The sequence below is a fragment of the Salarias fasciatus genome (assembly GCF_902148845.1).
Source record: "Salarias fasciatus chromosome 7 unlocalized genomic scaffold, fSalaFa1.1 super_scaffold_4, whole genome shotgun sequence".
Lineage (NCBI taxonomy): Eukaryota > Metazoa > Chordata > Actinopteri > Blenniiformes > Blenniidae > Salarias > Salarias fasciatus.
The window spans coordinates 19,668,452-19,740,326 of NW_021941229.1; the positions used below are offsets into that span (position 1 = coordinate 19,668,452).

The window sequence follows — 71,875 nt, forward strand, 5'->3', positions numbered from 1 at the left end:
TAAAAGAGACAGTTTGACCCGGTTTGAGGAGCTGCTTATCCAGGCTCGGTTCAGACTTTGCACTTGACAATTTCTACATTTAGACAAACTCCATAACTCCTGTGAGATCTGAAACTCCTTTTGCAGGCATCTGACACTCCAAAGGAGTGACAGAAAAGACAGGATTTATTAATTTATTGAATGTTAATGTGATTAGAAATATAGAAACGATAAACACATGCAAATCGGTAGGGGGACAGTTCGGGATTGAGTCTTTCAATTTAGAAAGACTCCATCTACATAAATCCACAGGCCGACATATACCTACGCACTGTAACATCTCTTTTTGTGGTGCGAAATGTTTAAAGAATTGGACATTTTGGTCTGAAACATGGTAGATTTAGATAAACCATTTTCTAATTGAAATGAATTACATTATACCTGTATTTACCCTCAGTATCTTGACTAGTATCCATTTTGTTTCCTTTTCCCGGGATCAACACAAGTTATTGCAACACAATAAAAAAAAAAATGTTGCAGTAAAGGAACATTTTTTCAGACTGATTCTACATTTCTTCTGCAGTGATTCAGTAATATTTGTTTTCAGAAGAGACAAGAAGTCTGCAGAGTCACAGAACAAAAACAGAAGCACAGCATTTTAATTTCCTGTTTCTCAGATGAGGTATTTAATCTGCATTTAAGGTTTCAGTGAAACACTCCAGTCAAAAGGCGATTAACACGATCAACAGTCGAACAAATGTAAACAATGAAATATCCACAAGATTCACAAGCAACGTCAAGCAACAATTCTCCCAAAAATCATGTCAAGATGAAAGGTCACAGTCCTCCTTTCTCCTCCAGCTTCTGGAAAAGCGCTAGGCTGCGGAGATGAGACTGCCTCTCTCCGTTCTTCCACAGGATCAGCAGGTGGTCGGCCGAACACGTGACCAACGCGTCCTCGCTGAACTTCAAGAACATCTGGGAAGAAAAACAGCATGTTTTTTTTTTTTTTTTTTCTCCCCCTGAAGCAACACTGTCGCATGATTTCAAATATGAGGCCGTTTGTGAATTCTTACCTGGACGGCCCCCGAGTGTCCGATGAGATCCCCTGTTAACTCCAGCGTCCTCATGCTGGGAAGGTCCACCACCTTCTTCGATGGAGGTCCAGACTGTTTGTTAGACCGGCTGAAGTTCCACATCCCAAAAAAACCTGATCACAAGATCACAAAGTTGGTACACGTCATTATTGAATGAGTTCCATTCATTCAGTGAGGTGACACGATGTCAAAAGTGTGACAAATCACTTTTATACAAGAGATTTGACGAGTGCTTTTAGAGTACCCACCCTCATAGTTCAACTAGAGTTATTTACCACCTTGTCAGCGGCGTGTGTGTGTGTGTGTGTGTGTGTGTGTGTGTGTGTGTGTGTGTGTGTGTGTGTGTGAGTGAGCGCGCGCGCGCCAGAGACCTGGGGAGGTTGGCTCGGCGGGTAGAGGCAGGTCTTGGATCTCCCACATCCTCACGCTGCCATCCTCAGAGCAGGACATCAGCTCACTGCCAGAGAGGAAAAAAAAAAAATCAAGTTTGAACTATCAACCTTCAAATCCGACTTCATCCTCTTAATCAATACAACTTTACATGACAACAAGCTGTGTGAATCACTTTAAGACAGCTAAGACCATCCTGACAGCTTCATCCTTCAGCTATTAGCCCACCTTATTTGTTTTCTTCATTACAGTAACAGTTTCTCAGCTCTTGTCAAACACTCGAAACTTTTCTGTTTCTGATGCTTTGCTTCCTTTTTTCTATGGTTCATATATTTCATTTAAAATTTTCAAAAACAAGGAGTAACCGAGGTTTTTCTGGTGTCACTAAAGCAGCATTCTGTTGCCATACAGTGACATCTAGTGGTCCCAGATGGTATTTACCAGTATATTTTCATATAATATATCTGGCATCATGAAATAAGTAAACACAAAAAAAACCTATTTAAGAGTCTGAAACATACAAAAATAAATTAGTAACTGCCAATAAAACTGAAAAATTGATTAATCTTTTACGATCATTCAGTGAACCATTTTCTTGTGGTTGGGAAAATGGGGGGAAAAAAATGAGCAAGTTGTAGAGCAGCTTTTCCCTGTCTGTTATGCTCATTATCTTTAACAACATTCAGTAAAGTCAAGAGTTCTCTGTTGTAGAGACATGTCATAAAGTTAATTTTCCACATATAAATAACTCATTTAACAATAACTCAATTATGTATTGCAAAAAATGCCCTGATAAGTGGATAAACAAATCAATAAAATGAATAGTATTAGAAATCAGGTTTACAGCACTCAATGTGTCTATTATAATAAGCTGTTTTAAGAAGACTGATGTAGAAAAAACTAAATAATTGCTTTTATCTATAACATTTGTCATGTTTGTTGCATCTTGCAGTCGCTGCTCAGCTGTGAAGTGATCTCTTCCTCCACCAGAGGGCGCCACAGACTGTGCAGGCCTTTCAGACACACCTGATACTTTTTTATTGACATTCGGTTCTGTATTTATCGGTTTTCGCAATTTATGATTTAAAATTTTTTACACTACCTGGCAGCCAATTCTGTATCGAGGAGAAAAGGTGGATGTTTGGAATAATATTTTTGATATCTAGATTTGTGTAGAGGAGAGGACCCATCTACATATCAGGATATATTATGTTTCAGTGCAGTCTCATGTTCTCAGAGAGTACCTGTCAGACATGAGCATGGTGTGCAGCACATTGGAGTCGTGGGCCACCTTCCTGTAAGCCACCACGGTTTTGGTCTGAACGCTGTACACGTACAGGCCGCTGCCCACGGCGGCGAGAATGAGCTGCAAAAAAAAAAAAAAAAAAAAAAAAAAAAAAAAAAACACACAAAAGGTTCGGTAAGGATCACAGGAAAGCAGCACAGTGCAATCCATGGCGTGGCTCCTCACCTTCCCGTTGGTGGTCAGGTGCTGGACCGACATCTCGCTGGGTTTGGGGGCGCCGCCCACTCGTATCTCCATCTGGGCGCTGGCTTGAGACTCCTCCCACAAGATGTGCTCGTAGGCCAGGATCTTCAACTCGGTGGCGTCCCATAAGACCAGCTCGCCGGCGTGAGAGCCGCTGGCGAAGAGATCGTCTTAGTGGACCAAGAGAAAGGCGCTGATTATTTACACAAAACAACGGCCACATAAATGATTTTGTTTTTGTTTGTTTTTTTAACTTAAAGCAAACATGCTGACCGTTGACGTTAATGAGAGCCCGTATCTGGTCCTGGTGGTCAGACAGATGGCGAATCTCAGCCACAGACGGAGGCGAGTCAGTGGAGATCGTCAGCTTGTAGATCGCTGCGAACATGAAAAATTAAAAGGGTCCTTTAAGAAATGTGACTGTCAGCCATTAACAGTCCTCTAAATCTGACACATATCGGAGTCCTGGGAACCAAGTCACGCTTCAGCAGAGGCTTGTGAATCCAAAAGTTGACGAGTTTTAGTGTCTGAGTCAATTTAGTTGTTCACGATTATTCTATAAATATGACTTCAAAATATGACCACCTCTGCATTTACAGCCCTCAACTCACCAGGTCTCAAAAACTTGACTTTTGGCTTTAGAAGAAGAAGAAGAAGAAGAGCCAAAAGGGATGAAGGTGAAGAATCAGTGCTTGGACCCCTGCTCTCATGTTTTTGTTCCATTGAATATCAAATATTTTCAGGAAGTTGGAAACAAAACAAAGAAAAAAAATCTACAAATGAAGTATATTTTTTATATTCTGCCGGACTGTGGTAGTTAACCTCTATTACACGACTACTTGCCAATGTCTTTATCCATGGCAGCTGCAATGCAGTTCTTAGGCAGCTCTATCATCGCCGTTATTCCTGAAACGAAAAGGGAAGCGATTCAGCTTCAGCCGGTTTGTGTGCAAACAGCAGCGTCAGGGGTGAAAAACACTCAGTGCCACAGCGGAACGTTGTGTTTTGTGTGTGTTTTCTTTCTCACCGGTGTCACTGTGGTTCTGTTTTTGACACTGCAGCTCCAAGTCTTTGTTCCACACACACAGCTCCTCCCCGCCGGAGATCCACATGCACAGACGCTCCAGCACCAGCAAGCACTGAAGGACACACACGGATCGGCACGGGAAGCACGGGCCATTTTTGGGTTTCCACACAAACACACAGAAACCCAGAGAAGAAAAGAATTAAAACATAATTAACCTTTTGATGCTGCAATTAACCTTCATCTGTGATCAAGAGGAGGCAATTACCATTTTCAATCCTAAATTATAACTGGCGTAAAGAAAAAAAAAACCTTTTGCGTCAAACATTTTAATTAGTATGTTTCATATCCTGCCAAGACTGACTTAATTGCGCCATCAGATGAATAAAATAATTGAGAAAATCTATCGAGACAGAACCAGCCTTACTGTACAAACAAGGACAAACACTGCTGCAACTATAACTACTGCAAAAAACTACCTCCTGCCAAAAGACACGCTCATTTTGTTCTTTTTAGTTTTTACATTTCATGCTTCTATTCGTCTGCTGTAGTTTAATGTGAAACCGCACTGGACAAAGCATGACAATGTAAACATAGGATTAAAAATCTCTACAAAACTGGCAGAAACTTGTTCAAATAGCACATTATGAAAAGGTTTAAAAAGTCACAGGATAACAGCAACAGGGATGAAACTCAACCTCATCTTTCAACTTCACATTGAAAATTCTTCTTTTTTTTTTTTATTTTGTATTGTTGAAATACCTTCACAGACTGAAGGTCTGAAATGGTCTGAACTCTGTTTCCAGTATCAGGATCCCACAGCTGAAGAAAAAAAACATTAAGGAAAAAGGCACGGTGGAGCAGTGGTTAGCTCTGTCACTTCAGGGAGAGGACTCTGACTGGACAGCAGCGCTTCCTGTGTGCAGTTCACAAATTCTTATTCGGCCTTATTCTTATTTTACTAATCAGTTAATTCTTTTTAATTAATAAAATTAAAACTTTTGATGAAAGGAAAAAGGAAATTTGGATTTAAAGACTACAACAGGTTTCCTCCTCAAATATTCTGCAAAAATAAGTAATTAAAGAGGCTGATTTATAGCACTATTTCCATCTTGGATGGGTCCAGGCTTTCCCACAAGCACACTGAATAAGGAAGAAGGTCTGAAAAGATTAATTTTTACGTGTAAAAGCTAGTGGATCACAGCTACATCTAGAGTTCAGTGATTTATGATTTTTTAAAAATATTTTTAAGATCTCCTTTCTTAGTAGAAGTGAGCTCAACGGAGATGAAGTGGGTCCTCATCCAAGATGGCAGCCAATGCCGATACCTCAGCTCCAGTTGGCAGACGGAAACATGAATTTACTTCTACTCATGCTGCGTGTCTTATCGCCTGCAGTCTTGCTTTGTGCTCACTCAATGAAGTTTTATTTAAAAACGCTGCGTGCTTGTGTGTGTTCCTAAATCTCAGTGTGTGTGTTTGTTTCTCAGTCTCAGTAACAGTTGGGACAGTTTGAGGATACGCTGAGGCTTCGGTCTGAAGAGGCGGTGATGAGCGAGGTGTGCGACGTGGCCTCGTCGTGGCAGGTGAAGGTGGTTATGGCTGTAATCTGCTGCGAGTGACCTCGAAGCTCCTGCAGCCTCTCGCCCGTCTACCAATCACAATAACAAAAACAATTAAAAAAAAAAAAAAAGTATTCAGCAATTAGCAGCCTCACAGTTTCACGTGTGCGGCGTTCGACACGCTACCTCGACGTTCCACACCAGAACGAGGCCGTCGTCCCCGGCCGAGGCACATCTGGAAGGCATGAGAGGAAATGTAAGAGCCGCCTCCCGAGAGCCGAGGAGATTGACCATATCTTCAGCGGGCTGACTAGTCAAACAGACCGGGACAGGCTCGATTTATGTGAGGATTCGTTTCTCGTAGGCTCCATCTCCACCCGAGGAACTCTTCAAAAACATCTGTCCTGAGGCTTATCACCTTAACGTGCCCTCTGACCCTGAACCGCGCTCACGACCAGTTCCACCAAAATCAACAGACAGGATGAGCAGATGAAACAAAGAGATAAGATGAGGAGAGAGGAACTGTTGAGGATACACTTTCGGACTTCAAAAGCAATCTGGAGAGAATTTTCTGGCCTTTGCCCCCGACTGTGGACCCGTGAGCGCAGAGGACGAGACCCAGAGGAGGGGGTTATTACTGGAGGAGACCAGGCGTAAAAGCAACCCCCTACCTCCTGACACACACACGCTCACACACACACTTAGCTCTGTTATAAATCCCAATCTGAGCACTTATGCAGACCCACTCTACCATGCCGGTGTGTGGTGTGTTTCCCCGCAAAAAGCGGCGAAGAGAGGTTAGCAGGTGCAAAACCTTTATATATGTGTGTATGGACAGCATTAAGAGGCTTTGGCTATACTGTACCGCGCACACACAATCACACAGCGGTGATGATTGGGCTCTTGTCATGCTCTGTAAGTCTGCTGTAAGGTGAGGATCTCCTGTCAATCACAGAGGGATAGAGGCCAGCCAAGGGTAGAGAGGAGAGAGGTTAGAGAGAAAAGGAGGGGAGGAGGGGGAGGAGGATGGCTGTGGTCTGCTTACCTGAAGTCATCAATCTGCACCAGAAATCGAACAATGTCAAAATGTCCTTTCAGCACCTGCAGCTCAGTGAAGCAGTTTTTGGGCTGTTCCTCTCCGATGCACAGCACAGAGCTTTTCTGCAGACACAAGAGGGAAAAGTGGAGATAAACAGACTCCGGAGCGAGGCCCAAAGAAAGCAGGAGAGACGACGGCCGCCGGGGGAAAACCGTGCGCCGCTACTGAGCGCGCTCACCCATTTTCTTCAAATTTCACTTAAATAGTGTATTTCTAAGAAAGTGACAAACCTGAGAGTTAATAAAGCAAAATGCAATTTGAAAACTAAACACTTAATCAAGTTTACCTTAAAATGCACTTTTAATCAAATGTGTTTTAAAGACAGATCTGAGAGACCGACCAGATGCCTTCAGGCACCTTTCAGTGGCTCAGAGAACCAAATATTGGGGAATAAATTCAGGTCACTCCCATTTTTGCTTGATCAATAAAATCTTTAAATTAATCTATTAACCTTTAGTGGGGACTGGAGAGAAATCCCTGGAAATTTCAAAATGATATTGAGTGAAGGATATTCATAGACTCAAAGTTATAATAAAATAAGATAAACACCATTATTTCCCAGTTTGTTTTTGTACCAGGCCTTTTCAGTCAGTGAAACTTTTTTTTTTAACCCAAAGACTCCAACTCATTATTTTTTGTATTCATTTTCTCCAAATGCTCTATTTTTCTAAATAAGAGGCAAAAAACAATTTCTTTAACAAACTGATAGATCAAAGAAAATCATCAGCAGTTTCTTCATTTATGAAAATGTTTGTTATTGAGTCTGATCTAATATATCCTTGATCCATCATCATCGGATTTTACACATATGCAGATGAAACTGTTGTGTTCTGTTCCTGTTGCTGTCTGTCTTACAGCGACATTCTGGATGAAGTGGGGTTTGGTTTAACAGACTACTGCTGTAATTAATGCGCAAATGATGAAATCCAGATTCTTAAATGACAAAAAGGTGCAGCTCTCAGAGATTTTACATAAAACAGGATAGAGTAATATTTTAATATGTCATTTATAATTAGGTTGTTTATCAAACACATCAATGTTCATGTTAAGAGGTTCAAATTGCGGTGAGATATGACGGAGAGTCAAAATCAGGAATACTGTGTCATTCAAATATTCCAGAGCCAGGTGAAGTTTTTCTGTAAAGCCTCCATGAGAGCTAAACTCAAGTGTTGGATGCGTTTTTACTTATACAAAAGTATTGACCATAGAAAGTCCCTCTTATTAGTTTGCAGAATCTGATTTGTGAAAACAAAATCATTATCAATAATAAAGAAAACAGTACTATCCATAAATGAACTTGTAATTCAACAGCTAAATGAAAAAAAAAACTACTTAATATTAGAAATACGGTAGTTCTAGTCTGTGGCTTTTCTGGTGTGTTCATTTGGGACTCAAAATAGAACTGTAAAATGACAAATCCATCCCATAAAGATACACATCTCAGGCCAAAAATGAAGGATTGGTTGGATCAGGAATCAGGAGGTCTTGCTCTCTAAATTCATCTTAAAAACTGAGGATTAAATCCGCTACACATCGGTCCCTCTAACCCAAGGCTCGGGCTGCTCGACCACCAAGACGTCCCTGAATAGCTCAGTGGAAATGCAAGCAGTCTGTTTCTGCTGTGTACATTGGAATAGTTCTTCCCCATCATGACAGAGTTTTCACAGTAACTCGGGCTGCAGCTCCGACCAGGCGGACCCGGGACGAGGGATTCACCCACATCCACAGCAGGACAGACGAAACTGAGAGAGAGGCTGGAGGAGCAGCGGATGTAGAGTTATCTGTACCTGAGGACACACACCTGGCCCTCACAGACTGATTTGTTGTACAATAAATTGAATTAAGTGAGACCAGGGGGTTCCTTCATGAGTTTGGGCTTTAGTTTGCACCATGGGGGAATTTATCTGGAGGAACTGCTGCACTTCTAAAGGCAATAGTGTTTTTTTCTATTATTCTAAACTAACTTTCATGACCTTTCCCTCTTTGACTGACTCTTAATCAGGTGACTTGTGGACAGTGACACCCCACCTCAAAAGATGAATAAATCTCTTTGATTCTTAACATTTAAACATGTATTGGCAGGGAATTGATTACTACACAGCAGAAACTCAAAATCAAAGCTTTGTGTCTTGTATAAATTCATATGGAATAACTTAGACTATGTAAAACTTACAAGCAAAAACACAAATCAACAAACCCAACCAGAAAAACAAACTGAAGAAGACATAACAATCCGATAATCATTATTGATTTCTTTCCCTTTCTCTCGTCATCAGCCTGAACTGTAACACACAGTGATTTCTTTATAAGATTGTGTGTTTACTGAAAAGATTTAAGGCCTTTTGGTTTTAGTTTATGCTTTTCTTTCTACATTTTACAGCAGATTTCAGGAGAAAATGATGCTACATACTGGCGAATAATTAAATTGCTTAAAACAAGTGTTTTGTTTTCTCTTACCTCCACTGAACTCTGAGCTTCACGACCACCGAGAAACCACTTCAGCATGGTTTTGACTTTTTGTCAGCAAATGTTGCCTTTTGAAAGAAAACATTTCTGTAAATGAGCCTCGATGAATGTTTGTCAGAAAAAGAGGAAGACGCTGCAGAAACAGAAACACTCACCAGCTGTCATCAGAGAATAAACGCTTTCGCTTTCCGCCCTGTTGTCACTTTTAGAGGATTTATATGAAACGACGTCCTAATGTCGACCAGACAATTCAAACAGATCTGAGAAATGTGACTTTTACTGTGTCGTATTGACGCTACATGTTGCAAAATGTGAATTTCTCTCACGAGCACAACAAATCGATCATGTGACTCTCAGTACGGAAGCCTCCGAGGGACCAAAATGTGCGATAAACGGAATCGAAAGAGCGATCACGTGTGTGACTTTTTTCATTTCTATGTATCACACTCATTATTGCCCTCATGGCACATCGTGTGTGATAATTGTCGCTGATTGTGACCACTTTCTGCAATCTGAAGATATTTTTATGAGTGTGAAGCGATTTTCCTGCCTAAATGAAGTCAAGTGCATGTATTTAAGGTGAACCTTGGTAACATGTTTGATTTCTGTGATTGAACACTAAAACAGCGCTCCTGTGTCGAACTGCACATCCTCTTTCGACATGACAACACTGAATACTGTAGTTGTGTTTAAATGAGTGTCATTCCTGATGTGACAACTAGATGGCAGTGTGTAACAATCCCAGGAGATCAGAGAAGGGCCCACATCCTGATTAGCAAGAAAAGTCATTGTGTGTGCAAGTTGTTTCCTCTTGTATTGCTGTAAATTATTAAATATTGATTCCTTGAACAGTAAAATTAAAAAATCATTGACTTCACTGGCTTACAGGAGTTCATCTTCCTCTGATCTATGTTCCTTCTGCTTCTCCTCGTTTCTCCATTTCCGTCCTCATGACTCCTGCTTTAGTGCTGGGCCCCCTCTTCATCCAGCTCCTCGTCCTCCTCTCTTCAATCCACCCTTCTCGGTGTATCCCCTCTTAAAAAAACACACAGTCACGGAGTCACACATCACCCGCTCGGTGTCTCACCGCTGCTCCCCCGATTGAGACGACACGCGGTGTAGGGCCTGTGACCTTCATGGTGGCTCAGATCTGCTGCTGGCACTGATTTCTGATTTAGTGTCGATCCGCCGCGCTTGTCAGGGGCTGCGAGGTGCTTTCCATGCGGTAATAGAAAAGCTCAAGGGCAGCTGGAGAAAGGAGGAGGGTTAGGGAGAGGGATTGGTTGGGGCGGAGTGAATGGGCTTCAGATGTGGGAACGGGCCAGGCTCTGTTTGTTTTATTGCTTTATCTGCCACACATCTGAATGGATGTGGGTTAAATGTATAGATTCCAGTGGAGTGTTTTGAATCAGTGTGTAATTAATTAAAAAAAAGAAAAAGAAAAGTGTGGGGGAATGTGATCCAAATATCCAAAACAACAAAAGGCTCTTCAGGCTGGTTCGAATGAGGCAGGTTTGCTTCAACAGCAGCTTTCCAGTATAGAACTGAATTGTCATGTTTTTCAAAGCTGAAACTCGTGGGGATTTTGGACTCACTAAAAGTTTTCTTTGTGTGCGAGCCCAGCATGAAGATCACCAAACTGCGTCACTGTGGCAACATTCTATTTTATTAAACAAGATGAGGTGAAATTTTATTACAGTCATCATCACAGCTGTCAATAAAAGCCTTCTGAAAACAATGAAGGATAAACAAAGTCAATCAGATTAATGGTGTGGGAGTGTAGCCATCCATCCACTGTGAGGAAGAGAGAGCTTTGTATGTTTTGCAGATAGAGTTGAAATACAATTTTAATGAATGATACAATATTCCCAAGTTATGGTAAAAAAAAAAAAAAAACGTCAAAAATGAAGCTGAGATGCTTTAATAATATCAATAAAATGTAAAAGTGTATTGTTAGAACTCAGCAGATAAACAGAGAATTGATGAAATGAATGATGAATATTATAATTAAAGACAACATGTTGAGGAAACAGTAGTGTTAACTGAGCAAAATGTTAAAATAGTTAAACATTAGAAGCATGTGCTAATAGAATTTGACTGGTAAAAACAGAAAATCCAAGAAATCTTAAAAGTGCTGAAAAGATGATGAGGTAGAGATTGTGAGGCACCACAGGAGGACATTACAGGGCAGAGGACGAGGTGTGTGAGGACCTGGGCGTGGTGTGTTCGAGGTGTCAGATATGACCAATGGCAGGAATCAGCTGGGAGGTGAAGTCATGATGCGATGGCCGCCGAAACACTCACAGCACTAAACCAACCCAGAGTCAGTCAAGAGAAGGGGGGGGGGGAATAGAAAGTCCGCCTGCTCCAGCGCCTGATCTCATCCCCCGGCCTGCAGCCTGTAAGGAAAACAAATGGTTATGATGATGGAAAAGGAATTAAGTTGTAATTTAACAATGGGCCAACAACAGTATTCAATAACGGGGCTCCCTCACGCGCTGCTCGCAGGGGTCTTGTAGTGGAGAGAGGCTCATTCCTGACCAACACACCTCACTGTCCCTCTTCATCAGGCTTTCACTGTGTCCTGCTTTACCTACCGTGGCCTCTGCCTCCTCTCAGACCTCAACACACAGGGCAGAACCCGATATACACCCGCAGTTAAGGATGTACAGCGTCCCTCCATGATTTCTGCTTCTCTAAAGCAGCGGAGAGACCCCGGCAGAATCCTGATCCCCCGTGATGTCTGGATTATACATCCAGCCAAAACCTCGAGCTAACGTCAAGACAGCACAGACTGAAGTTACTGCTGTTTATGTTCAGGCATCATTCATGTTGGAAGACTGAGTTAGTTCATTATCCATCCTCCAGGAAACAGGAGTTTGGTGAAATAGTAGCATTTAAGGCTACGCCTTTGGTTTGATTAATGTTAAAAGTCTGCTCTTGAACAGCAGGGCTGTAAGTATAACAAATGTGAGGAGCTACAAAGCTATTAAAGTAACTGTAACTTTGCTGCTAATTTGATAATAATGATCAGCTGTTAAGTCGGTCCAGCTGAAACAAAACATCACTTTCCTGTCAGGATGTCTGTTCACCTCACTTATTGTTTTCTGCCTTACCCCACCAATCACTTTCTTTTGAGAATCATGGCATCCAGATTCTTCCTCCCACTAACTGATGCATTTTCAGACGGACTTAATGAGTGAATCAGTCAGCAGAACTGACCCACACAGTCCTGACAGCTCAGATAATGTGTCACTGCAACAGCACAAGAACACCACAATGTTCACTTTGAAGACATGCACAGCTGAAAGAAACCTAGGTGTAATTACTTTTTATTTGAAGTAACTATGTTATCTCATAAAGAACCTGTTAAGAAAAAAAGAAAAGTTTTCCTTCCAGGATTTATCATAACTTTCTCTTAATGAAGTTTTGATGTCTTGATGTTAAAATATATGTGATTTTGGTCATGTTAATGACTAACAAATAGCAGATTTCACACTTAGACACTTGGTGAGAGGTTTAGCTAAGTTTGATCTGGATATGTTTTCTTGATATTTGCAGTCACAACATTATTATGTTCTTCAGAAAAAATAATAAATGCAAGCACTGCCTAAAGTTGCATTTATGTGAGCTGCGAATTATCCAAAATGAATAAATAAACAGTTGTAGAAATGTACACGGGTTTTGGTTTATTAATTAATTATTTTGTTTTTAAATAACAGGACTAATATTCAAATTGTTTTTAGTTTTAGTGTCTGTGTTTTCTTTACATTTTTGGTTTTTCTACCGTTTTGAATCATAACTCTTACTGTTACTATTTTTACTCTACTTATAACAGGTTTCCTGAGTGAATTGTCTTTTATTATTAGTTTTCCTGCCCTGATCCTTTTTAAAGTTGCGTGATACTATCAGTAAAACCACATTAGAACCAGAGCAGGATGTGCCGTCTGATTAGAATATATAAGACATTTAATGGTGGTCTGACGCTGACCAGGAGGGAGACGTGCATTTCAGCTTCTGTCACTTTGATTTGTCACATGAGCATGACTGTAATTGCTGTGTTTCAGTCATCATAGGTTAATTACCAGCCTTGACCTACAGTATTACATGCACACATACAGACTCAGCATTATACAGGAGGGAGGGCGGAGGGATTATTTTTAAAACTTGAAGCTCGTCAGGGTGAAGCTGCCACTTTCTCTCCTCTCTGTCTGGCTGATCATCACTGTCTCCTCACCCCTCCTCTCCCTTCTCCTCCCCTCCCCTCCCTCCCTCCCTCCCTCCCTCCCTCATTTGGTGACCCACTAATGTTCTGTTCATTTTCTCTTATGAATAGATAATGGGCAAAAATCAAATCTCTTCATTTGCATGTAATACAATTAAGACCTTTTCAAACAATGACAAATGGAGGGAGCAGTGAGGTGTCAGTCAGCCTCGTCAGTGAGGAGGCCCAGACAGCATCGGTGAACCTCTCCGTTTTAACGAAAATTAATAAAACCTTCAAATGGGATTTTCTCGCCGCCATCTGGAATAACAATCACCAAGACACTGCTGGACTCAGCCTGTCAAATGAAATTAAACTGCTCATGAATTTGGATTCATAACATGAATGTGAAGCCAGTGACATACCTCCACCATCTAAAATACAAAGGATGTGACTTTTTTTTTTATTTTTCTATCAGTGATACTGGGACGTGCATGGCCTCAAATGACTTCTTTCACCCAGCGCTCAGGCCGATTCAGGACAGAAGCTGGAAATATGAGCTTACTTTATGTATCAGCATACATGCTGCTGATGGAAAATGGCTGTTTTTTGTCTTGTACTGATCGGTTTGGACATGATTTTTACTTCTCAGAGCTTGTTTCTGTACACTATAGCAACTTTAAGCCAGACAAAAACCATGAAACAGTCTCAGGTCTGGCTTCAGTTTATGTAGAAAAACTTATTTCTACAGTGTATTATTCTCATTTGAGCTTGTTCAGTGCAAACTCAGAAGTCCAGCATGTCCAGAATGTTCACATATGAAGTGAAAAGTCACAACGAGCATCAAAATATACCAATACTAGACAAGAAACTACAATACTGAAACCAACAAACTACAGAAAATGAGCACCAGGATTCAGGTCACAACAAAGAAGCAAAAAAAAAAAAGACAAATCCAGAAAGAAAATGACTTCCAGGCTGCTCATATTTACACAGAAGGCAAATCTGTTAGTCTGGTCATTGCCATATACTAAGAAACACAAGAGAAAGCATAAAATAACTAATGAATACTAATTTATGAACTCAGTATGTTAAGGAGCAAATTCAGTTAGAGGTGAAAAAAACAAAACAAAAAGATGGATACAATAAATACCAAAATGATGGGTAAAATATCACAGAACGTCAAAAACCACAGAAATGAAAGACAAGATCATCCAAATAGGAAGCCTGAACCCTGGTGTGGTGATTCTTTATTGCTAGGTATTGTTCATGGGTCTGCTACACTCGCTTTTTCTGAGTTTTCAGTTCAACACAAGCAAGTAATTTTAACTTTAGAGAGGAAAAAAAGGCCTAAATTCACCAAATGTATCTCAAAAACACCATAAGTAACTGAAAGACACTGCAAAAAGATGCAATGGCATGTCTGATGCAACAAAGGAGTTGAAAACAAACTGAAAATTTTGATCAAAAGACACAAACCAAATGAAATAAGCGCAGAAATAAAAGCACAAATAAGCATAAAACGATCACTAATGAACTACAAACAGGTGAAGCAAGATTTAAAATGATCGAGTTGTGTAAAATGAAATGCAAAATCACCCAAATATGGCAAAACTGCTCTATAAGAGTCAGAGAAATTGGCAAAGATGCTGAAGAATTCAAAAACAAAACACACAAAAATGACTTCTGAGATGCAGTCCCTCACTCCAAAAACATTTGGTAACACTTTACTTGAAGCGCCCCTGTATAACACATTATAAGTACATTATAGCACTGTATAGCTATAGTTATAAACACTCGTAAATGATCACAATGCTTTATAGTGGGTTATAAAGCATTGTGATCATTTATAAGTGTTTATAACTGTGTTACACCGGGTACTTCAAGTAAAGTGTTACCAAACATTTAAGGCCAAAAAAGGAGAAACAAAATTAAACAGATGCATAAGATGTCCAAAAATCTCTTTTAGTTTTTAGTTTGTTTTTTTTTGTGTGTGTGCCTGCACACTAAAAAAAAAAAAAAAAAAGAATCAAAATAACAAAAATCAATGACAAAGTGTGACAGAAGCTTTGATAAGGACCCAACATGGTGAAAGAGCCACAAGCTCATTTCAATAGAAACACTCCAAATCAGCAGATTCTGTAAAACAGCAAACCGTTCTTGTTATTTTGGGAGATTATTGTGAAAACAAGATGCGGCCTGATTTCTGTTCTCTCTCTCTCTCTCTCTCTCTCTCTCTCTCTCTCTCTCTCTCTCTCTCTCTCTCTCTCGCTCACACACACACACACACACACACACACACACACACACACACACACACACACACACACACACACACAGGAAAATTAATGAGCTCTCATTCATAATCCAGGATAGAGAGAGCCATATTCACCCTTGGATGGTTTATTGACTGATTTCATTTATTTGTGTGGAATAAATAGGAGGTAAACATTGGCTTGCGCTCACATTTTCTGCGACACACTCGCTGCACAGCATTCTGGGAGAAATGATCCCACCAGCAGCAGGGTCACTGATTGGCTACCTCGTCAGCGTGTGACAAATTACCCAATGAGAAATAGGTTACCCATTTCCACAAACTAATTAACCTGGGTGATAGTGAAACAAATTATTATATTTATGTAATATTATTTCACATCTGTGGCATGGACTACAAAAATCTTTATCCCGTCTTCATCCCAGCTCCCAGAATGCCTCATCTTTGCGCTTCGAAACACAACCAGACAGCAGAAGTGTTTTGCTTTTCTTACATTTTTTTTCTTTCACAATTACAGCATCTTGGTGAAAGAAAAACTAACAAACTGTTTTTTTGTCTGAAATGTACTTATTACACCTGAGAAATCAATAAATCAGTCAGGACTGTGACTTCCTGCTGAGCTCTATAAAGCAGATGTAATAGAAACATCTTACATTGAGTCAATGCTTTTGTCATGACTGTTACTATTTCACTAAACTACTGTTTACCTCATTAATTTGAAACAAGCTCGGTAACATTAGCATTTCCCTATATCTGTAGTTCCCAGGCATTAAATGAGATGCTTTGCTGCTGACTGCATGTTGGCAGCGTGTCTCAGATGTTTTGTTGCCGCTGCTTCTTGTTGTCATCAGTTCACGAATCTGTTTCTCTCAAGAAGTGAAGAAAGAAGAAGAAGAAAGAGCAATTTCCTTCCTCTGATGAGTGAATCAATCATGAGACTGTATCACAAACTAATCAGAACCAGAAAAGATTTCATTGCCAGGGATTTTCAGCATATGAGGTTATTTGTTTGGGAGTAAACTGGAACAAACAGGACGGCGGGATGATTGAGACTCATTGCTTAAGAGATTAAAAAACTGTTCTTGTGGAGGTTTTGGTCCTGATGGATCGCAGCTTCGTACCAGTGAGGAGTTTGAAACGTAAGTGAGATCAGACACAACCGTTTCTGAAGGCCTGCAGCGTACCAGAAGGTGATGAAGAAGGCGAGGAGGGACTCAGTGATGCACTTCTTCAGCTGTTTCAGGGAGAACATCCTCTCTCTGACCTTCTTGGGATCTGAACCTAAAACAGATCAGTGAAAACCGGAACTGGAAACTGGACAAAGTCACATTTGGATTTCTGCACTGGCGCTAATAGGTTAAAAAAAACTTTTAATAAACATTAAATGAAGTTGCATTTGTGCAAAAATAAAAGCTTTAATCCAGCATTTACTTCTTCTGTTTGTATCTGATAGAACCAGGAGAGGATGTGTGTAAACTGTGGCCTCCAGAAAGCACCACCGCTGTCATTCTCCTGCCTCTTCTCAGCGTTACAGTTGTTTCCATTACGCCAACTGTCAGCTGAACAGAGGCAGTGTGAGGCTTAAGGATTAAAAATAGATGGGTAGTGATCACTGGTTGTCTCCAGCAGCCCAATAATAGCTGCACGGGAGCACTAAAACACAAAGTGTGAGCCGCAGCTCACCGGCGGATCACTGTCAAGCTGTCACACTGACGGGGAGAATTAGAAAACAAGACCCGCTCTCACTGATCAGTGATGTCAAAACAAATTATATAAATATTAGGAGTAATAATTACTTATCCTAAAGCTGTTTTTGTAGTAATTTCCTCCTGATATAAAATAAAAAAAGAATGTATGCAGTGCATGTCAGCATCCTTCAGATGATCCTGAAAATGAAAAAAAAAAAAACAGTCATGTGACACACTGAAATAAGTGCTGCTTATATTTCTCAGTTTTGTGTTTCTTGTATAATCTATTGACATAAACTTTTTTGTTTTGAAAGATTTCCTTGAGGTAGAACCTTTAAGAGAGTACAGTGTCACCAGATTTATGCTTTTTCAAGAATATGAAGGATAGTGACACTATAGCTAATGAAACAGGAGATCAGAGGCACACTGATGGCACGATGAGGAAGCTTTGCTGTAAATGTAGAAGAGGAATAAATATGAGAAGTGTCAAAATGCTGAACAGAAATCTGGAGTGGAACATATAATTTAGACATCTTTGTAAGCTGTAGCACATAAAATATGGGTAGTTCTGATCATTTTTATGGTTTTCCCACAGAATTAATAGGAAAATGTGTTTTAAACTCTTATAAGGGGTTTAGAAATGTGTTCATTCACTTCTGATTTTCAATTCATTTAATTTAAATTTAATAAAATGCTATAAAATGTAACACTGTTTATTTTTGCTCACACTCACAGAAACAAGCATTTTACGAAGTATATGAAGAAATTATGTTAAACGTTGCATGTGCCACATTAACAGTTTAACAGACAACGATCTTAAATGGTTTTTAAGTTGTTTTGTTATGTTAATGCTCTGACCTGCATTACGTTCTTTAGATTATAAACTAAACAAAATACAGAAAGTGGATCAAAGTGATTGTAAAGTAATAAATACTTGCAAACAACTCAGTTTAAACACTATAGCTATAAACAAAGTTGTTTACCAGTTACAATTTTATCATATTGTCATAATGTGCTTCATTGTGTGAGAGTTTAGGATGTTTTGGGGATTTTAAATACGATATTTGGTCTGTTTGTTTCAGCTTCCTCCATTGAATGTGTTGTATTATTCCAGATATTTAATCGATACCTTTAATTTAATCTAGAAATAAGCCATGAGCATTTTAGACTGTAGTGATGCTGTAAATGATGAGAAACACTTCGGGTGGTTTAGAGTAAAGTGAGTTTGTTGGGGTAATAAAATCAAATTTATACTTCAGCTTACAGGCTCTCCTGCAAGTGAATAAAGTTTTTTACACAGCAGAATGTCTCTAACGCTCAAAATGTCTTAAATGTGTTTATTTCCTCCATTCAAACACTAAACAGCGGGATGTGACTGTTGGCTTCTTGTTTTGGAATTTTCATGATAATAAGCAGATAATTATTGTACAATTCCTACAAAAAAATGAGAAAATTAATAAATAAATAAAAAAATGAGAAAACACACCTTTGGCTCCTTGCTAATTTGTCAGCTTGGTCCTTACTGAGATTGAGTTTGACACCTCTGATCTCGCCTAAATTGCTCATTTAGATGTGAGCATTTAGTGTGGAGCTGCTCCTGCAGGACCTAATGTATACAGTGGGCTCTCTGCTGGATATGGCTGCTCTCCAGCTACTGGAACAAACTTCTGTCCACCTGAAAAAACAAACACAAAACTAGAATTGGAACAGTGTTTATAGGCTCTGTTGTCATGTACAATACTTCTCAACTGTGCAACATGCAGCTGTTTCCTAAAGCCAGCTAGCGTATCTTCAAGTGTCCCAAACAAGAGTCAAAGACAAATGATGCACTGAGACTTGAGGGGTTTTTTTTTATTACTTTTAAAGGAAAACTTACAGCTAGACTATGCAATTAAGAGAACTTTTAAAATATAATTTATTTTTCTGCATAATAGTACAGTTTAGGGCTTGTGTTAAGATAATCTCTAATAGAAATTGTGCAAAAATGTGAATTATTTCTCTCTTTTTTTTACATTAACCTCTATGTAAACTGTATTTTAAGCTTGAATGTTGAATTTTCTTTCACATTTTAGCAAATTGCACAAAGATTTCAACAAAGCATTTGTCTAAACAGAACTCTCACGTAAACACAGTATGTTAGTAAAGAATAAAACTCCATCAGCAGAGTACGTCAAGCAGGGTGAAATAGGAAATACAAAAATGGACAAATACCACAAAGTTTACTTGAGTAAAAGTAATTTTGATTTATGTTGACTGTATTTCCCGAATGCTTCATCAATGGCATCACTCTTCATCTTTTAATCTGATGCAGGAAATAATTAAGCTGAAGGTTATCACAGAAACAGAATATATATAAATATTTGAGGAGAAAGACTCAGTAGTGGATGCTAAGGTGAATATTTGGATAAAAGAAGGGTGATTCTGATGTGACATAATTGAAAATGATTTTTATTTGATCATTTACATTTAATTGATATAAACATGTTCATGAAACAAAATGGCTCAAACATTTAAGAAATCCATATTTGATAAGAAGCACAGACAGAATTTTGGAAACAGAAGTTCTCACAAACTGACCAAATGGGAACAAGAGTGCTTTCCGCTACACAAAACATCCTATATAACAGATTATAGTTAGGTCGTTTTTCATCTCTTACTCTGTATTATTTCATCCCCTCTTTTTTTTTTTTTTTTTTTTTTTTTTTTTTTGCTTTGCTTTGGACAGCACACATGCATTCAGCGCCCCTCTTCCTCCAGGTCTGTCCTGATTCCTGTCACAGCAGCTTCCTGCTCTCCTCCTGGTCAATCTTTCATGCTCCTCTTCATTTAAACCTCCAGGTGTCCAGTGTGCGTCCCTTTGGCACTTTCCAGTCACATGCTGTGCAGCAGATGTAAGGGGGGGTTTAAAAAATAAAAAAAATTAAAAAAAAAAGAAGAGGGAGAAGAGGAGGAGGGAGTCTGTAATAACCTAGTTTTGTGTTTCAAAGTATCCACAGAATTAGTCTTCAAAAACCATCAGCCACCAAGCAAATGTCACTGGACGCCCTGCAGAGGGCTGCACGTGGCGAATAAATAAGAAATAAATACCAAATAAACCAATAGTTTCCTTTTAAATAGACAAATAAATAGTTGACATAGGCTACATGCGAAATAATAAGTTATAGCTTCAAACAGAACCAGCCCTATGAGGACCAACAGGCCCGGTGGAGAACTTCAGTCCTTCCTCTCGCGGTGGTTTGGAGGAAAAATGCCGGTGAGCAGCCGCGCTGTGTGGTTTTTTTTTTTTAAGTAAGTATCCTGGTTCCCGGTGCCCCGTTTGGATGGACTGGATGAGTAAGAAGGGGGTGATCTCTGTGTGAGGGGAAAGAAAAGGCTGTCGACCGCGCGCCCTAGGTGAAGCTCATGGATACTGTGTGCTCCAGCGCTTTGCGGCGCAGCGACGCGATGCTTGTCCCTCTCCAGACGTCACTGTCCGGGGAGCTACACAGCTGGGGCGAGCCGGTCACGTTGGTGGGGCCGGACAGGGACGCGGGGACCATTCCGGGGAACGTGGGCTGGTACAGGTGCGACTGCAACCCGGAGCCGTTCGACGACATGTTGGAGAGACCCATGGAGTTGGGCGGCGGCCCCGCGCCCAGGCTGCACTGGGACAGGGACTGCGCCATGGCCTGCTGGCGGCCCAGGGCGGGCGGCAGCTGCAGCTGCGACACGCCGGGCATCCCCGCGGTGGCCCAGCGGGTGTCGTTGGCGTGGAAGGAGCACAGGCTGTCGCCCATGGCCGCAGCCGCCGCCGCGGCGGACGGGAACTGCGGCAGGCCGTGGTGCGTGGGCAGCAGCGTCCCCGGCGCGCGGAACACGTTGGTGGTCTTCTTGCGCTTCTTCCACTTGGCGCGCCGGTTCTGGAACCAGACCTGCGGGACAGAGACGCGGCGGGGTCAGGAGGAGCTGCGCTGCGCTGCGGCTGAGCCGGAGGCGCCGTAAAGAGGCTCCAGCATCAGTCTGCCATCATCATCATGACCGCAACAATAAATCAACCCGGGGAGGAAACACGGATTTATGTGTGTTTTCTTCGATCCTATCACATAAACCAACTGACATTACTCACGTTTAATGTCATGGCATGATCACAACAGATACATTATCTTTAATCCCGCAATGATAATAAACTTTTATTTTGCGTGGCGCCGTTTTCCATTTTCAGGTTGTAACTTTATTAAGTGTATAAAAAAAATAGTTTCAATTAAAAACAAAAACCCAATCAACTAAACCGCCTTGATATCTTCACGTTTGACGAAGGTGTTCCTTCAGAATTTGCCTGGCAGAAAAAAAAGCATATTTTCCGAGGGACGCCACCATTACGCACTCACACAGTGAAGATAATGTTATTGCTGGGAGAGCGGCAGTTCGCTCTTTATTTCTCGGAGTCCTTGGGCTCCTTCTGTGCGTTTGGTTGTAAGCGGGCGTCTATGATTAATGTGAAGATTTGCTTGAGAAAGTGGGGCGCAGTAATAAGAACGGGACAATCTCAGCCTCGTCCCCCCCTCCCTCCCTCCCTCCCTCCTTCTCTCGACGTAGCCAGCCGTGAAATCCGGCCTGAAATGCATTACACCTCAAAAGGAAAGAAAATGCAATTCCTCATCCCTCCTTTATTTCTTTTTTTTTAAAGACAGAGTGCCCTCTCAGCGCGTCCGGCATTAAGATGTGCAGGATGCTGCTGCTGCCAGGCCCGGACCGGAGTCTTCTCTCCAGCTCGGTCATAACGGGAGATGAGCATCATTTCACTAATTCCCATTTTATGTAAATGGAGGAGAAGCTGAATGGGCCTTTGCAATAATAATAATCATGATTATTATCTGGGTATTATATATTTCACATGTGAGCGACCCAAGTGCAACCGCAGCAGTCTGCAATCTGGTGCACCTTTTTTAAAAATGCATATATTGCTTTGAATTTGTGCAGAGGTAGTGCGAAATAATCTTCTAAATATGTTGTTTTAGAAAAAAAAAATAATATAGAACGTTTTTGTTTCATTGTGGATGAATATGAACTGTAAAGCTGCAGGAATTTAGAAACTGTTTAACGACCTACAATAAAGCTGTTTTCAGGGTTTTGGTTTGAATTATAGGAAAAAAAGAAACCTGGTCAAATTTACAGATTAAGTAATGTTATATAATTCATTTAAAAACAAACAATACGTTATATTTTTACGTTAAATAAACATAAAGCACGAGTTGAAATATCTTGAATTGAGCATCAGTATTAGAAAAATATATTTTCAAACAGTAAAAGCAGTTCATCTGAGTTGTATTTAGTATTAAATGTGCATGAAGCCCCGATGTGTTTTGTTATGAGACTGAAAGGCTGGGAGCGTGAGCCACGTGTGTATCATCCACAAGGCTGCACACAATTAACTTAATATGAAAACACTCAGATAAAAATCTAATATTTGTGATTGAAACATAAAACTTAAACAGCAGCAATAAATCAAATGGCAAGTTTCTAGTGTAAAAACCCCAGAAAAAAAATTTAAATGTTGCTTCAAAATGATTGGTCAGCTGTAGAAAAGGTGACCAAAAATATACATTTTCTGGAGCAAATCGTTTGTGCGAAAGATTTTCTTTAAATGACAGATTATTTGTGCAAAATATCCTCCCTTTAAAATGGATTTTAGATTTTTTGTTCGTTTTCTAAAATATTTCACCATTTTATCTCCGACCTTGTGAAGCAAAAACACGCTGCATTATAAATTCTATATTTATCGTTTACAGTTTAAATGGTGCGTGTCAGTGCATGCGTTGAAATTCATCTGCATTGCTTTGCAGTCAAATAATAACAGTAATGTTCACAGTTCGGTTCCAAATTAGAGTTTTATTTTGGATGTTAAATTTCCTTAATAATTGGATGTTTCTCAGTGTAAATGTGCAGATTTAAAGCCAATATCATGCAGAATTAAGTAGGCCTATATTTATGTTTAATTTGTGGGTTTTATAATATATGTTGTTTATTTTTCCTCTCCTTATAAACGGCTAAACACACTTCAGGAATATGCGGTAAATCTGCGTCTGCGTTTCTCTTTTTTTTTTTCTTTTTTTTTTTTTTTGCAGGTGGATCGCTTAAACCTGCCCCCCCTCCCTCAGTCGGATGAAGCTCCGGGTCCCACCTGCACTCGGGACTCCGTCAGGCCGATCCTGAGCGCCAGCTCCTCGCGCATGAAGATGTCTGGGTAGTGCGTCTTGGCGAAGCTCCGCTCCAGCTCGTTGAGCTGCGCCGGCGTGAAGCGCGTCCGGTGCCGCTTCTGCTTCTGGCTCTGCTGCCCTCCGGACTGGTTGGGGTTGTTGCCGCTGTTCTGCTGCTGCTGCTGCTGCTGCTGCTGCTGCTTCTCCTGCTCCTTGCTGTTCACCTGCACCGGGTTGGACCCGCCGCCGCTGCTGATGTCGTCGCCCGGGAGCATCGTGGCTCCCTCCACCACGCCGTCCGGGCCCGGGCCCAGCTCCCCGGAGTGTCCCGGGTCAGGCCCCCCTCCGCCGAGCCTGCACTTCAGAGCCTCCCTGTGGCCCAGGAGCTCCGCCGCGGCATCCTTCATCCCTGCACAGACAAACCAAGGCGGGGTGAGACCGGAGCTGTGAGACACCTTCTCTGTACGGGAGGAAAAAGGAGACAGGGTTAGCGCCAGAGCATGCACAAGTCCAACTGCAGGCATGCAGACACTTTACATGCGAAAATCCGGCATTATGGAGAGTTGGAGCTTTATTTCGCTGCAGTATAAAAAGACGATGTACATCTTGGACATGCATTAAACGATGCAACACAAATGCTGAATCTTTTTTTTTTTTAATCATTTTATTTTAAAAAGCAATGACCGCAGCTCTTTAAGTGACACAACCACAGCATGCACATTACAATCTGCTTCTTAAATACTCTTCATTCAATTCGATCTCACTGATATCTTAGAAAATTGTTAAATCAAATTACGCAGTAATGTAATAATAATAATTACTTTTCCAATGAATTAAGCCAGTTTAGCTCACTTCAATCACATTAAGATAATATAAGAAGCAAATTGACAATTTTCACAGCTTGATTTAAGATTAGAAGTTCCTCCAGCTTACAGTAGAGTTGAAGACCGGAGTTTGGTGATGTTAACTCACCGAGGCGAGCATCCAGGAGGTCGGCATGAGATAGCATTGCGCACCGCTCCAGGGCGAAATGCTATTCCAAAAAAAATCTCTATGACTTTAACCTATTTAAGAAATATATATAGCCTAAATGAAAGCAAATTCGGTTTGTGGTTAAAAGGGGGGTTCGTTGCATTATAATGTAGTTTAGAGAAATGGGGAGGCGCTTAACAACGGAATGAACCCATGAGCTTCTCCAAACGAGGACCAATCAGAGCTGAAGCCTGAGGTATGTCAGCTTTAGCCCGAGACCCCCTGCACCCCGCACCCACCCACCTCCTCCTCCTCCCCCTCCTCCTCCTCCTCCATCCTCTCACATCCACAAGTTCATTCCTCCTCATTCCTGTAATTGGCTTTGATTTCTCCTCCAAATTACAGCCAATAAAATAACCTGATTTAATATCTGAGCCAAAGCTTCGACCCGTTCGAGAAATGTTGGATCACCACAATATTTGTTTAATTGTGCATGCTGTTCTGCACTTGTTTTTATAGTGAGGCCACTCGTGTAAGGATTGGAGTTATTCGCATGGAGGAGAAGCACGTGGCTGCACGAAGAGGCGCCACATATCCTCCATACGTGAAGTGCGTCGATCATTACTGCTCTTTCTTCTTTTTATGATAGTTCCAGTCCCCATGATGATGCACTCGACCTTTTTTTTTTATGACACTAAACGCCTCCTTGAGACCAAGTGAACCTCCTCTAATGTCCTTGATTTCCCAGTCAGGCAAACAACAAACTTTATACAGCTAATTTGAACCAGGCTCATTTTCAAGGCCATTACGCGTTTATGCAATTAGTGCCGAATCTATGCGCTTTCCCTGCAAAAATCGGAGTAAAAGCAGTACGAATTAGTGCTAATTTACTACTATTTAGTCCCAACTGTCAAGAAATGGGAGGGACTCTGTGCAAATGATGTGGAAGGAACTGAACATGAACTGAGGATGCTCCGGTTTGATAAAAGGACGCAGAAAGGCTGTGAATAAGTTGGTGTTGCTGACATGGACAAATACACAATTATGATGAGAACACTTTGGGAAAACGCCTCTTTTTCATCTGCCTTCGCTCCATTAATCATTTATTTTGGATAGAAATGTAAAAATTGACAAAAAAGTGCGCACTTTGTCAGTGAATAACCGAGTCAGTTTGCACATTTTCTTGTCACACGCGTGCAAACACAGAATGATCCATATTTTAGTGACAAAAAAAAAAAAAAAAAGAAAGAAAGAGAAAACACACTTCAGACGTGGTTTGGACAGATGTCGGGACGCTTTTCTCAGAGCGGGGTTATTTATTATGTGCTGGAAAAGCGGCACAAAGGAGTCGTCCGAGCGTGAACCCGGTGGGTTTCTTTCCTTCTGCTCATCTTTTATTTGACTGCAATCTGGAGGCATGGCCGACAGACTGGGAGGGATGGATGAAGAGATGGATGGAGGGAAGGATGGATGGATGATGGAGAGGAGCCGGGCGCAGGAGTCTGTCCGGAGGCGCGTCGGGATGAGGAGGAGATGCGACTTTGCGCTGCTTCCGTCTCCAGATGAGGAAAAGAAGAAGACGCGCACTTTGGAGATATTTCTCATCCTCTCCTGTATCGGGGCTCTGTTTTCTGTAAAAGCCGGACTTCAGGTAGAATTTACGAGGCTTAAGACCGGATCTTCCCTTTTAACAAGTTTGCTTGCTTTGCAGGATTATTATCAAAAAGCGTATTTCTTCCTTTCTTTGAGATGCACAAAATTGACCCTTTTTGTCTTGCTTAACTTTTTGCGCACACAGTTGTGAGGATAATGTTAAAAAAAAAATAGACTCGTTGCAGGATGATGGATTGCGCGCTTCATACCACTTTTCAAGAGCTGCACGTTTTTTTTATAGCTGCAGAAACACAACTGAGAGTCTTGTGGCTGCAGCAGGTCATGTAATCCAAACAAGGATGCTGCAGATAATGGCATGTCAGGGAGCATCCGCAAAAGAAGAGCTCTAAAAATGTACATTAAAATTACTTCCTATCGGATTATACATTTTTAAAATAAATATTAAAAACTGAAAATACGACTTTTGCATTTTATGATAAAAGGGTTGACATTTCTCATTTGTTTTTATATTTCGTTAAGAAGCTGAAAATTTTTACAATTTACATGCTAAATCCAAATAATGATAATTTTCCTATGTGATTATAGGCGCATCTATAACAACGGTTTTTTTTTTTTTTTTATAAATTACTGTGCTTATGTAGATTCGCACTTTGAAAAACCACTTTATGGAAGTTGTTGCTCCTGTCATGTTCTGGGTGTTTAAATAGGACTCATCAGATAATAGTGTGAGTTTTTTTTTTTTTCCATTTTCTTTTTTCTTCCGTGTTTGGTGAAAACCTGAATCCAAGCACAGTTCCAGCCTCCCTTCTCATCCCACAGACTGCACTAACAGGCCCCGCATCAATCTTACCCTGATATAAATAAAAATAGACAAACAAACAAATCCGCCCCTTGCAAGTTAATGCGGTGCATCTGAGTGGAAAGTAGACGTTTTCACGCGTTGTGGAGACGCAGGGTGACTTTTTTCCCCCCTTTTAATAAAACAGCAAACGTCAACACTACTGCGTCTGATGCTTGATGTTAAACGCGCATTTATTTATTTATTTTTTGTGGCGTGGAGGGATTCGAACCCGTGACCTCCTGGTTACTAAGCAGACTCTCCACACCGAGCGGGGCCAGCCTAATTCCCCCTCCTCGCTGATCCGCCTTCGCAGTCGGTATTCACTCAATCAGAGATTTCTGAGGAGAAAGAAAAAAAAAACAAAAAAACAATCGATCTTCCATCTGCACGAGCTCCAGTTTAACAAATGAGATTCTTGTTTCATGCAGCTGATTTGGTGACAGTCTGGGGGATTAGGAGTAATAAGTTACTGTGGAGGGGAAGAGAACAGCTGCTGCAGCGGTTTGCTGTGCGCGCGTCCTCCTCAGTCCAGCTGCAAAAAAAAAAAAACTTTGACTCGTATACAAACTTCGAGAAGGTGGAAGAAATAAAACACTGTGCGCACGTGAGGTTTGAGCGCATCTCACGTGCTTTCACTGAAAGGAAGTGACGTAGTTCACAAATGAAGAACCGAAGGTCGGATTTCTCGTGCAGGAATTCTCAATAAAATCAATAATAAACAAACCAAAGTAAAATAGAGGGGCTGCAATAATAATTCAAGTGAAGTAATATCGGTGAGGAGAAGCAATAACAGGTAAGAAACTGTATCTCTGCGTTAATGTCCATTAATGGAGTTTGATATTCTCCAGTTTGGTTGTTAAATGGTCATTGAAGGCATCATGGCGGGGATTATTGAGTTTTTGTTAAAACAGACGATTAATTCCACTAATAGATTTTTGTTTTTAAAGGAGTTAGTTTGAAACAATGAAATAATCTGAAAGAATATATTCTTCCAACAATATGTAATTTCAATCCATTATGGATAATTTTCTGCTGTTCAAGTATTTTTTTCGTAATTTGCCAGGAAATGGCAAATTAAAAACTTCCTCTCTCATATATTTTAAACACAGGATGGATGGAACTTAACCCCAAATCCCTTGTAATTACAGATGTATTATATGAGAACAGACAAAACTCCAATATAGCTGTCTAAAACTAAAGTGAGGCACAGAGTGAAACTGAAATATTTGTTCAATTTATACTTGAAAAGTACTGAATTTTACTTGGATATTGGATTTCTTGTATTGAAACGAAATGTAGGTTGGTTCTGCCATTTGTGCTCAATGGAACAGGTTTTAATTTGAAAGTAAGAGGTAAATACTATGATAGCGCATTCCAATATCCACATAATTTATTTCGAAATTAACAATCTTTAAGTTACCTTTTTTAATACTCAACTTTTTTTTCTTGACAATTATCAAAGGACAAATCTTTATTTTATTTTTTAAAGGTGAACCCCTACAACCAACTTTTGAGAAATCACTTTGTCATTTAACACCAGAATGTTCTGATGTACACCTTAATTCAGATATTTTATATTCGTTGAGCTTTTTTTGTGATATTTTAGCACAGTTATAGTTCATTGCAGCAGCATTGTGAATTTGGTTATAAATTATAAAATATTCTAATGAATGTCTCATTGAATGTCCGAAATACCGCTGCAGTACTACAACGCACCTGCAGGGGCAGTAGTCCTCACCATCTGCTGAATCGTCTGAACAGCACTGAGGAAAATTCACAAATCCACATCCTGGGTTTAGTTTGAGAACTAAAATCAAACATCAAAATACATCACCAACACTTTAACACCTGAGTTATTTTTTTTTTATTTTTTTTGCAGCTGAACAAAAACAGGTGTTTGTGTTCATTATTTGATTGGAAATGTCTGGGGGGTCAATTTGAGGTCAGTCAGGACACATCTTTCATTTAGAGGTGATTTGTGAAGGTTTTTCAGAACATCTACAGATGACAGTCCAACTTGACTGGGTCCAGTTTATGGATAAAGTCATCAAGAATCAATCACACAACAGAACTGTGTTAAAGGGGCTTCATATGACAGAACATAGTACTTTTTTATTATTATTAATCTGGCTAGATTTGCATGTCTGTAAATGTGAAAATTAAGAAGCTTCAACAGAAAAAAGCAGATAATCCACTGAAAACACCTAAATCAAAAAAGGGTGTAAATTCACAGGTCTGGTCAGTTTATAAAAATGTGTATAGTTTACTGACTCTGGCATCAACGTCAATCTTTTTGTCTCCATTGATGCCTCATCAGAGTGCCTGCATATGGTCCACTTTCACCCATTTCCTGTTGAAAGCAGGATTCTCACGCTGTATACCGTCTCCACACCGCACGGACGCTTCCCCCTCCAGCCGGCTTCACACCGAGCAGCCAGCAGCCTGCTCAGGTCCTCTGGTCATATAAACCCAGGTGTAGCGCCCCGCCGCCGCATCTCATGCCTCAATTAGCGCCGCTGCCCTCTGTATGGACTCGATTAGGCCGTGATTTATCCGAAAGAAATATAATTATACCTCCAAATAAAATAATCAGCATTGAAGAGCGATTTCCTTAACGAGATGGAGCGGGGTAGATGTCACGGAGTAGCAGCGCCTCATTAGGGCGGTAATGAGACTTTGGGGTGATCCCGATAATTATCGAAATCTGTAAAATAAGGATCAAGTCAAATGTAACCTTAATTTGTCTGGCAATTGAGTTCATTTATTAGTATGACTATTTAGGAAGGACTCCCTCAGCCTTAATATAAGGTGTCGTTATTTTAGGCCATTTGGATAATAGATGTAACGGCGGCAGGGACATTAGACAGGCCTGTTTTGTCATTCATGGCCATAACCGGCATTCGTCATTTGACAGACAGGGGTGCCCAAAGTGCTCTTGTCTTTATTGTAGGCATCAAGATGCAATCCATTTCACCGCTGTTAACAGGGAACACCAGCGGCTGAACAAACAGTGCGATTAAATCCATCAGTTAGTGGTAAAACATCTGATTAATCGATTAGAAGAAATCACATTTCCATTTTAATACACATTTGAAGCCAAAAAAAGCTGCTCTCACCCTTTTTCCAAATCAAACGGTGAACCAATTAGCTTTGGATTGTGGTCATTTATGAACCGGTAACTCGCTACTTTCTGTGCCATTTAAGTTGGAGTCTGTTAAAGTTGTACAACCTCAGTCAGACATGAAAGGAAAGCAAAACTCATGTAAAAAAAAATCAAACATAACAGAAACCATTAAGGCCTTCTCCTTTCGACCAATCCAACAGAGGGCCATACTGTAAGGATCACAGTGAGTTTACTCATGTTAATCAAGTCCAAATGGAATCATCCGCTGTAATAAAGTGAATGTTTTATTGTTTTCTGGTGAGATTTTTACACTTGGGCGCAGTGTGAAGAAATGTGGTGGCACGTTATCCGCAAACAGTAGAAATAATTACATCAAGAAACACTTTGAATGGATTCTGTCGGGCTCCGGGCTTTTCCCCAAACAAGGCCCGGCCAAAGGAATGGACGTTTAAGCGAAGTGAATCTCGCGGAGGAGAACAGAAACGCATCAGAAATCATCCTTCAAGCTTCACTGAGTCCAATACGCTCTGGGCCTCTTTGTACTCTTCTGATTCGGCCAGATCCTCTTCTGTTTCCTGAAAGCACACAAACACACACACGTGTTTTGTTTTGTTTTTTTGTTTGTTTCACTGCCATCTATAACTCTTTAACCATCGAATATCAATAAAAATCACAATCTAAAGCGTTGGGCTGTCGCGTCACGGAGGAGGAGGAACTCACTGGGTCTAAATTTAGTGGTGGTGAGTTGGACAGCAGGGCGTCTGTGTCCTTTAATCAAGTGTGTTGGCGTTCCTGTGGTGGTCAGTGCTCTGACAGCGCCGCTAATGAGCTGTGATGAGCGCCGCGCCTGTGCGCATGTGCGCCTCCGGACGGCGAGGAGAAAGGCGGCGTTCTAAAGGAAGGTGGACGCGTGGCTAATTCCAGGTTAGCTCCCCTTGCCCGCCGCTCGCCGCCGCTCTCGTGTGGGTGACTCACACCCCCGGCCGCCTCGCCGTATTAATTGAGATGACCCCGACACACGCATGCTCACGCTCGCCGCTCTCCATAACAGCTAAAGAGCTGAAGGGCTGCGTTCGCTGTATACACGGACCGGAGCGTGGCTACACGCTGGAACCCGAGAGATCTGAGTCTGTTCTGAAGCGCAGTCCGCTAAAAAAATAATAATTCAGTCTCAAAAGTTTTTCGCTTTTTAGGCCGAAACAGCAAACAGGGACAAGTTGAGGAACTTGAGTTTATTGAAAAATTTAAATTCAAATTAAACGCTGTAATTTGCCTTTCGGGCCACTAGTTGGCGGTGTGTTTTTGTAACGCAAACACATTAGTGTGTGTAGTTTGTAAACATTCCATGACGTTAAGTGTTGTATATTAGTTTCGACTAAATCTTTCAAGAACAGAGTTTTTTTTTTCTTTTTTTTCTTTTTTTTAACAAAGCCGTTTCTTACTTGTTTAAAAAGTTTTCACTTAGAGATTTTCAGGACTTCCATGAGAAAAAAAGGAAAAGTTGATCCAAGTCAAACTTTCAGAAGTTGGAGTAAAGTATTAATGATAGGATAGCTTTAAGTCTACTTGCAGCTTGTGCATTTGCCTTTGAAATGACCACTTCCTGTTAATGAAAGCGCTTTTATTCTGGCGACTGCATAACTTCCTTTAAGTAATCAAACATGGAGAGCTTTTTCCACCCTCAACTGCAACAACCAACGCATCGTTTTAATATGAAAACCAATAGAACGCGCCTAACAACAGCCTATTTGGCGGTTGAGATCTAAATTCTGACTCGTTCTGTTTAACTCGCTGAAAAGTTCATTAGAATGTCATTAGACCTATTGAACCGAATGTTTTTCTTTCAGTGGAGGTTTTAGCAACTGGCTGCACGAGTTTGTGGTCTTTGAGGCCAGACTGAAAATCAGCAGTGTGTTTAGCTTGCCACTGTTTTTGTTTATCCCTGTCTCTGATATAACTGCTAAAGTTTCCATTCAGTGGCATGTTTAAGTGGCAGGCTTGTAAAACCTTTCAAATCAATGTAAAATAGAATTGCGATTTTATTATTAGACGATCGTCAGATGATATTTTTACTGTGTCGCCCATCTCTAAACTAAAACTTGGAATAGCAGCCTAATGTGTAGAGTTGAAGGGTGATACTCACTAGTAACTGCTGCAGAGCTGCGTGTGCGATGGCCAGGCGGCGGTGAGAGTCCCGGATCATCATTTTCGACTCCTGTAAGACCTCGATCTGTAACCACACGGAGACCATCTCAGTGCCGCCATCACCGCCATCTTTATTCATCAGAAAACCCCTGCTACTGTTCCCATTATCCCTGTTCATTAGAAAAAAAAATAAATAAACATTATTGAACGTGGTTGCTCCAAGTTTGTGGAGTTAATTCAAACGGCTCGACACGGACATATTCATCCAGTGGATTTTACTGCAGCCTTGTTCCTGGCGGTAACATGCAGGGTGTCACACTCACACACACTCTGCTGTGGTTAACATCTCCCCCAACAAGCCAGCGGTATGAAAAATGTTATTGAGTTATCGATCGGGCTGGGAGAGGGGCAGCGGGGGAGCGCCTCGATCCGGCTGCACACCTGGATGAATGAAGAAGCCCTGAAGCCGAGGGCGCGGTGATCAGGCGTAAAGAGGTATTACTACGCCTGTAGTGAAAGTGTGTTGCAGCCTGGGGGAACTTTCACAGCCGCGGCTAATGTGGAATTCCCCCAGCTGGCACCCTAAAGAGCAGAGAGGAGTTGGCTAACGCTGTCAGACACACTCGCTCGTGACAGATGCTTCCTCGGCTCGCCCCTCTGTCGAGCTGGAGAGTCAAAACACGGGCGCAGCTTCACACGTGTACATTACACGGTGGTGCACACTCACAGCCCGCCTGCCCGCCTGGCGGTGTGTATGAGTTCATCTGAGTGCCTAACTGACACGCCGAGAGGCGGGGAGACAACTAGTCGACTTGGTTTGCTGCCGCACATGTGACAAGGTGAGCCAGACGAGGCGGAGGAGAGCCGAGACGCAGAGAAAAGTCATGGTGCCCTCCCGGTGCAGTGGAATGATCCCATCAGCGCTGGATAAAGATGACACTTACAGCGTATTGATTCCATTAAAATAAAAACCTCTAATCCATCCTGCCTCAGACCTATCATCACCAACCATAATCCATCTGGCCTCCCAATCTCCCCATTTAACACCAACCAAGCCGGCTGCTCAGCCCCGGCCGCCCCGCCATGAATGAGCAAACAAAGCAACAACACACACTGAATTTTAATGCCAGCTAATGTTAGCAGTAAACATAATCAGCTGTGGTGTCTGTGGCGTTCACTGGCATGCGGCACTCTGGATTTCTATCCGTCTATGGGAAGATGAAGCTTGGACCACATCGTGTCGCCCCGACACTTATTGTCGCGTGCCAAGTAGCAAGTTTTGGCTGATTGACGGCGTCCCTTATATTTCAAACATTAAAACATATTGTCACAGCAGTTGGGACCCATAGATGATTACTTCCCCTGCTAGTCAGACGCTTTAAAATCAGAAAACTCTGCCAGGCCTTTACATACAATCTGCACCTGTTAAAGTTATGATTTTTCACTAAAACATATTTTCTCAAAACCATTCTCATCTATACATCTCATGGTTTAAACTCAACTGATTTGTTTTTAGCTAAACGTGGCAGTGCAGCCATAAAAATCTCAAACTTTAAGGACAGTTTTGGCAAATTCCTTCAAGGAACTGAAAAATTACATCAGTGTTACAGTATTCAAAAAACAGAAACAGCAGCCATCTACACAAATCCTCAAATATAAATCGGTAAATTAAGTATTTATATCCAACATGTTAAAAAAAAAAACAAAAAAAAACTGTCTCCCCAAGAAGTCAAATGATGGAGTGATGCAGGCGTGGCGAGAATGGAGAGCAGGATGTGGGCCAGTGATCTGCTAGGGACACCAAATTACCAGCATGTGTCAGTAATTATCAAACTCCTATAAAGTAACATGATATAATTACAACTGCATCAAGCAAATTACAAAATCACTAATGATTCTGCTCTCAAAACCTAATTCTTCATTATCACTGTGGACTGACCTCATTACATGAATGAGGGGCGGCTCGAATCATCCAGATACAAACTGCTCCCGAAATACGGGAGAGCAAAACCCTCGTTCAGCACTCGCATGAGAAGGGAGCATGTGGTGACGGAAACATCTGCAAGCTTTAGACAGCCAAGAGTTGTGTAACAAAGAAAAAAAAAAAATACAAAAAATAAAATACTCCACCTGTTTCTTGATGACGTATTCGTCCCCTGCCTCAGCTTTCAGCCGTTCAATCTTGTCCTCTTGCTGCTTTACGTCTTTTATGTAGGCATTTTCCTCTTTAACAAGCCTGCGGAGACACAGGAGGAGGAGAGGGGGGCCGTGGTTAAAGGCAGACGCGGCGTTGTTCCATCAAACGTGGAAACATAAATGCACAGCCTCCCAGACAGATAATATAAGATGAACCATGAAACGGAGGGCTGTGATGGTCACTTTTTACAGACGAGGCCATCTATCCTCATTCCCCTCCGACGCTGCTCTGACTGAGGGGGACACAGTCAGATCATCTCCCACAGGATGGTAAGGTACACACCTCAATAACAGCCACCAAACACATCAGTCCTCCTCGCTGCCGCAGGCTGCAGATCAGCCTCAAAGTTATGCTTTCAAATTCAGCGGATCTTTCATGTTGCACGAGGTAAAAATAGGAAACATGATCAGGAGTTTACTGCTGGGTCACATCTGTAGTTAAAATTGGCAGAGCTGTTCGATTCCACTTCTATTCAACTCCTATGAAATACAATATGAAGTTGATTTGGGTCAGTGAAAAATAGGCCGGAGATGAAAGTGTTTGTCTTCACAAGACAGAATAAACTTTACTCGTGAGAAATATCTGAATACGTCAGGCCACAGCAACTCCGTAATGACTTATTAAAAGCCCTGCAAGTTTAAGAGTCCAGCATGTTGTAAAGTTGAACCAGGACATTTTTCTTTGTTGTTCAGTCAGTGATTAAGTTTTAAAAGAATGTTTATTTCGCATAAAAAAGCATCACAAGCATAAATATAATACCTTTTTATTAAAGTAACACATTTTATATGTATAGTATATTAACCCAAAGATTAAGTGGTTTTACAAAAACCAGCAATTGTAACTGTCACGATTCCCCAAAACACAATTTCTCTTTTTCAAACATCACTACAGTTTGCCTTCTGAATCATCCACCGGCTGCTTGTTAGCAAAACATTTTTCCACATGATGAGAGGCCTGGCTTGACTTTATCACAATTTTTTTTTTTTCCCACACAGACACACAAAAAAAATTCAACACTGCCACCTAGTGGTTGATGATCGATGCATTCTCGCTTCTGGTATGGACGAAGAACATGGTCTTAGCTGGATGTTTTCAATGTTTAGTGGGGATTTAAGGCAAACCAAATCTTACATGTGACTCCAGTGTTGTGATGTCTGTCGAATCACGAGATTGAGTCATCAATGCATTGCTCTGTAAATGTCTTTAAAGCCCAAACGTGTCAACTAGCCCGTCCTTGACTAGTATAGAAAATTGTACAAGATATTTTGCAAATTATACCAAATTGTTCTTATTTTCCTCTTGATTTAATCAATATTACAGGTATTTTGATACATAGTTGCCTTATGTACAGTTGAAAACTAGAAGTCAACTATAAATTCACCCAAAAAATAATATCAGGGGTCAAAAGTGTGGGAGGAGAGGGCCTCACAGTGGAGCCCACAGACAAGCTTCATCTCGGGACAGGCATTAGCTTTTGATCAATGACAGAGTTCACATTTTCACGATACAAAGATATCACTATTTACAGCTGCTGGACTTGAAAGGAAATATAAAGCACAACTCTTCACAAACTAGTTCGATGTACATATTTCTGTATTAAAGCTTATTTTAAATGTGTTTTAAGAAAACAAGTCTCACCTGACACTTCCTTCATTCCATCCTGTTTATTTTCCAAAAAAAAATTTCCCAACTTGCAGTGTCTGAAGCTCTCCGGCTCCCCCTAGAGGACGGGGGCCACATCAAAAACAATAAACTCCACTCGAAGTTCCATCTATCACACTTTAACATTGACAATTGTTAGAAACTCCTAAACCAAGTTGAACTTTCATGTTCCTGTTTCTTACACATTTTTGTCAAATAAAAGCCAAAGAGTCTTCAAACTGAAAAAGCTTTTCTGCCTTTCAGCACCGGCTAAACATTCTGCAGTCTAACAAACAAAAACCTCTTTGCTGTCCTTAAACTGAGTCATACCTTCCAGCACACATCTTATCAACATGATTATCAGACTCCTTTATTCCCTTCAACACACACCCAAACACACTACCGGGCCTTTTTAGAGATTAATTGATCATCAATTCAATCCCTAATTTGGACCAAGTCAGGTGGTAAATGGGCCTCTTTTTCCTTGATTGTTAGTGAAAATGGGCTCGAGTACATTGATAAATTTTGATTATTTATCAATTACGGGCCAAATGGAACTAAATCTATTAAACAGGTTCCAACCCTGATTGGCATAATGGAGTTTGAAAATATCGCTATTGATAATGATTTCCCAGCTAATAGTCTTTTTCCGGCTGCGCCTGCTTGTTAGAATGACAACACAAATTTCATTTTTCATAAAATCAGCTGTGTGTGTGTAAGTGAGTAATCCTTCATTAGTCAGTCACATTACTGGAGACCCTTCCCTTCGTGTAGCTCCGCTCCTATGCTTAGCCAAGGAAGCCAGCGGCACTTTGTCATATTTTACATCAATTACCACTCATTCTGGTACAGTTCCATCAAGAAGCTTTTAAACAGGCGCCGTATGCAATAGCAGCGCCCGTCTTCCACTCTCGGGCTTGACGCAGAATGAGTGATGCCACCCTGTTTAGAGTGTAAGGCGGTGGCAAAGAGGGGAGCAAAGATGGAAGGAAGAAGGCTGGAATAATTTGAATAAAACTGAAGGACAGTCTAATAACAAAATGTCCATTCCTCCCCTTCCAGTCCTGATGTTAATTTCTTATTTCTCTCAGACTTGGCGCGCAGTGTGAATGAGGGGTGGGGTCGCGGCTGGTTTTAAATAGACCTGCCACCTCAGGCTTAATGGAAAAGGCAGCTCTCTGGAAAATAGAAAAAAAAAGGGAATTAGAGCCAGCCGACACACACATTCGGCCGCCTTCTCCGGCACTGTATTTTTGAGCCGCGATGTAGTCTGTGCTGGGACCGGAATGACAAAGGCAAATTACTGTTGTCATTTTATTAAGGGCATCCGCCTCGCTAGGGCAGAAAGGCACTGACTGGAATGTGCAAAAGCCACTGGAAATAGGCCCGGCTAAAAGTGCAGGCAGGTTTCCTCTAAACTCCAATATATAAAAGGGGAGGAAGGGGAGTGAGGGAGGCACGGCGGGGGAGAGAAAGAGAAGACGGACAGGAGGGGAAGGAGGCAGAACGGGAGGGACACGGGATTATGAAGAGACAGAAAGCAATGACACTCTGTACGTTTAAACCCAACAGCTTGATTAAGGGTTCGTGTCAGAGCGGTACATTTGGTCTAGAGGGGGCGAGATGTAATATCTGCGCTTTTCAAACAGTATACTCGACCTCAAAAACCTCCGTACAGTAGGGAGGGACACCGCCGGATGATGGAGCACATGACTGTACGCTGGCACTGCCGCTGCTTTCCCTACAGTGACCACTCCTGAACCCCCTGTGAGGGAGAACCCCGCCGCCCATCATTACTGCCACAGGGAGCCCGTTAGTAATCTGACCCTCATCAAAACCAAATCGATAGCGCATTACACAAACGCCATTGACAGGAGGGAATTAGAGGGCCGCCTGATCGACGAGAGATACACTCAGACTATCACTGCGCTGAAGACCATTATCTCCCCAGGCCTCATAAGAAAACAACATTTTCTATTCCGGCATTGTAAATTTGGCCGCTGTACAAGTTTAGCACTAAGCCCAGTATTGATGCCAACTCTATTTGGCTGTCTTAAAATGGTCGAGCTGTTAGTAGACCCTACATCGACCAAGATTTGGTCGCATATCGGATCAATTGAAATTTAATATGAAGGCTTAAACCATTACAAATGAAGCAACTTCCCCTGCTACACATTCTCTATTGTTTTCTTTTTAGTTTTTGCTTAGTGAGACAGACTTTCTTAAATTTGGAAGTGAATTCAAATTGAGAAAAAAGGATCAGAAAATGCTCTGAAAAGCTATGTAAACAAAAGTCAAAAGTGTTTGGATAAAGATTCATAATTTGGCAGAGATGACTGACCTACATCTGACGAGACTGGATTTCAAACAAATACAGATCAGTCATTAGTGTTACGCAGCTTCTTCTGGGAAAAAAAAAGAAAATCAAATGAAGCACTTCTGTAATAAATCTCAATTTTTTTTTTAGAAGAAGCTCAAGTAATCAGTCGTGTCATCTAAATGTTTCCGAAACAGTCACAAAAACTTTACTTCTCTCTCAGTTGGAGATAAAGATTACTCAAATCCATGATATAACTGCACTTTTAATGGACATCCCCAAATAAATAAATACATTGGCTTCCAATCACTAGGTAAATAAAGTGTTGATGTAGCTGCAGTCTGAACGTCTTTATAAAAGCAAAGTTTTTTGTCAAACAGAAACTGGAAAACACCATTTGTCCAATAAGAAAATTAGATTCTTACTTATTCAAAAAGAAATAAAAAATCATGGAGGATTTCACATAGATAATCTAGTTATAAAACATCAAAATACAAATGTTTATTAATAAGCTACACTTGGATCTATATTTGTCTGTAATTGATTTGGTAAATCTGACTTGACCTGTGACAGTTTTTTAAAAAAGGTAGGCGTCTTATAAAATGTAATATACAGCAAAATTAGAGGCAAATCAAAAAACTTAAAATTATTATATAATTGAAAACTGCGCCAAGAAAACATGTCAAATGAGGAACTACAGCTGTTGAATAATTTCCATTGGAAGCGAGGCTGTAAGAATACAAGCAAACTAAAAAAAATATACAATTGAGAGTGAATCAGACTGGTGGCATTAAGATATGGAGTACAGGTTTTGCAATGTGACACAACAACATCCCCTATATACACACATGATGATTTACTCGCTGGATCATGAGCTGAAGACACAGAGGTTATTGTCTATGCTTTGGTGTTCGGAGATAAACTGCACTCCTCTCGATTATGATGTCCTCTTCCTGTAAGATTGTCCTCTTTTATAAACACTGACATTTCACTTTGATCCATTTCCAGTGTTATGAATTCTATTGATTCAGCTTACACCAGCCATCAACCGTTTCAGAGAAAATCCACTTCTGGCCATAAAAACCAGCAGCGGACTTCATTGACTTTCCAAAACTGTAACAAAGCCCCCCCCCCCCAAAAAAAAAAAAAACAAACATTTTGCAATAAACTTTTGTGTAATTTGCCCTTTTAGTTATTTCTCCATGAGAACTTGTAAGGTAGGATATAAAATATACTGCATTACACCAACTTGTCAGCATTTCAATTTTGTGGTTACCCTTGCAATTTGGTCTAAAACCTCTCAAATTTCCAGTCCATTATATTCTGCTTTACCAAATTAGAAAACTGACAGCTGTCCATTTGAATTAAAAATAACAACATGGCTTCATTAAGATACTGCAGCATAAAAAAGATAAAACCATATATCAAAGCTATTTAAACATAAACCAAAAAGCATGCATGTGCCTCTAAAACACATGTCAAAGAACACAAAATGCATAAATATGAAGTATCGCCAGACCTTTAGGATACATCTGATTACTAAATGGCTGACCTGGTCAGTCTAATGCATATACTCTTGCATGCAGATAAAACCTGGAAATTTGGAGTAGTGATGAAGTGAGGGAGGCATAAACAGCCTGATGCACATTCCTGATGCAAAGCAGCATAAAACAAAAGTTAAAATAAAGGGTGTGTTTTCACATGGAAGAGAAAATGGCATTATCCTTAGGTTTAAGGATATGTACAGACCTGATTACCTCCCACCCATTTAATATTTTACTTATTTGGTTGAGTCATTAAGATATTCCACAGTAACAAGTATGCAATTCCCTTTTTACAACAGGATATGATTTGAACGTCACCATTTTACAGAGTGACAGAATAAATACCTGCTTGTTATGCTGTAATATAGTGGGTAAAACGAATCATTTAATGAGGCCTCAGGTCAAAAACACTTAGAACCTGAGAGAACGTCACTCTGAAAATCTCCTTTTCTATGGACTGGAAGGCCAGGCTAAGACTGATGAAAATAAAAGTCATATATTTTGGAGTATATGTGAATACAAACTGAGTAACACTATAGAAACTCAGCAAAGTATGATTAGAAACTCATATTCAAATCAGATTGCTAAGTTATTTTCAAAAGTGTCAAGGGTGTAACACTACATGAACGTTTCACAAGAAACTAACATTTGTATCAATTAATTACTATCTGATGAGGATCCATTCTTTCCAATGCATTCCATCAAGTCTCAACTTATGCATGCATTAAAAACATAATGTCTCAGTTCCATTAGTCTCTGGGATTGAATAACATTGTCATCCAGGAATTGGGAAAAAAATAACCGAGCACTATTCTCACAAAAGAATCCAGGGGAGCGTCTGACATTACAAAGCGTGTTGTCGCGAATTCAATGTTTTACAGAAAGCATGAAGTCATCAACAGGAACGACATTTAAGATCACAAAAGGTTCTAACACGTGTGGTAGTAAAATGAAAGTAAAGAAACAGAGTCTTCTCATTCCAAATCGGATCACTGGGAGCATCAAACATGTCCTCATCTGGAACGTTACTCATCACCTGATGGCCTGACAGTCAACTAAAATGAAGAGCTAAATGAAGCTGCATTATACAGGGATAACAATAAACCAAATCTGATGATTGTGTACGGGTTACATTGAATTTATTGTCTATTTCATTATATACCTACAGCAAGAAACCTTTAATGTACCCGGTATTTAATTGAAAACAAAATCCACAAAGCTAAGCATCACACTTGTGCTAGCAGTCAGTTAGCATTCTCCAATGGCTAAAGTTACACTACAAGCCTTACAACAAATGTTATCTGTTGTTGCTTTCAAAGACAGTGCAATGCTCTATCACTTTCACACCAGAAATCTTATTTTATCTTGTCGAACAAATATGAACCTCCTGCACGCAGCCATTCACCACAGGCCGCGGTTCGACCCCGGCCTAACCTTACAACAGAAACCCAATGAAAGCACTTGACACGAGTGTTCGCTGTGGGTCCGCTCGGCTAAGCTAGTTAGCATTAGCATTCCGTTCGCTCGCATGACACAATAACTAAGCATTTGTGTGGACTGGTGGGCCGGACTCACCTCTTAACAATACCAGTTTTGATCTTGATCTGTCGTGTTGCTGCGTCTGCCATTGCTGTGGTTTTGCCGTTATTCTGTATTCCCTTCCCTGCAGCCGCGTATCGTGGATAAGCTAACGCTAGCGGTGTGAATGAAGAGGTGCTGGCAGTCAGGGAAGACGAGCTGCTCACAGATGCATGGATCGCAGGCATTTGCAGTAGATAATAATCGATTGTCCGACTGGGCGCTGCTGCAGGAGAAACACAGAGGAAGGGTTCACATAAATTATATAGTTCAGTGGTGACACAGTATTTAATTTATATCTTCATGTACTTTAAATGTATTTCGATTAAAATATACAATAATTCATTTACCTAGGCAAAGTTGTTCTCTATCATTATTATAGAGTTAATCTATATGGATAAAAAGAAAGATGGGATTTTGTGAATTGGACTTGGCATGATGAATGTATTATGTGACATGATTGGAAGGCTCAAAATAAGTTCAATATTTTTCATCTGTGATTTAATCTAATCATATTTTATTTATCAATTCTTTTGGCAAACTCCTTGTTTCTGAATTCTATTTCGAGGATGCCATAGGCACTAGGCAGCAACATTAGGGTGCCCTAGGGGTCAAGGACCTTGCCCAGGTATTAGTTGTGACCTGTTGTGAGATTCAAACTTGTGAACTTGTAATCCCAATTCCACTTCTGTGCATAATCTTAATTAAAAGAAATAAAGAATTTTTTTTAATGAAAACTTTTTTAACTGTCACACTTTATTGAGATGTTCCAGACCCATTAAATTCTAAATTACCAAATATAACAAGGGAAAATATCTTATTTGGAAAAAAATCCTGATTTGTTGCTGTTCAATTGTAATACAATACAGATTCATTAAATTTGTCGGTTGCTGCATGTTTTATTTATAACATACATACGTATTATCTGAACCTTTTTGGGACATTTGGTTGGGTCTGCAGTCTTTAATCAGAAACACAATACACATGTGAACATTATAGCTTCAATGATTTTGGATGCTCTTGAAAGTTATACTAATACTTTGACACATTCATCTTTATCCATTCAATCTTGAGGTTATATCGCAGATCCCAAAAATCTCAATATTAGATTGTGTATATTTTGTGCCTTGTAATACATCTACATTTGTAGGTAGTTGTAATATATTTGCAATAGGTCTGCTTTTCACATCAAGTTTACGTAAGAATTAAACTCCATATAAAGAGATATTTGACAGTGTATGTGAGCTAAGGTTTATAGGCCTCAAAGTAAGCCAATTTCTTCAGTTACACAGTATATCACTTAAGTTAAACAATTGACATGCCCTATAAAGCTGTGTTATAAAGACAGCACATTCAATATCATTTAAATCTTTGTGCATTTAATATTGATTTGTGTGATCTATGAAAAAAGAATCAATTTCATAGTATTTTACAAGGCAGCCAGTGCCAAAAAACAGCATTATTTACAACCCAGACTTCTGCCTGTCAGGAATGTTGAAAGTTTTAATAGATTTTCCATGTATCACTAGGCTGTTTGTGATATGAAGCAGGTTTAAAACCCAACTTGAACATCTTTAAGTGCTCGGATCATGATGAGTTTGTCAATCAAACTGGAGGAAAGACTGTTCTGTTCTGTTCTGTTGGGGGTTGACAGAGGAGATTTCAACCGTTTTACATGCTGTGAATCCTGTTCTAGAATTGTAAACTCTATTGGATAGAGGCACCAATTAACCTCAACTGCATATTTTTTAGACTATGAAAGGAATTTAGGGTACCTGGAGAAATGCACACTCTCACAGGAAGAACATACAAACTCAAAGCTCCACCAATCTGAACCACAGCAATTTTCAAAAAGGCATGGATGATGACCCCCGCACAAACGTTATTGTCATTTGTCAGAATGAACATGATTTTTTCTCAACACAGTTGGTGATAAATATCATGGAAGGTGAGAACAAAAGTTCAACCAAATGAAAAAATTATTAAAAACAGTACTTTTAAACTGGCCATAAGGTGTTGAAAATAAAGACACACACACAAATCATTACATAATTGATATCATTACATAATTGCTTTTGGATTTAGACACTCATTTTTTGGTGTATTAAGCTCCAAATTCAAAATATGTCCAAATTAAATGCATTAAATGCTTTTTTTATGAAGTATGTGCAGCATTTTTCATTTATTTTGTATCATGACATCCAATTGAGTGTTCATATTTTTGTGCAGTTAACAAGAGGATGGACTGAAATCAAGGGATTTCTTTGAAACATTTTGAATTTCTACACTATAAACAAGCATTATATCACTCAGCATCCAGGCATGAGTAAATACTTACATTTAAAAAGGTTAATATCATAAATGGATAGGGCAATTGTGATTGTACTGACTCTACACATTTTTCTGCACCACGGCTTTCTTCATTGTTTGTAGGACAATATTGTAATTTGAAACAAACATATAAAGAAGTTAGGAGATGATGAAACAGGATGAGCTGTGACTGACTGAATTTACACGAGGTAAATCAGAAAGATTCAAGCTTCATGAAATGATGCATTAATTTAAACAATAATACTAAAACAACCAAGACAAGCAATTGTGCACATTCAAATTTCCCTTAGTCAGATCACCTGAACAGAAACACAGACAATGGCTTAAATTCCCATCCCAAAAGACACATTATGGGAGAGGGAAAAAAAAACATGCAAAACCGGTAATCCCTTCTATTGCAAAAATAATTATAATGAGTTGCTATTAATTTATATTATACCAAGACTAAATAGGTTAACATAAGAGGGTAGGAACCAGTTCATTCTCTCTGCAACCGGAACGATCTAATGATGTTAGATTAGAGATTTGCCACGCATTAATGCAAGTCATTATTTCGAAATATTCCTCTAACGCCACAGATATGAGCTTGTCTAATATATATTTTTCTCTCGGCAGTCATGAATAAAGCATGGCGGATGTGTGGGCTGCAGGCCTGCATGCAAAGCAGCAGCAGCAGCAGCAGCAGCAGAGAAATCCTATACGGGCCAGAGCTGGTGTGATTGCATCTGAGAGGTGGGAAAACCCCGGGCTCTTTCCCCCTTGCAGCTTCATGGCCGTTGATTATTGGTATTTTCCGAGTTTTCCAAACTAATAAGTGGCACTATCAAGCATTTGGAAGCGCCGTGAGACTACAGACGGGCTGCTGGACTTAATTGATATTGAGCGAGGCGCTGGTCGGCGCGGACGGGGCCGCTGCTGGGTAATTTGCAGTTTAATCAGCGTTTGTAATGAGAGCCGCTGATTAGCGCGGGGTGGAAATAAAAGAGAGTTACAAGGAACGTCTGTCAGAGTCCGGTGATAATTCACGACTAATTGTAATGATTAGAGCAAACTGGGTGACTTTGGAGTTTTCTGAACGCTTAGCCGCGCGCGCGAGTGCAGTCTTTATTTCCGTCTATTGCGTGTGGATGCGTGCACGTGGTGCAAAACGCTGATATCATTACTGTTTGTGTGTGTGTGTGTGTGTGTGTGTGTGTGTGTGTGTGTGTGTGTGTGTGTGTGTGTGTGTGTGTGTGTGTGGTCATGTAGACAAATGTTTAATTCCATAAAAGTTATTAAAAATAAAATCAAAATAATAATAATAATTTGGAGATGAAAATCAGAAGTTTTAAGATCTGACTGATGTTTAGGAAAAGTTGTGCAGACATGTTTTGAACAGTGCAACTGACAGAAACACACAGACATTTACTGTCAGTGGTCCACATGGAGCTTCCCCTGGTGCAGACATGTCAAACAGCCCAATCTACATTACAGAGAAGTTAGAGATCAGTGATGCAGTTGTGAAATGTGGCAATGTTATTGCTAATGAGCAGGGACTGGAATCAAACCACACCACGATTCTGATCTTTCAGTAGATTTTGGTAGCTAATAAAAGCAGTGTCAAATCATTGTTGCTTTTTTAAATGCCAAAATATTAAAATAACTAGTACAGCACATGGTTTGAGCACCATTTCTGCAAAAAAGTAATTCTTATTAGAGATTGTTAAATTGTTCAAATTTTGTGAAATGATGATAGAATGTTATGTGAAACTCTGATAATCTATTTGTACTTATTTGCTCTAAAACAAAACTAAAAAAGCATTTGGAGTTTTCTCTTATACACATCATTATACTGTCACTTTACTCATCTGGCTCGTTCTAGATCCATCTGTGCTATGTGTGCCCCTTGTACTAAAAATATTTTGACATTTCTACTCTTGTGTATGAAAACCATACAATATGTGTTTCATGAGTGCTGGAAGACTATGAAAAATGGGCCATGGGCCACAGGTGGCCCACAGGCCATAATTTGGGTTGTGCATGTACAACCTGAGTCATGAAGATGAGGCAGAATTTAGCAGACAAGGGTAACATTGATCCATATCCACATACGCTGAACCATGTGAGTCAAACCATTGCTTCGACAGCTGGGATGATGGTCGTGCACCATTTGTGCAAACATTTTTGCGGTCTTTCCAAAGATCAAGATTGCCTTTCCATGGTTACTCTTAGAGTAAGTGTAAAAGACATGAATGCAAGTCAAGGAAACTGATAGAAACAAAACAGTGTGATCATCATTGTTGTGCATACCTGTTTAAACAATCCTCATCCAAAGGGCTTCCCATGCGTGAGGAAACAAAATAGATTAATTTGAGTGAATGCAATCTCTTCAACGCATAAAAAAGACTATTAGGTGTGTGTATGATTTATTACGCTTAATGATGCTGTGGGGTCAAAAATCTGTTAACACACCGATTTTATAGGCCTTTCAAGAGATACGAATGGAAGTCAATGAAATGTTCTCCGGATGTACGGAAACGTAAAGTGTGTGTTGTTTATTTATGTTGTGGTTATGTTTCCCAAAATCTGTTAATATGCTCTTAATATAGAGGCCTGCCATCTTAGGAGCAACAACACTGAAGGAATGGAAGTTAATGTCATGTCCAAATAAGGTACAGGAATATACTGCGCACGTGTGTGTGTGTGTGTGTGTGTGTGTGTGTTTATTGATGTTGTGAATCTAATAACACACTCTTGTTATTGGGACTTGTCATCCTTGATGGAGCAAAAATAAATACTCTCTATGAGAAAAAAAATCCTTTAATTTTGAGGTTAAGATGTGCTTTAAAGCAAAATTAGGCTTTACTGGTAGTTACTACTGAGGTTAGACTGATTATACAAAGAAAGGTATGTAAATCAATGCAACGTCCCATAAAAGCATGAAAACACAACATGTGCAGGAGAGAGAGAGAGAGAGAGAGAGAGAGAGAGAGAGAGAGAGAGAAAGAGAGAGAGAACAAGAATGAATTGAAGAGATTTGATTATCAAACAAAACAACTAATTTATAACTGGAATGGTAGGAGGAGGAGGAGGATGAGGATGAGGAAGAGAGCGAGGAGGAGGAGGTGTTGGTGAAGAGGAGGGGGTGTGGGGGGGGCATCGCTGATGGACTGTGGTGTAGTGAGGGTGAGATGTATTCCTAGAGACGTGCCTCGGCCACTGCTGGAATAGCAAATGTGAAATTAGTGAGAAATGTGTGCATGAACGCCGTCGCTCAATTAGCGGGAAGCGGGAGGAAGAGGAGGAAGAGGAGGCTGGAGGCAGGAAAATCAGCTGGTATCTCGCGGCGCAGATTTGCCTGGAGAGCGCACACGCACACACACTGGCGGCCCCCGCCTGCCCCATCCCCACCCAGCCTTCTGTCTTTCCGCCCTCTCCGAAGCTTTATGTGATTTCCTCTGAATGATAATAAAGTTGGGAAATAACAGCTCTGACTGCCATGGCGACAAAACGCAAAGTGTTTAGGACTGGCTGTTTGTGTCACCAGAAATATTCAACCTGCTTAACCTGCTGAGGACCACATTAGGAAAATGGCGATTGGCAAACAAGAGTAGCTCATCTCTCCCTCTCATTTACTTCATTGTCACTGGACATAGATGCATGCAGTGTAAATGACCTCATTTAAATAGATTCACCACCTTAACATGTAATTAATGGGACATTTTCACTGTAAAACAAAAAATAAACTACATGAATAACTTATTTGGACTTGTATTACGATCGGTTTAACCAGCAGGATTTGTCCATTTGCTTCATAGTTGTTAGCTGTTTCTATTTTGCTCTCAAGAAACCAGAGGAACTTACGGTGCAGTAAAGTTAGTACAGCTCTGAAAAGTTCAACAGAAATGAGTGAGGAAGTGGTGGATAGGAGCATTTTTTTTTTATAAAATAATGAATGAAGTGAGACTGTTCAGTGTGAGGGCTGACATCTCATCTGCACTCAGGCTGAACTTGGGGTCATGTGGTTTAAGTGCGCGTTCGTCAGTCTGTTGCATTTTGGAAAAGGTTCACAGTCAAAGAAAAGTGGACTCTAAATGACTCTTCCTTGTTCAACTGACTTGGTCCAAATACAGCCAAGTGATCTCAAGTGATCTTTTACAATAACAGATTTTAAATGTCAGGTCATTGCAACTTCAACCGTGGACTTAGCTGAGTTTTAAACTGGATGCCCTGTACCTGCCGTCCACACTCAAGGTCAAGACTAACCCAATTCTTCTCCAAAACATCATATATCATCCTTTCTAATAAAAATATGACAGCAGCAGGACTGTGTTGTCTATTTAAAGCAACCGTATTAGGAAGAATAATTTTCCTTTTAAGTGATGCAAATGCAACACAGCTTCCAAAAAGATGAGGAAAGCTAGTAAATGAAATAAAGATGGAGTGATTTTTCACTCTCATTTTGTCATTATTGACCGTAGCCAGTTTTTCATTATAAATATTAACAATTATCTAATTTTGAATTTCATGTAGCAATATTTAGGGGTGTGGGATGGAGGGCTTAAGATAGTGGCCACAAGACTTATTACAGCTGAAGGAGCATTTTACAGCTATTAAGGAGGTTTGATGAGCAGGTTTTGTCTTTATTGCGAAGTTAAATGTAATGCCAAAGAAGCTCTCCTTGTTACCATGTAGTCCCTGACTCACAGCCATCTCTGGAACCCCACAGACCCTGGATTTCGGTGTGATCCACTACTTAGAAAACCTGCATTAGCATGCATATCAGGCCTCTGTGGGCACCGCAGCTGCAGCAGCATGCATGACATGTTCGGTATCAGGTGTGATGTGCCACTAAAGTGACCTTCTCCGCGTGATCCTCTGGTCCGCTACACAGGGAGACGGGGCCGAGCGAGTCAGCGGGAGCCCGCGATCGATTCTCCAGCAAGAGGTTATCTATACGTGGTATTTTAATGTCACGGAGTCAGGCCAAATTGATAGTGATAAATATTTGCCGGAAGATTAGGTGAGGGGAGTGTGTCTGGGGCGCTCCATCTCAGACCTGTAACCCCGGCAGAGCTGTTCCTCTCTGTGTCGGATTAGCCCCATCCATCCAGTGTCAATGGCTGTCTTGTTGAGAAAATCAGTGAGTAAACACGGCTGACAGAGAGAGAGAGAGAGAGAGAGAGGGAGAGGGAGAGAGAGGGAAAGCAGCCAGTGTGTGTGTGTGTGTGTGTGTGTGTGTGTGTGTGTGTGTGTGTGTGTGTGTGTGTGTGCGTGTGTGTGTGAGGTGGTGGATGGGCTGATTACTCATACAAATAGACTCCAAACTCTACCTGGTTCTTCCTGAAATGTGTTTTCTCTTCTTTCAATCCAACTCCTCTCCCTTTCTCTCCCTTTCTCTCTGTCTCTCTCTCTCTCTCTCTCCCATATTTCCACCCCCACCCCCCACCCCCCCGCCCCCGCCCCCCGCTGCCCACCCTCCCACCCCCACCACACTACCCCTGTCCTGCTGTTCCCACTTTGTCCCCATCAATCACTGCACTATTGTGTCCTGGATGTTATATAGAGTGACTTAATATCCCCTCCTTCATCTCTATTCACTCCCAAAATCATTCTCCATGAGGGTCCAGCGCTTCAGCGGTGGGTTCGTGTGTCAGCACGCGCGTGTGTGTTAGTGTGTGCGTGTGTGTATCTAAGAGGATGGCAAAAATAAAAGAGGAGATTGAGTTTTTTTGTTTTTTTTTTTCGCAGTAACTCACAGATATGATTCACCCATCTGCATGTAAACTAATAATTCTCACATGTAGATTGGATCTCTGAGAGGTGAATGCGTTCTTGCCAATGTGGGCTGTTACCTTTGTTTTCCTTGATGTCGTCCTCTAAAGTATCCCATTATTGCCCCGAAACACAATGCAACAAAAATCAATGCAGGCAGTTCAGCAATCAATGTTTTAGGAAATATGATGGATGAAGTTAGGTTTGAATTTGTCAAGACAATCTAAAACGTGGAGAAAGTGGTTAGGTTATCTCAAGTCAAGACCAGAATACAGAGGAAAGTTGAAAATCAAAAGAAAATCTAGTGGAAACTGCTCAAGCTGTTTGATCTTATTGTAAAGTTTTTGGTGAGTGCTGACATTTGTAATTTGTTGCCACCTTTTTTTCAGGACTGTTTTTGAATCTCTGACTATATTCAACGCTTGAATTTAATTTCTCTCCAAATGACCAGTTTTTTGTTGAAAATCAGGCAACGTCTTTATTCCTGATATTACACACACACACCTCACTGCTATTATCAACTATTACTTTTAATTTAAATATTTTTCCTCATTGTTAACATTCAAATCACATTCTTTATATTTCAGTTAGTGCCTTCAGTGTCGATATTTTTTAACTTCCAGATTCATTCCAGCTTGTGACAAATTTCCCATTTAGTTTATATGTGACTGTGAGGCGTTACGCTATAACATTACACAAAGTCACACTTCTACTAAAAGAAAAGAGAGAACGAGCTGCCAGCTTGAAAAGACTAAATACTCCTGTAGGGCTCTCAAATGACTTAATGAAACAATTTAATGTGTTCGGGTAATAAAAAAAAAAAGGGCAAATTCTACCCAGATAAGCTTATTGTGCTTTGAAAATAGAGGATTTGAATAATTAGATTTTCTTAGCTCGAGCTCAGAATATCCTCCTCTGCATCATTAACTTCAAACTACTTTATTTCTGTCTGCTGACTTACTATTTCTCCTCAGCTCTGCCTGCAATAAGATAAAAACCCCTCCTTTTTTTTTTTAAACGCACTGGAATACTCTTTGGGTCTTTTTTGCCCTCTGTGTAAAATGAAGACATCACATCCCCGACGCCGTCCTCGTATTTTATGAAGGGTCCCTGACAAATAGGGCCTCCCCGCCACGCTTGGGTGGCCACCTTCATTCCGCACTTGGCTTGTTTACATAGCGCCAGGACCATTTCCACGGATTAAACAAATCACTGCCCGAGGGGGACATCCATAATCCGCTAACGGGTCACCAGCAAGACAGTTATAAATGCCTGTGTCTAGAATTGGGGGGGGGGTAGAATAGATGTCCATGTCCAAAGATGACCTTCCCTGAATGCAGCACCCGCCGCTCCCTGCAGTTTATTACAAAAAAAGGAGAAGTGGGGGGGAGAAAGAGAGAGAAGAAAGAAAGGCTGTGTCACCAGATGTTTTATCATGTTGGTATTAAATGGCCCATTTTAAGAAGAAAAAAAAAAAAAACAGTCAGGTGTTTCTGATATCATCCACACTGAGGCCCAGTGATGAGAGTCCATCACCGTTTATCAGCTCCTATCAGTGTCTGAAGCGTTTTCTGACACCTACAGTAATAATGGGAGACATTTTTTTTCCCACAGACAGCGAGGGGCCGGTGAAGAAGATCGGAAAAATACTGTGTGGATCTCGGACCAATTTACTTCATCATTCCACATTACAGCCTTATGAATTGTTCAAATTTGATAACAAGCACTCAATTCACTTTATTATGTAAGTTAAATTAGACTTTGCAAGAAAAAAAAAGAAGTTGTGGTGGCATTTCGCGGCTTCTTGAATAAAATGTAATTTGTGTGAGAATTTGTTGTATCTGTCACAAATATTCACAATTAGCGGCGGTAATTATTTGATAGTTTCTGCAATTACAGCCTAAACGGGCAAATTTGGAACTGTGTGGAGCCCTAATTGGCCTAAATGTGATATTTTGCATATTTGCATAATGAGGAAATTGGTAGAAAATTGTGTTCATTCATTTGTGAAAAATCCTATGAATTTTATGAATTTGAAAGGTCTGTTCCTGCAGTCTGTGACTTTGCCGGCTGCTCCCCGAGGAGCCCGGGCGGGGGGAGCGGGGCTCCGGCACCGGGCCAAATGGAGGTGATTTAAAAGAGAAAATAAAAAGTAAGAAAGTCTGTGTCTGCAGTCCTGGATCAGAGGGGATGTAAGGCATGATCACAAAAACCACCCTCAGGTCTTATTGAGAGATCTTCAGTCGTAAAGCTGCTGTGGGTGAGATCTGAGTGAGGAATGTAGGTTAACTCTCTGTTTTAAGTTATGTGGCAACTGTCCACAACTGGAGTAAATCACACACACATTTATTTTTTTAGATAAACTTAAGACATCTTTTCATGCCAGTGTTTTCAATTTCACAAAGATGTGTTAAACTATACTTCAGGCATTCTTATTAGCTTGTAGATGCTGCATTTCTTGTTTTCAGTGAAGTTTTTGTACATTTTGCTCCATAATTACTTCTTTTTTGGGAGATCTGCTCTGTTTTAACATAATATATATTTGTAGTTTGTAAAGCCATTATACAATGAAAACAAATTCTGATTAAATACACATAATTATATTATATTCACATGGGTTGTGTGTCGGTGAGCATGTCTTTGTGTACAAATCTGAACATGTGAATGTGTGTATATTCCCTTTTTTTTGCTTTATTCATGACTTCATTTAATATATTGTACTTTAATAATCCAATTGGATTCCTATACGTTCCAAAGTCTGCTAAATGCGGTCTGACAATAGTGCTACCTTATTTGTTGTTACATTACAGTTTTATGTCATGTCTGAAATCACATTACTTATGAATAAACAGGTTGCAATGGAATTAAATCACGCCATATCATCCTTAAATAACTCCTTATAAACCGTGTCTAATGTTATTAACAAACCTGGTCCATCATATATTGCAATTTGTCCTTGTGCAGCATGCAGTGGCGCTCATGTGTACTGCTTTAGTCTCAATAATAATTGGCTAATTTACCATTGAACAGCATGTGTTCGTTTGTTATCAGTTTCATTAGAAAGGACACAATAACATTACAGCATTGTTTAAAATCAATTATGTGACCAATTACCAGACACAGATTATATAGGTCTAATGATTATATGCTAACATTGCAGCATTAAGATCTTTCCACATTAAAGTTGCTGCAAGAGAACAACAACAACAACGCCAGGCTGTTGTGGTGGAAAAGTGAGTGTTTCTACTGGAAACATGCCATTCTGCACTAAATACAAGTAAACCAGTTGACTTGTTGGTCTTAAAAGCCAAGAATTGTCCTCTCACATTAAAATCTACAGTTAAAATATCTTTTTAAACATGAAAAATGTGTTATTGCATGTCTCAACCAACGGCAGCACCTACAGAGCAAGTTTTTCTCGAGATTAATTGACAGTCGTATTGTCACTTTTATTTTAGCTGTTGTTAGAGGAAAGGTCAGGAGGATCAAACTGGCAGCCGTAGGTTAACAGAGATCAGTCAAGCTTGAACATGAAGGTGTTTAAGACATGAAACTGCGCCTATATCAAGCCATCCTGCCATTCATTTTTCTGCATGTAGCTTTGAGTGATAACAGTTTTGACACCCATTGTCAAGTTTAAATCCTTAAACTTAATGGTTCAGATGTTTCAGGGTTGTGTTGAGGACACAGCTATGAGTCTGTACTTTCTAATTTCCTCATAACTTCATGAGAGAGTAGCCTCATTATCTTGGAATCTGCGGTAAAGGTGCCACTTATAGTAGTGAAATATGATTTTAAATAAAAAGTGAAAACTAAATGTATTGTTCTCTAACAATGCATTTTAGTACAAGAGGACAGTTATATCATATTCTGGTCATAAAGTCCATATTTCTATGATTTCATGTTTTACTATGATGTGGGATTCGGGGTTCTATGTTGTTTAACAATGTTAAATAGAAGAAAGTGACAGCAAATCTCATCCTGTGAAACATGGGAAATGCATTTCGATGATGCAATCTGCTGCTCAATCTCTGTAGGTGTAGTGAGAAAAAAAAAAGGGGCCCTCAAAGCTCAGACTGTATTATTTTCACCTTAATGAGAATCTGGTTGTTTATGTTTTGTGTTTTGAGGATCATCCACATTAATTAGAATTTGACAGATCCAATTAAATTTATAGGCCCATAATGATGTGATGGGGTTGCCACCGGGGGAGCTTCCTCAAAACAAACAGCACCGCTTTAATGTAAAGGTTGAGGGGCTGGATCGCAGGGAGCGAGAGGCGTCGGGACGCTCGTGCACGCCGGCCTATTTTCCCGCATCGCGCTTCTCTGCCTTTCCCCAGAACCTCATAAAGCTCATAGACAATAATGATCCTGCCATAGACTGTAATGATCCCACCATTTCATGGGGTATTACACTATAATGATGATAGTCCTCCACATTTGCATCCCATCCAGCCTTTAGCCATACCGAGGCGCACCTCCATCTTACCTGGCATCGGTAATTTATAGAGCAGAGGCGTGAATAAGCCGCGCTGGAATAATACAACCCTCACTTAGAGTCAACCACGGAGATTTATTATGGGAGTGTAAACCCAAATCGGCCTGCCGGTGTGTGTTTTTTTTTTGCAGTCGGCGTCGGAGAATAAAGACATCCATGAAAACCCGCCAATGACAGCACATAAAGGATGATGGGAAAGGTGGGTGTGAGACCTGGGAGGGGAGGTGGGTGGGGATGTGGGTGTGGTTGGAGCACACAAATATTTCTATCCAAGTACAGAGAGAGAGAGAGAGAGAGAGAGGGAGGAAGGAAAACAGCTAACTCCGCCATAAATATGTTCTTTGCCCGAGAAATTTTTCACCACTATTCTTTACAAACAGAGAGACACGTGCAACACAAAGACGACACACACTCGACACACACAATCACTGCAAAGGAGGCGGGGGGGGGGGAGAAAAAAAACAACAACCCTGTGCGTATTTTACTCCGAGAGTTAATGGGAATAAAATACCTTGGTGGATGAGTGCAGATGTGTTTGATACAAATAGTCATTTTCCTATTTGCTGCCTCATTGAGCATGATGAATGATGGGAGTCAGGGAGGCGGCGTGATGAATGGCAGCACCTTGGCTCCATTGCATGCCCTATTGATTCTCCTTCTTTATTACTCCTACAACCCAGCTGGCTGCTCCTGCCCTCCCTACACTCTCTCCTCTCCATTGAGGGGGAGAAGACGAGGGATAGAGGAGGAGGGGGGGGTCTTCTTCCTACTGTATAAAACCACGCCTCTTACAGGAACAACGCCAGTGTGTGTGTGTGTGTGTGTGTGTGTCCTTGTTTCACCTACTTTTGTAGGGTCTTCAACCCTGAAAATGTTTGAGTTCACCAACTTCTTTTATGTATTTATGATCTATTGTAAAACTGCTGGAAAAAGCACATTATAAATGAAGGACCCCCAAAAGTAATGCTGTTTATTCTTGTTGTTTTTTTCTTACTTTATAGAGTCTTCAACCCCAAAGTACACCAACGTTGTGTCAAGCCTACAACATTTGAGAATGGGGCTGTTCAAAAAGTTGTTTCATTTACTTTGTGGAGTCAACAACCAGAAATCCAAACAGGCAAAAACTGTCATTTGGTGTGTATTTAACAAATAGGATCTTTTTTTTTCTTGTGCTGGGGTGATGTTTGAGTTTAGGTGAGGTTGATGTAATTATAGTGGCAGACTTAGTGTTTAGTTGCCCAAGAAATCTGTAAATCCACACGTGTGTGTGTGTGTGCGTGTGTGGCTGTGTATTTCAAGAGGTAAATGCAGTGGAAAGCTCATTGATTGAGGAAAAACAAGTTTTTAGGTAATGAGAGTAGAATCCAACAAACCTTGATTGCAGCTTGCCTGCCAGCTGTCTAGTGAGAGGCAATAATGTGATGATAGATGGAGGAACGCGGCGCCAGGGTAAAATACTGCTGCATTTCTATCGTTATCACATTCAAACAGGCTTGATCAGATGTTTTTGAAAGATGTAGGCGGCTGTGATGCACTGGGATTAGGCAAGTGTCACATCAAGCGCTGATCCGGGTCAAGCGCATCAAACGGACTCCGTTTCTTCCTCATTCCGACGTCAACACGTCGGTGGTAAAAGTCACCGTCACTGCAACAGATCTCCCTCAAAAAACAGCCGAAGCGCCCTCCTCTTCCGTCATAACAACGGTTTGATGATGTGATCGAGCTGCTGAGTCTGACAAAATGGGTCGGCTGGTTAGCAAAGTTCTTTTCTTAAGACCAACACTATTATATCATTATGTTAGGCTCTATAAATACATGCTAAACCGTTGACAATCATGTAATTGAGAACTGGATATATATACATGTGTTTAGAGGTAATACAAGCAGATATGCGCGGGTTATGACCTGTGAAGCTGTTATTTTTGAAGCCCTCTGCAGTTGTTCTCTGTAGATTACAGGAGGCTTTGAGGTGTGTTAAGTAAGAGGTAAAACACATGTCATACACAAAGCCACGTGAGTGGCAGCTTTGTGATTTCTCTCACCGTGGAGCCTTTAGAAGATCAGAAAACGCATCTTGTGCCGGGGACTGTAACCCCGGTCCCACCGGCTCTGTCAAAACAAAGGCCTGTTCATCCATCCGTCCTCTCATCTGAGTCCACATCTGAGAGGCCCGGCCTCGGCCTGGACAACAGATCCTCGGGGGCCGGGCGTGTTGTCACTGCTCCGTCTGCGTGATGGGGGAGGCTGTAGACGGGGGGGGGGTTCAACTTTCCTGGGATGAGATTGGCCAGGAAAGACGTGGTGCCGTTCCAGTCAAGCTCCATCTCTGAACTCTTTAGGATCCCACTGAAGTCAAGCATGAAGCAGGGCTGTCAGGTTTCAGTCCGCCTTCTTAAGTACAGACTGCAGGCCGTGTCAAAATAACACAATAATCAGAGGGGCGGTTTTCCATATGCGTCCTCTATACTTCAGCTAACCGCGGTCTGCAAATGCAAATCAAATCCCGGATTTGAAAAACAATACTCACTGAAAATAATGGGCTATCTCTGCAGCTGATGAATTAAATTTCGATTCATTTCCTAAATGGGGCCAGGTAGAGATAGAAATGATCCCAACCAATAATATGCATGCACATATTACCCTCTGAGGCACGCACACACACACGTGGCTGCACCCACACACACATTCATCCACACACAACCATCTCGCTCTCAGCGTGGCCCGGCGCGAAGCTTCCCAGACTAAATTACAAATGTTTCAGCGGATTGGAGTTGCAGGACATAATGAAGCAGTGCGGCACGCTGAGAGGTAATTACCCAGCAGCACTCCCGCCGTTCTGCAGCCCTGCCGAGGTGAGAGAGAAGATGAATAGCCAAAGTACAAAACCACTGACCCCTCAAAAGTTTCATTTACCATCTCCCCCCCCCCCCTTCTATCTCCCTCCCCCTGGTTTTTGGGAGCTTGGAAGAGGTAATCATCTAGGGACAGTTTTGGTAGGTTGATGAATGGTGTGTGTGGCTTTGGTGCTCGTACACACACGCATACCTATTTATCTGCTCGGGGCCCCTAAACCCAGTCGAGCAGGGCTGGAGATGTGGAGCATGCTGAGCCTTATTGAGTCACCAGGGCTAGCTGAGCGGAGAGACAGGCCAAGGGAGGAGGAGGAGGAGGGAGGGAGGGAGGAGGTTTTAGAAGGATGGAGCGATGGAAAAGAGGACAGACCGCCTGGCCGGGAGACGTGGAGCCGATCAATTTTCCCCTCCAGCCTATCAGTCATGTCCTCTCACTCTGTCCGTTTCTGCTGATGACACACTTTCTCTGCCCATCGGCCCATTTCCAGGCCAAGAGCGAGTGAGAGAAAGTCTCGCTGCGTGTGTATTTGTCTTGGATGTGCATGTTTGTGTGTGTGTGTGTGTGTGTGTGTGTGTGTGTGTGTGTGTCAGCCGGAGAGCACACACCTGGGGGTTGTCCGAGGGGAGCGGCGGGCGGCGGGGCTTCAAGACGGCGGGGGCTTGCTTCTGTCAAAGTTTCCCCTCTCTCCCAGGAGTGTGAGCAAGGAGTGAGAAGCTATGAGAGGAGGAAGGAGGAAGGAGGGGTGGAGGAGGAGGTGAGCAGAGGCCCCTCAGGTGAGCCAGACTCAGCCTCCCTCTCCCAGGCGTGCCAGCGGAGGTGGCAGGATCCAAAGCCTTGTCAATGCATAATGCATTAGAGGCCTCCTTCTACTGACAGCCCCCTCTGCCGCCTTCCACTCCAGAAGCCTGCCCGCTAATCAAAAACGACACATCCCAATGTCCGGACATACACACATGCGCACAGCCCGCGTACCCAAACAGACGCACACACACACACATACACGCGCGGGCAGAAATTTACTAATCAAAAAGTGTATTTCCTAGAGGCTGACTCCCAAGAGAAATCCAGCTGGAAGAAATTGGAATAATTTATTAGCTTACAAGTTTTCGTTGACAGTTAGCCCGAGGCTATTTATCTCAGTAATAGAGAACGTCTCCAATGTGGCAAAATTGACCAAATCAAACAGCTTTGATCAGAAAATGAATCTGGCAAGGCTGTCTGTCTGTGTGTGTCCCACGAGGCGAGCGGGAAACAAACAAACTGAGAGACAGAGAATACCACGGAGGGAGAAAGAGAGAGATTATTTAACAAGTGACCATGGGGAGGAAAGGGAAAGTGAAGGATAGGGCTCACACTGCAAGTGAAATCTCTCACTATAAATTAATATTAATTCAACAAATGGCGGCCGACGATATTCAAAAACGGGGGATATGGCCGGATAAATAATGTGACAACAGCAGAACATCAAAGCAATTTGTAGAGTTTACGGTCTCTCTTCATCGAGTTTGAGGATGGCAGAAATTGTCCTGTTTTTTCACATTACAGCGGCGGAATAGCTAATTCACTTTGTCAGCTACAAAAACCCGAAACACAGAAAAACACAAAGACAACAGTTTGACAGGAAAAAGTCCCACCAGCACTGTACGAAAGCGTCACTCTCACGGCGCTGCTCAGAACTGCTGGCACCTCTAATTTACAGATATATTTCTATTACATTTTGAAATGAAACCGAACAAAGGGACCAGAACTATCATATTCCGAAATTGGGGTGCCGAACAATTTAAAGGAACGGAGCAATTACAAATAAAAAGTTGACACGGCATCAAAATCTTGTGGGGAAGAAAGACGAGTAAATAAATCGAGATGACACTGAAAACTGTAGCCCTTTATTATTAAGGCGATCTGACAGAAAAAGAAAGGACCACAACACCTCCTCACATTTATCCTGCACGATATGTTTGAACAGGCAAAGTCTGTACAGCTGTTAAAACTATGCATGCCATGCAACCATCCTTCTGAGATGCCATCACCCCTAAACATCAGACGAAGTTTCAAGTCTCTGCAGAACACACAAAGCAAGTGCAGCTTGTAGGACTTATGCAGAAAGGAGCAAGCAAAACAATTTACCTTGAGAGAAATATTAAATAAAAAGTCCCCACAAACATCGAAACATATGTTGTCCTTCATGAAATTTGAATCTGAAATAGAAAACGGTGCAGATTCTAACAGCCTCTGACGACAAAGGCAGCATCTTGAAAATGTCTTATAGTTTCTGAGTTGGGATACTGCAGCTTCAATGTCTGCGTCACATAGTTGGAGCAGACGTTTTCTGCAGCGACAGATTTCAGCTCTGAAAGGTTTTTTTTTTAGTGAATTTCAGGTAAATATTCTTGTTAAATCGGTCATTTTTTTCATCTTTTGTACTGCTGCATGTGCACCTTCCTCCCAAACTGAGTTTTCCAACATTGTTTTAACAATTTTTATCCAAAATTCCCTCAGATTTGATCATTTCCGTGACTAAATCTGCCCAGTCTTGTGTTTTCATCGTTCGTCACAACTGGGTTTCAACAACCGACACGCGTTTTAACCCAACTCCCATCTGCAGTTCGACACTCCTGACGGGTTTTCTCGACACTTTCAAGCCAGATCTATTTCCACTCCTCCACAGTATATCTCTGTCACTCCGACTTAGTGACAAAGACACCGAGGCGAGCAGTAAAACATGCTTTTGACATGATCCCCAGGCATGCCTCTCACTGCGAGGGACACATTCATTTGTCGGGGAGACTGACAGACGGTTCAAAGGGTCATCAGGCTGGCGCCGAAAAGGGGACAGTAAACACACCACAGCCGTCTCAATTAGCAGCGGGGCCTTTGATTCACAGCTGTCAATGCACAGATCCCTTCAGATAGGTCTCATTATGTTAAATGCACGTCAATCGGGGACGCCCGAGGGTTGGCGGAGTGAACGAGGCGGCGGCGCGGGCAGCCAGTCATCATGGCGGCTTTTGTTGTGTTCGGAAAAAAAAGATCAAAATAAGTTTCACTCAAGCAGAGTGGAAAAGTGGGCTCTGAGTTTGTCTCCTGACCTCGCAGCTGAGCACAGAAGTTTATAGAACAACAACAAATTCTCCCAATAAGTGGCGGTGGGCCTCGCAGTAAAGAAACAATGATTGGATCACGCTGGGAAATTTCTCCATAGACTGGCATTAGCATTGACCCCCATCCTCGCTCCCCCCACCTCCACCTGTTCTGCTCCCACGCCTCCTCCCTCTCCGCGTCCTCTCCAATCTATCCGCCTAATGAATTTTTACCTGGCACAGACTGTTTTAAACTCCATTTGGACCTGTGCCTACAATTACCTCCTCAGAGTCTCCAAAGTAACTGCGCACAGCCTAATTAGTATGCATTATCAATTAACAAACTTAATAGCTGGCAGATTGATTGGATCCTCTGTAGAAGGGGGCAGAGCTGAAGCGAAACACAAAATGAAAAATCATCTCCCAACGCACTTCTCATTTCTCTTGCACACAAATTCGCATACGCACGCAGACGTGTGTACGTTTGAATGTGTTAACGGCTACATTACATCGTGCACGTGAATGCACCACCTGCCACTTTTGGCCAGGTGTGGACTTTGCTTAATTTTGAAGGAAAAAATCTATAAAACATGAGAAATAATGCTATATTTGGACAAACTTCAGGCTGCATTTCCATAATACTGCAGCACTGATACAAATACACGAGTGGAAGAAAGAGGCAGCTACTTTACCACAGTTTAATGATCGTAATGCATGTATGCTGCGTTATCATCACTGAAGCATCACTGAGCAAGCAGCGTTTTGATGTGATTTGAGCAGAAGGTAGAGCAAATTACATCTTTATAAAGATGAACCCACAAAAAAAATCATCTCCCCACACGCTTCTCATTGCTCCTGCACACAAACTCCACTATAAATAGAGGCAAACCGTGCACATCATGAATGCATCTCCTGCATGTATGCATGTTTTGTTTTTCAAATCATCATTAGTTCTGGAAATAAAATCTATAAATTAACAAAAATAATGGCAATAAACAGCTGATGAATTGCTGTGTTATCAGCACAAACATGTTGTTTAAGCCAAAGATGGAACAAAATACTTTTTTTTTTTTTTTTAATAAAAGTGTGACAAGTAAATGCTATATTATTCTGCATATTTGTGTTTGGATAAATGTAGCAAAAATGTACATTATGCACACATATTCAGCTTTACAACCTTTGTTTTATCATACATTAAAATCACATGGAACACATTTAAACACTGATGAATGTTTCACTACAGGAAATGCATTAAAGCATGAAGTTGTCTCAGAAATTAAATTCCTGTACATCTTGAACTATTGTGTAATAACTGCATTTCTTTTGTAAAGGTTTTTGCATTATGTTAAATAAGTACTAACTGTAAAACTATTGTAGAAATGAAATGTTTGCTTGAATGTCAATAAAAGTGCAAGATCTATTTTAAAGTGCAACCTCTCAATATATGCTGTGGAGCACTGCTTTTAAAAAAGGAGCACAGTGCCTCCTTCTGAAACAACAACAACAACAACAAAAAATGGGTTTAAAAGTCAGATGTTAAATAAATTTCCCTGAAAACCTTCTGTCTATGGTGGACTGTTGAAAACAGTGTGTACACAATGAGATAATCAGACTTTGGTGAGAGAGACCAACGACACAAAGCCAAAGCCGAGGAGCAATCTGATCAATTACGAACAGCCAAGATCGAAATTAAATGTAGAAGAAACCCTTAACAGTAAAATGCAACAATGCAGAAGTTCAATTGTTTGATGAGTTTAAGTATATTGTGTTATAGGCTTCAACAATACGCTGAGGAAAAAACAACTAAGCCTGTAATTCTTGTGTTTTCACATTAAATGGCAAATTAGGTTTATTATCCCTAACGCTGGCCTGGTTATTTTTATCTGATGGCATTCTGAGCAAAATAACACATATGTCATTTCAAATACCTTGAAAATGTCTCTAAATTGAGAAAAAGAAAATACTAGAAAAACTACAAAAAGGTTATATATTCTTTTCTTATAAAATAATTCACTATTTGCCAGCAACATGCTATAACTTTTACTAGTTTAATGTGCATATTATCAACTGTCAGGACAAAGAGGCAAAACTCACGGTTTGTTTTTGCTAATATGAAGAATATGGGGCAGAAGTGTTGTCCATTTACACAGGTTCAACACAATCTAGACATCCTGTACCTCAATATCTTTGGAAAAGCTTTAACACAACTTAAGTAACAGTGTAACGGAAGAAAAAAGCTGAGCATTCCCGTCAGAAATCTGTAGAGTATTATGTTTGTCAGATGTGTCAATATTTAAGTAAATGTACTCGGTTAGATCTGCATGTCTGTGATGAGGTTTTTCATCCGTGTCCTTTGACACTGAAAACACAGTGTCTCTTAAATAGGAGATGAGACGGGGGTAAAGCACTTCCAGTAATTCAGTATTAGGAGCTTCATGAAGAAGAAAGGCAGATGATGGAGGTGACGGTGGTGAAAAATGAAAAACAGTCTGCTTCCTGGGAGGCGTAAGTGGCAGCCATGGAAGGCATGTTCGGCAAAAGAAACCAATTTGTCAGGCAGACGAAAATGATATTTAAAGCAGGCATTCATTTTCTGGACATTGACGTGGCCATTAAATTGTGCTGCCTGACATAAAAGTCGCTGAATGGATGGGAATGTCTGCATTTTTCACTCTTCTCTTAATTAATGCCACCTGTTTCCTTCCAAAAAAAAACCCTTCTCGACAGGAGAAAACAGATCACCGGCTGTGTTTCTCTGGTGTTCCTGGCTCAAGCTGTTGAGCCTGAAAGCTCACACACATCCAGCAGGACTATTATGTTAAAAAAAATAAATAAATAAATAAAAATCTTCATTTGACTCAGTTATTTGTGTGCCAAGCGGTGATATAATCCCGTTTGTCTGTGTTAAAGTCTGTAAGTTTAGCCCACTTTAGAGCAGTGACTAAACAACACTCAGACAGAGCAGACTTTTTAACTGCAGAGTGCATTTAGAGGGAAAATCACCCACCTTAATTTCACTCTTTATTCAGGGCACTAATGCTCAAATAACATTCATAAACGCATTACCAAAACATGTTTGACAGAGTTGTTTTAGATGCAAATTGGCCAATACGTCCTCAGCTTTAGGAGCGCTGTCCGTGGTGCTAAATGTTAATGCTGCATTGATTCTCCATGCATGCATTGTAATGAATCCCAACATTTTCACCTGATTCAAATAGTTTGATTAAACAAACTTGCTTATTTACATAAATATCAATAAGAAGACATTATGACAATTACCCGCCCTATTGGCCACAAACTTTATATGCTTGAAAATATACTTTATTTTCATTAGGAGGCATGAAATGCAGTCATTAGTGCATTAATTAAGGCCACTATAAACAATTATCTGGGTTAGTTTTTCAGTTATCCTGTAATGGGTCATTGTTGTGATAGAATCAACACCACAGCGAGACTAATTTCTGCACAATGCCAGTCAGGACAGTGCGAAAGGACGCGAGATCCTGCAGAGGAAAATGAACAAATAGAGCAATGTTTGTGCTTTTATGTGATTTTTTTTTTTCTTCCTGGGGTAGAAATGGCCTCTCAGCACATCAGGAGTGAGGTCCAAGAGGAGAAGATTGGAAAAAAAAAACAAAAACAATCCATTACCTGGTGCAAACACCAGTTGTCCAGATAGTTCATAGCACGGTAATACTGTTCCAGAAATGTGCTGTAAATGCAGGGAAGCAGCGAAATTGGGGAGTCACATGCAATGAGTGTCACCTCAGGGGGGGGACAGTGGCCTCAGGATGGGGTGGGTGGGGGGAGGGGGGGGGGGGTCTAGACTCAGCAGTGATTCCTAAAACACTGCAGCAGCTTTGAGAAATGAGGGACACACATTTGGTCTGGATGTGAGCTGCTGCAGGAGTGTCGGTATTGCACAAAAGTCAAATGTAATATAATGAGTATGTTAACCAGGATGATGAATATTATTGTTTGACTGACTTGATATTAGAGCTGAAGCAGTTTGTCAGCTGATTTTTACCAATTATGAAAATAGAGCTGTGCTTAGAGTGAGTGAACGAGCAAAAAATGAGCACTTTTTTACTTTATACTTCTCAATACGAATGATTAGAATTATTAGGCGCTGTTGTTCACACATGTGGTGGAAATTAACATCAGAAATACATTTGCATAAGTATTGTTATGCAAAACAGCAAGTATATCAGGAAGTCCATTTATGTTTATTTATAGGGGTGCGGGGTTCAGTCCCAATCTTCCTTGGAAAAACAAACGCACAAAATGATGCATTCGTGACTTCAGAAATGTGGAATTGTTCCCTCTGGTCATGCTCACAATGGTCTGGTCCATTTTTCTTCCTGTGGATCAGTGGAAGTGTCACAGTACTGCTTGGTTTTGTAAATGTAACAGTAAAATTTTAATGTCTTCACCACACCAGCCGAAATCCATTTATATTCAATGTTTTGGTTTTTATGTCTCATCTTCGCTTTTCCTTTGGAGAAAATATTTCCACGTTCACGTCAGGGAAGGGTTTCACATAAAACACACTTATAATAAAAAACCACAAACAACACTATGAAGCATCTCTCCAGTTCCATCAATACCATGTGTGTGGTGCTTATTGGGTTTAGGCTGCAGAAAAAAGGAATGGAAATCACAGACTAATTAAAGGAAGAGCCCACAGGTCCCTGTCCAGTTTAGCTTTTAAATTGTGTCTAATCGACTGAGAGCACGTTTAAAAGGCGCGAATGAGTGACTTATCACTAGTGCTGATTCGATTTGTAGAGCTAAATGAACATTTGATGGTTTAAAATGGCTGAAAAGGCTCTTAACACAAAGCAGGTTATGTGCTGCCATTGAGTGCCAGTACAAGTGACCAGAAAATAAATAAATATTTCAAACAGGCACAGGCGTGGACAGAAACACCTGCTCATTGGACTCCATGCTAGGTGTGATGATCTTTTTTTTTTTTTTTGTACATTTCTTCCACTAATCTTTTTTTCTCTTACATGTATTGGCATCTGTTCTCAAATGAAAGTATATTTAGCGCATATAGGTGAATTACAGTCTACCTCTTGCACATATGAATATAAGAAATTCCTGAATTCAGCTAAAACACAACCTTATGTCAAGCTAAGTGATAAAATCTGCATGAACACAAAGTGTGTAGCCGAGCTGTTGTATGGAGTGGGTAACAGCCCAGGGACCAACCTCTGAGATGTAGATGATATGAAGCAACATAAGCAAGATAAAGATGTGGAGATACAGATACGTCGATTTAGAACTATTGGGAATACAGGAAAGAGATATAGACGTACAGATATAGAGATAGGACAAAGAAATACTGTGTATAATTAAAGATACAGAAGAAGAAATATTTGGATATAGAAATAAAAAAGTAGATATTGAAATGCATACATGCATAGATTTAACAATACAGACACAAACTTGGACATACAAAATTTATATGAAGGAATATATGGTGAGATAGATAGATAGATAGATAGATAGATAGATAGATAGATAGATAGATAGATAGATAGATAGATAGATGTTTTAATAAAAATTTGGAAACATTACTCATAACTGAAAAGTACAAAAACCACCAGAAAACGTGTTTATATGAAAAAAACTGATTTTGAGAGAGAGAGAGAGAGAGAGAGAGAGAGAGAGAGAGAGAGAGAGAGCATGCAAGGGCATCTTTGTATGTGCGCCTCCTTCATCGTCTCTTTCTCCCTCTCTCTCTCTCTCTCTCTCTCTCTCTCTCTCTCTCTCTCTTTTCCAACTCCCCCCCCCCCCCTCTGCACTGATGTATATTTCGTTGTCCGCCGGCTTAATTTTGATTTATAGTCCGTCCATAAATTAGAAAAATATGTTTTAGAATTCCATCCCGCGGAAAAAGCGGCCCGTGATGTCAGGGGATTGGGTGATATTTAAGATGTCAGAAATACATATTGGATTAGTGCGCTTTGTTCCCCCAGCAAAAGCAGGTGTTTAATCATGGCTGATGGCTGGAGCGAAATGCGTTAGGACAGGCCAGGCACCAAAAAACTGGAGCCGCGTTCCCTCCGCGATAAATCATACGGCCCAGTGTTGTTACATTCACACTCAGATGCCCTCCCTCCTCCTCCTCCTCCTCCTCATCCCCCCCACTTCTCTCTCTCTCGCGCGCGCGCGCGCGCTCGCCTGCGTATGTTTACCGTGGCGCGCGCGCCGCCCCTGCGCTTCTCGCACCTTTCGCACCTGCGGGTTAAATCAACTGATCAGCAGTGTAATTGAAGCAATAGTCCATTATCTGAGCCTGATGCGATGACAGTAAAACAATTACTCTCTAATATTAATTTAGATCTAATTCTTTGGCCTAATCAGGATTTACACAGCAACACTCTGCTTTAGATCATTTGCTTTAAACACGTTTATTCTCTCTCTCTCTCTCTCTCTCTCCCTCTCTCTGCACGTGGCAGTGAAGGCAGCAGTATATAGGTCAGCCCTGCTGTCATTTCCTCATATTAGCACGGATGAACAGTTGAGGACAAACCCAACTACAAGTCTTTTTAAGCTCATATAAATCTAAATGACACAAATTAATGCTATCCATCACGGCAGACAGTGGAAGAAAAAACATCCATTCAAGCCTTTCTGGAGGTATAATTGATTTCTTTCTTCTTCTTTTTTTTTGTGTTGATACTGGTTTGAAATTCCTGTGCAGGAGGTCATTTGTTCAATTCTTTGTCTACACTGTAAACCCTCATCCAGAGGAGCCTTTAACACAAACAATCACGTTAATTAAAATGATTAACTCAAATATTTTGAGCTCCTGTAGCATTTTCTTTCTTTTTCAGGCAATTAAAGCACGGTTTTTAATTTGCTTTGTGATGTTCTATGAATTAAGTAACCAACACAGGAAAGCACCGTTTTTATTGTTCTAATTTTTACAGTTTCGGAAACAGAGCAGGTTATCTGATGCTCACTCCTGAAATCTTCAAAAAAGTTATGATAAACATTGAGTACTAACTTGAGCACTGAAGTGTTTTTGTAAATTATAACTTAATTTCACAAGAAATATGAATACAGCATATACAGTGAAAACTGAAAAGAATTAAATGTATTAGGTGAGACCAAAATCGTACATAAAGTATTTAATATTCCTATATTTTTTAATCTTTTATTACCCAAATTTTACATTTTAACAAGTTTAAGACACCTTGCTGACTTTCTATGTATATTTTATACATATTTAATATAGTTTACATTTTTTGGTGATTAAAAAAATCTTAATATGACTTTATATGTACATCTTATAAACATATTTTACAGTTTTGGTGATTATCTATTTAAAAAAGGTCCTGATAATATATAATGGAAATTTGTCCTACAGTACATTCAGCTTTGAATTGACTTATTTGTATCAGTCATATCCACATACATTTGTTTTATTCAACATCTGTCTGTCATTACAGTCATTTCATTCACATTATGTGGCAGAATTTTCACGATTAAGAAATAATCAGTGCAGATCAATAAAGTGTAATCTAAGTTTCAAGTTATAACACTGATTTTCCTTGCAGGACACCTCACCCATGTCCAGCTGATGCAAACTCAACACTTCCTCTATGTTTGTTTTCTAACTTGATTAGAGGAGGCTGGGGTCAGTGAAACTTCCTATTTCTCCAATCAGGACCAAGTTAGAAAGCACCTGATGCTCAGAGCATGCTCAGAGTCTTCCTCATGTCACATGTTAAAACCTGGCTTCCTGTGCAGAATCAGTGGAGACGATAAAAGTAATCTGTGATCTGCAGATATGTGTCATGATAGCTGTTGGTGCTAACAGCTAATTAAACAAGTGTATTCATAACTATTTGACTGCTGGAGTTTGTGAGTGCTAGAGGTTGGCCATATTTTCATTTACAATAAAGAGGAAACTTGGAGCAGCATTGATATATTTAAATAACTACAGTTTACTCATTACTTTACATGCATTGGAATTATATGATTCATTATAATTTTAATGTATTCAAAATATACCTTCCCCGTATGAATACAAAATGCAGATCTATGACAAAATAATACTCCCTTTTATAAAATGGTACCAAAATAACTTTGAAATCTTTTGAAAGAAGCAGAGATAGAAAAAATGTCTTTCCTGGATGTAAAATCAGATTTCAAGCCTTACTGTACAAGTAGATATGTGAAAAATATGAAACCATTTTTTAAACTGTGTGTAATTATGAAAATAATCTAATAGTTGCATCATGAAGATGCTACTTCGACACAAAAAAAAAAAAACTATTCACACTTTGATCTTGAATGTTCTTTTATGTTTTCCTGTCTCAGTGTGAGTTGTGAGGCTTTGAGCATCTTCCAGAGCTGTGAACCATTAGAGTCAAATCTGCGTACAGAGCTCTCTGCCTCCCATTTGTTTCAATCCAGACAGTAAATAGGAACGTCTTTTCTTCTGAAAAGCAGCACTTGTGCTTTGGCATGTTGTGGACAGATTAGAAGCAACGCTGCTCCAACGTCTGCTCTCTTTGTGTGAGGGACGCAGAGTCGCCCACAAGGCAGCCTCTTGTGTTGCATCAAGCCACAGAGTACCGTAATATTCCGCACAAAGCACCAATCAATCCAAATATACTCTTTATATGAACTTGACAAACAATACAGAATTGGTTAACTAACTCACAACAGTCTTGAAAATATGTGAGAACTGGACATGTGGAGGAGAAGCAGATGTTTAATCACCAAGTTAAAAACGTAGCCTCCATCCTTTGTTTAATAGGAATCTGCATTTGGTCTAAAGGGATTGTGGGGGAAAGTAGGGGGACATGTTGGTCACCAGTAGGATGACCAATAGAAACTCAGATTCAAACCAGGGAATACTCATCGTGACGCAAGGATGCTAACCACTCCACCACCATGCACCCTTACTGCTTGTGCCCTCAAATTAATCCAGGGTAGTCCGTGTGCTCATAATAAATTTAAAATGTTGAATTTTAAAGCTGCATTACGATCACTGAGTTATGCAATAACCTTTCACAAATCATTGTCGCTTTAGATTCCTATTAAATGTGAACTATGACTTTTGAAATTTGTGTTTGGATGTTAAAATGATAAAATAAGCTTAGACGCAAAGCATGTGCAAGGGGAGGGGTGAGGGGTCAGGGGGGTGGTGGTGCACTGATGTGGTTAAAACCTGCTGAGGGGGCCGTCTCCACCGAGAGCCCCCGCGTTAGATCAGCATGAATCCACCAGTGTGTTGGCATAAATAAAGAAAAACTACTGTAAAAATGTTGAGTGGTTGGGTGTTTTCTTTTTCTTTTTTTTTTTTTTTTAAACCCACCTATGTTTTATAATTTAGGACACACCTCCACCTTTAGCCATCAACATCACCATCACCATCATCATCATCATCATCCTTAAAGCTGCGTCCGGCCGTCGGCCTGTCCCGGACCGTGATTGTTTCCCGGTGATCAGCCGGAATGGATGAGAGGTGTGAGCCCAGGAGGCGTCGGGGGGGGGGAGGGATGGAGGGATGGAGGGAGACGTTTAGGAGAGCAAACATTTTCAAGGTCACCCGGTGAACTGGAACCAGAAGGGGGGAGATGCATGGAGAAAATAGTGCGTTTTGACACCGGCGTGCCGTTTGATTAAAAGGCAAAGTAATGGGTTTAAACACACGCAGCGAGAATGCCGCCAGACTGTGTTGGCTTTTTTCCCCCCGCAAATTACTTAACGGTGCAGTGATGGAAATAAGGTTGTAATGTTTGGTAATGGAAAAGAAAGCCTATATATTCTTTTTTTTCTGCTCTTCTTGTTTTCTGACATACACAAAATAAATTGCCCAGGCTAATAACCATGGCGCATGAGATTTTCTTGTTTTCCCCCCAGTGTGAGAAGAGAACTGCAGCCCATCTTTTCTTTTCTGCTGTTTCATTCTCTCCCTTCATTTCGATGGAGAGTAAATGGAGATGAAACATCAATCCTGTAATGTAACATTAGCGGTTGCGAGCTGGCGTGAGATACACAACGATGATGGCGATGATAAAAAATCTGGTTAAAAGAGGACTTTGCAGGAGAAAAAGAGAAAATGTGGTGCGCGGTTTGTGTGGTACTGGGGAGCACCTGAACGCCTCGCGGTGGCACCGGGGCACCTGCAGAGTGAAGGAACCTGCAGAGCAGAACAAAAGAGAATTGCAAAACACAGTGGAAGATGATTTAATGCAGGGTGCGTGGGGAAAACAACCTCAAGCATATTAAGCTTGCAGAGAGAAGTGCTAATCATGCATGCGCGCCAAGTGGGAATACCGCCTGCAAAACCAACCTAAATATAGGCTTTATTGAACATGGAAATTCAATAATCAAAGCAGCAAGGAAAGGAGAGGAGAAGTGCAGCGAGAGGCTGCAGGGTTTCTCAGTCTGTCTGTCTGTCTGTGCTGAGGCTGCTCCTGTTTATCCTGGAACCACCTCCTCAATGAGTCTCTTAATTCCTCTCTAATTCTGTGTGTCAGGGCCGTATATCCCCGCTGTCCCGCCCAATGGCCCTTTGTCGCCCCGTTTTCAACTCTCCCCAGCATTACTCAGCTCAATGACACACGGCAAATTGCATTTAATAAATTAGCTTAATGGATTCGACGATCGGTTAGCGGGCACAGTGTTTCCTCTGGTTAAGCAAAACATTTATATCCCACAATCTCTCTCGCTCTCTCTCTTTCACACTCTCTCTCATGCATCTGCAGGAATAAGAACCCATGCATGCACTGTGCATCCAAATAATCAACATTATCCTATATATTTTCCAAGGAAAGTCTACAAACCTGATTATGTTTAGTGCTTGTGACAGTTACTTTGCATTTTGATGTTATTGTGCTTGTTTTGGACGTCTGTCATAGTGACAGTGAGGGATTGAAGCTAATGAGGCTCATCAGCATCAGGATGTTAATACTGATAGATAACACCTGTAACCTGTAAAGTGTCAGGCTAAAAAAACTAATGATTTCTTTGTAAAGTCTTCAAAATTTTGATTTTGATAGCACATATCTGTTTCTAGCTTATTACAATCTTCTGTGCACAGAGTTGTAGGGTTTCTCTTATAATCAGAAGTGTAGTACAGAGACAACCATCAATGCAGAAGAGGAAATCGTTAAAGTAGACTGTATGTCTTAATGGGAAGAATTAGACATGGTAAAACAGAAAAGGCCATCAGGAGGTTTCCAAAAGTGAAAGTAAAGAGACAGAGAGCTCCAAAGAGACGTAAAGACATAATCTGAAGTGGACAGTATCGCCAAATTTGATTCTTCAAAAAGACTAAGAAGCCTCTGATACAGTGCAAAAATACAATAACTAGTCAACGACTTGACAAACACAAAGAGCAACTTTGATATTGTTGCAGCCTGTGACACCTTAACCAAATTGACTCATCATTTTTGAATAATTCAAGCTTGACTAAAAACTACATTTTCACTTATTTCCAATTGAGTCCGAGTGTGTTTGTGTTATGGTGTGTTTACCTTCAGAGCGAGGTGAAAGCAGAACAACACGTAGGACATTTCAGACCAAAACAAAGTCAGTAACTCAGACATCAATCTTGTTTACATCGTTTATATCTCAATCCCACTTGCTCATGGGTTGGACAACAGCAGACAGACAAGTTTGAAACTTTGTGCCTGTTAGGTTTTGGTAAATCCATGACTACTGATGCTATACCACTGAGCTAATCCTCCTGGGTTCATCATAACACCCAGCATATAAACAGCAGAAGAAAAAATACAAACATAATTAAATTAAAAAGAATAAGAGCCAGTCAGAAAAAGGACAGCGAGAGCACATCTCTCAGCATTTAAAGCTATGATGAAGGAAGGGGCAGATTATTCTTCAGGCCTATAAGATCTAACAATGGTGTTTTTTAATACTGTCCATGAACAAAATACAAGAGGGTC

At 40.7% G+C, this 71,875-nt stretch overlaps 3 protein-coding genes across 5 annotated transcripts; all 3 read right to left on the bottom strand.

Moving 5' to 3' along the window:
- Nucleotides 1-573: 573 nt before the first annotated feature.
- Nucleotides 574-9,443, bottom strand: wdr41 (WD repeat domain 41). The gene is made up of 14 exons (XM_030084505.1): nt 9,261-9,443; nt 9,097-9,173; nt 6,586-6,701; nt 5,727-5,775; nt 5,501-5,629; nt 4,742-4,801; nt 3,983-4,094; nt 3,799-3,861; nt 3,229-3,333; nt 2,938-3,125; nt 2,711-2,832; nt 1,448-1,533; nt 1,056-1,189; nt 574-957 (listed from the first exon to the last, which is right to left on the bottom strand). Exons 2-14 carry the CDS (start codon nt 9,142-9,144, stop codon nt 817-819), a joined length of 1,353 nt encoding a protein of 450 aa, XP_029940365.1. The 5' UTR covers nt 9,145-9,173; nt 9,261-9,443; the 3' UTR covers nt 574-816.
- Nucleotides 9,444-20,097: 10,654 nt separating this feature from the next.
- otpa (orthopedia homeobox a) lies at nt 20,098-24,650 on the bottom strand. Of its 2 annotated transcripts, none has more exons than XM_030084934.1 (3): nt 24,421-24,650; nt 23,433-23,857; nt 20,098-21,183 (listed from the first exon to the last, which is right to left on the bottom strand). In XM_030084934.1, the coding sequence occupies exons 1-3, from the start codon at nt 24,455-24,457 to the stop codon at nt 20,662-20,664; spliced, it is 984 nt and encodes a 327-aa protein (XP_029940794.1). In that variant the 5' UTR covers nt 24,458-24,650; the 3' UTR covers nt 20,098-20,661. The 2 variants fall into 2 exon arrangements, with proteins under 2 accessions (XP_029940794.1, XP_029940793.1); XM_030084933.1 differs by having other exon boundaries at nt 24,382-24,650.
- Nucleotides 24,651-29,778: 5,128 nt separating this feature from the next.
- Nucleotides 29,779-41,565, bottom strand: tbca (tubulin cofactor a). 2 transcript variants are annotated; one of them, XM_030085453.1, is made up of 4 exons: nt 41,419-41,565; nt 34,272-34,380; nt 32,143-32,226; nt 29,779-30,574 (listed from the first exon to the last, which is right to left on the bottom strand). In XM_030085453.1, exons 1-4 carry the CDS (start codon nt 41,469-41,471, stop codon nt 30,494-30,496), a joined length of 327 nt encoding a protein of 108 aa, XP_029941313.1. In that variant the 5' UTR covers nt 41,472-41,565; the 3' UTR covers nt 29,779-30,493. The 2 variants fall into 2 exon arrangements, with proteins under 2 accessions (XP_029941313.1, XP_029941312.1); XM_030085452.1 differs by having other exon boundaries at nt 32,143-32,229; nt 34,275-34,380; nt 41,419-41,563.
- Between the last annotated feature and the right edge of the window lie 30,310 nt (nt 41,566-71,875).

Excerpts from the sequence above, each read along its gene's own strand:
- wdr41 (XM_030084505.1), bottom strand. The coding sequence starts at position 9,144 with ATGCTGAAGTGGTTTCTCGGTGGTCGTGAAGCTCAGAGTTCAGTGGAG. Across the intron at positions 5,630-5,726 it reads TTCTGGTGTGGAACGTCGAG|ACGGGCGAGAGGCTGCAGGA; the intron begins GTAGCGTGTCGA and ends TGTGATTGGTAG. Across the intron at positions 3,126-3,228 it reads GGCTCTCATTAACGTCAACG|ACGATCTCTTCGCCAGCGGC; the intron begins GTCAGCATGTTT and ends TGGTCCACTAAG.
- otpa (XM_030084933.1), bottom strand. The coding sequence starts at position 24,457 with ATGCTATCTCATGCCGACCTCCTGGATGCTCGCCTCGGTGAGTTAACA. Across the intron at positions 23,858-24,381 it reads CTCCGGTCTTCAACTCTACT|GGATGAAGGATGCCGCGGCG; the intron begins GTAAGCTGGAGG and ends TTGTCTGTGCAG. Across the intron at positions 21,184-23,432 it reads TGACGGAGTCCCGAGTGCAG|GTCTGGTTCCAGAACCGGCG; the intron begins GTGGGACCCGGA and ends TCTGTCCCGCAG.
- tbca (XM_030085453.1), bottom strand. The coding sequence starts at position 41,471 with ATGGCAGACGCAGCAACACGACAGATCAAGATCAAAACTGGTATTGTT. Across the intron at positions 34,381-41,418 it reads AAAACTGGTATTGTTAAGAG|GCTTGTTAAAGAGGAAAATG; the intron begins GTGAGTCCGGCC and ends GTGTCTCCGCAG. Across the intron at positions 32,227-34,271 it reads ACGTCATCAAGAAACAGGTG|GAGGTCTTACAGGAGTCGAA; the intron begins GAGTATTTTATT and ends TGGTTACAGATC.